A 72,089-nucleotide genomic window follows, 5' to 3' on the forward strand; every position below is an offset into this window, starting at 1 on the left:
AAGTAGAAAAAATAAAATATTAAAAACTTTTAAATTAGTTCTATTTGTAATTTTTCTCCTCTTCTGGAATATTTGGTATGGCATTTTGAAAGCCTCACTTTGCAGTTGTGTATCATTACAAAGGTTCTGGGACTTACTGAGAAAAACAGATGAAATAGAATTTTTGAACTAATAACTAACCAACTCACTTATTTGATGTTAAACCTCCAAATGTTCTATTAAAATACTCAAGAAATGCTGAAAAATGGAATTGAACAAAATTATAAATTAGCCATGAGGAAAATTCATAAAGTGAAGTCCAGACAAATTTCCACCAACTGTTAGTACTTTTAGGTTTATACTACACTCAATCCTATTTCTAAACTAGAACACTGTATATTTCTATGAAAATAATAGGCTAGGCCAGGCGCAGTTGCTCATGCCTGTAATCCCAGCACTTTGGGAGGCCAAGGCAGGCGGATCACGAGGTCAGGAGCTTGAGACCATCCTGGCTAACACGGTGAAACCCCGTCTCCATTAAAAATACAAAAAATTAGCCAGGCATGGTGGCGGCCACCTGTAGTCCCAGCTACTTGGGAGGCTGAGGCAGGAGAATGGCGTGAACCTGGGAGGCAGAGCTTGCAGTGAGCCGAGATCACACCACTGCACTCCAGCCTGGGTGACAGAGTGAGACTCGGTCTCAAAAAAAAAAAAAAAAAAAAAAAGAAAAAAGAAAATAATAGGCTAATTTTACTCTTCTTATAATTGTCCTGGAATCTCGGATGCAGGTGCTACACTGACTAAAACATTAAAATTAGGCATTTGACTTCCCAGATATCTGGGAAAATTTTCTGAGCAAAGCCACATCTATTTCTTCTCTCTTCTTATGTGTCTCATAATCATTAACATCAGACTGCTACTTCCACCAAGACACAAGAGTTCACAAGATCCAACAAAGCAAGAAATAGTTTTGGATTGGTAGACGTTCACTGAATCAACTTAATTCTCATGCCTGTCACAGAAAATCTTTATATACAGGAAAAGTGGTACAAAAAAATCATAGCAAACAGGGCTAACTAGGATATTGTGAAACACCATACAAATGTAAGTATTAACTAACATCAGAGAGAGAAAATATATACAATCATGGAATATCTTTACCACCGGTTTGACTAAACTGAAAAAGTATTATGTCTGAAGTTATTAAAGATGTGGAGAATTGGTACTTATAAATTTTGAGAAGAGTTATCAATTGATATAGATTCAGGAAGGCATTCTGACAATATCTATAAATATCAGTAGTTCATTTATAGTTACTCCTAACAATTATATCCCAATTATCTGCCCTAGGGGGAAAAACTCACTTATGTAAATTAGGAGAAAACTGTTAAATTAATTGTAATTGATAATAAACAAACAAATAAGTGCAGGACAAGCTTGAGAAATGACATCATAATTCAGGGAGAAAGCAGAAACAAATGAAAACAATAAAAGAAACATGAATTTTAAGATAAGTGGTTGGAGACTCCATTTAAGAATTAGATTTTGATGTGGGGGAAGAACTATTAAGAATAAAAACAGTAATAAAAATAAGATAAACGAAAATTTGGCTGAGCTGGAAATAGGATTCAAGTTTTTTATTTTGTTTTGCTTTTGGCTTACTTGGGATTTTTTAAAAAAATTTTAATCCACAGTGCTTAAAAACATTCAAAATTCTATCATTCCTGTTACTGAGGATAGACTAGTTACATTTATGTAAAACACAGATCCCCAAATTCAGAGGGTTAAAACAGTGAAGGATCACTTCCTGCTCATGCTATATACGGTACATGTGGTGGAGGACTCTGTTCTATGTTATCCTCATTCGTGGATCTAACTGCTGGAGACTCCCTCTCTGCACTCTTTTGTTTATTTTATTATTTTATTTTTCCATAAATTATTGGGGTACAGGTGGTATTTGGTTACATGACTAAGTTCTTTAGTGGTGATTTTTGAGATCCTGGTGCACCCATCATCTGAGCAGTATACACTGCACCATATGTGTTGTCTTTTATCCTTCGTCCTACCTCCCACTCTTCCCCCCAAGTCCACAAAGTCCATTGTATTATTCTTATGCCTTTGCGTCCTCATAGCTTAGCTCCCACGTATCAGTGAGAACATAGGAGGTTTGGCTTTCCATTCCTGAGTTACTTGACTTAGAATAATAGCCTCCAATCTCAGCATCCAGTTCACTGCAAATGTTATTAATTCATTCCTTTATATGGCTAAGTAGTATCCCATTATATATATATATGATATATATATCATATATATCATATATATTATATACATTATATACAAATACATCATATATAATGTATTTGTATATAATGTATATGTAATGCATTGTGTATATATACATTATATACATATACACATTATACAATATACATATATACATATACATATATACATATACATATATACATATACATACATATATACATATACACATTTGATATATATGATATATATCATATATGATATATATGTGTGATATATATATATTATATATATATATATGCAACAGTTTCTTTATCCACTTATTGATTGATGGGCACTTGGGTTGGTACCACGACTTTGCAGTTGTGAATTGTCTGCACTCTATTGATCCACAAAACAGGAAAAAGAAACAGATTATTAGGGCTTTCACCAGAAAATGACACTTAGTTGATTATTTCACATCTTATTGGCCAAAGTCACATTGCTAAAGATCTATGTCAAATAATCTAAGAGGAAATAAATATTTGATAAACAATATTTAAAAAACTACCCATGGAAGTGGCTTTATGAATACTAAAATATGGCTTAGTGAAATTTTAAAATTCTGTTGTAAAGAAAAAAAATTTCTAAGCATATAGGAAGGAAGCAATTGGTTACTCAGAAAGAAACAAGTATCAAGTTGACAAACTACATCAATAAATCTCAAGTGGGAAAGTTGTGATAAAATGAATAGATTTTCATTTTGTTAAAACTTGCTAGGTGACAGGGACTAGCTGAAGGAATATAACAGCATGACGATGAAAGTGACAGAGATTTTGGAAAGAAACAGGGAAGAACTAGTGAGGTGAAATCATTGCTAAGAAAAGGGAAATTGAGGAGTGGTAGAGATAAACAAAAGAGGACATATAGACAAAATTTATTGCCTGAAGTCCAGATATAATGTATTTTTTTATAAAATATTACTTATTAATTACTGTATTGGGCCATTCTTGCACTGCTATAAAGAAATACCTGAGACCAGGTAATTTATAAGAAAAGAGGTTCAATTGGCTCACAGTTCTGCAAGCTGTACAGGAAGCATGGTGGCAGCAGCTTCTGGGGCTGAATGCAAAGGTACAGCAGGCACATCAGAAGGAAAAGCAGGAATGAGAGGGGGTAAGTGCCATACACTTTAAAACAACAAGATCCAATGAGAAATCACTCACATCGTGAGTACAGCATCAAGGGGATGGTGCTAAACCACTCATGAGAAATCCACCCCATGATTCAATTACCTCTTACTGGGCCCCACCTCCTATACTGGGGATTACAATTCAAGATGAGATTTGGGTGGGACACATATCAAACTTATTTCAGTTACACACACACACACACACACACACACACGCACAAAATGTTTATTTTTAACATTTCTGACACATTTTTAAAATCTTGAACAGGATGACCTAAAGAAATCTAGTCATATGTAGAGATTTCTGTATGTTCTTAAGTATTTGAGCCTTTCCCAATGGGGTGAAGTTTCTCTCCTCTTGCCTCATTGAGTTTTCCAGCAACAGGCTAACATCTCTGCCACTACTGGAGCCTCACATGTACCAGTGACGTATTGTCTCACAAAGTATCCTCAGATCTGAAAAAGGAAGGAAATGAAACAGTTCCCATAAGCTCAACTGACTTGGGGATCTGCAGCCATTTTTTGTCCTTTTCCTTCTGATAGACACATTAAAAGTAGGAGATAAACTTTTGCTTACCTATATGTATATAACTTTAAGAAGTCTGGTGGCTCAGCTGTGGTTTTCTAAAAAATACTGGGCTGGTTATACTAAGCTAAGCATAGGTCCTCATCCAGAAATCCTTTCTTAATTTCCCAACAGAATTATGTTCCTTTTCTCTATGATCTTACTGTAATTATCACAATTTTTATAACTTTATTGAACTTCTGTTGAAGTAAAATAAATTGCACTTATGTAAAAGGTACAATTTTATATGTTTTTATATATCCCTGGAAAGTGAAACCATCACGATAATGAAGATAATGGACATTACCACCACCCCCAAAAGTTTCCTTATGGCTTTTTAAAATGTACTTTTTCATTCATCTTTAACCCTAGACAACTACAGGTGTACATTTTTCTAAGTATATTCTTTTAAAATCTAGTTTATTTTACTCAGCATAATGATTTTGATATTCATCTATATTTTATGTGTTTATTTATAGATTTTTTCTTTTTACTTCTGATTAGTATTTCATTGTATGCATATATTACAATTTTTAAATTAATTTAACTATCAATGGACATTTGGGTTGTTTCCTTTTGGGGGCTCCTACAAATAAAGCTGCTAAGAACATTCATGCATAACTCTTTGTGTGGACATACTGTTTTCATTTCTCTGCAGTGTATACCTAGAAACAAACTAACTGGGTTGATTACTAATCATTTGCCATTTTAAAAAACCGTGCAGGCCAGGCACGGTGGTTCATGCCTGTAATCTCAACGAGGCCGAGGCAGGCAGATCACAAGGTCAGGAGATCAAGACCATCCTGGCCAACATGGTGAAAACCCATCTCTACTAAAAATACAAAAATTAGCTGGATGAGGCGGTGTGTGCCTGCAATCCCAGCTACTTGGGAGGCTGAGGCAGGAGAATGGCTTGAACCAGGGAGTTGGAGGTTGCAGTGAGCCGAGATCGTGTCACTGCACTCCAGCCTAGCGACAGAATGGGATGCCATCTCAAAACAAGCAAACAAACAAACAAACAAACAAATCCAACTATTTTCCAGAGTGGATATAGCCATTTAAAGTTTCCATGAGAATTTTACCAGAGTCCTAGTTGTTCCAGATTCTCATTGACCCTAGGTATGGTCAGTCATTTTAATTTTGGTCATTCTAATATGTATATGGTGTTGTCAAATTTTGGTCTTAATTTGCACTTATGTGATGATTAATGATATTGGGCATCATTTTATGTGATTATAGGGCTTCTTTTATGAGGTATCTGATTAACTCTTTTACTCATTTTCTTTTATTTATTTATTTATTTATTTTTACTGAGTCATAAAGTTTCTTTATATCTTCTGGTTGCAAGTCCTTTGTCAGATATAATGTTACAAATGTTACTTTTTCCAATATCCTGGCTTATCTTTTTCTTTTCTTAACGGTGTCTTTCAAAGAAGAAGTTTTTTAAACCCTTGATAATGTCCAGATTATCTTTTATTTTTCTTTTTTGTTTCTATGGTTCATGCTTTTTGTGTTCTGAGAATATGCTGCTTAACCCAAGGTTGCAAAAATTGTCTCCTGTGTATTCTTCCAGAAATTGTACAAATTTTGGTTTTATATTTAGTCTTACGACATATTTTGGGTTAGTTTTTATGTATGCGGTTAGGTAAACAAATGTAAATTTTTTCATCTGTATAACCAGTTGATACAGCAAAAATTATTGAAAAGACATTCCTTTTCCCTGAATTTCCTTGGCATTTTTGCTGAAAATCAATGGTCCATACATATCTGAGTCTTTTTCTGGACCAATTATGGTTCCATTGATCTATATACTCAACATTTGTCACTACCAAACTGTCTTGATTATGGTCTGAAATCAAGTAGGGTAACTCCTCCAATTTGTTCTTTTTATAAAACAATTTATTGGTTATAAGTCCTTTGCATCTCCATATCAAAAATCTTATTAATTTCTATTAAAAGAAACCTAGTGGTAATTTTTATTGGAGTATTTTGAGTATATATATATATCAATTTTGAGAGAATAGCTCTTTCGATTATATCAAGCCTTCTAACTCCCAACTCAAGAGCACAGTATCCCTTCCTATTTGTTTTTTAAAATTTTTTTCTCATTTTCTTGTATAGAGATCTTGGTACATTTGGTTACATTGAGCACTAAGTATTTAAAATTTTTGCAGCTACTACTAATGCAATTATCTTTAAGTTCTATTTTGATTTATTTACTGCTAATCAATAAGAATACATTTGGTATTTCAATAAAACCCATGTATTCCTGAAACCTTATTAAATTTATGTATTAGTTCTAGTATTTCTTTTTTTATTTCTTGGGATTTTCTACACAGGAAATTATATTCTTTGGAAAAAAGTAAGTCTTACTTTTTCCTTTCTGGACGTCATTTCTTTTATTTCATTTTGTTGCTTTATTGCAATAGCTAGGACTTAGGATACAATGCTGAATAGTAGTGGTAAAACTTGGCATTCATGCTTTGTTTTTAATATTTTGGAGAACAAATTCAATCTGTCATCATTAACTATGATATTAGCTAAAGATTTGTTATAGTTGACTGTTATCAGTTTGTGGGATTTTCCAAATATTTCTAGTTTGTTGAGTTTTTCAATATAATTGTGCTTTTGATTACATCCAACATTTTTTTCAAATCTATTGAAATGACCATATGTTTCTTTCTCCTTTATTCTAATAATAGGGTGGGTCACATTGATTACTTTTAATTAAAATGTAAAGTGAAATTTGCATTTCTGGGATAAATCATACTTAGCCATGGCATATGATCCTTTTTACATATTGTTTAATTTGGTTTATTATTTTAAAATTTTTGCATCGATATTCATGATTAATAATCATGTGTAATTTGCTTTTTTGAGTTGTTTTCTCAGATTTTGAAATTAAATTTATGTTTTATCTTGTGGCTCCACTACCCATAGATTATTGCCTTTTTTCACATCATTCAAGAGGGCTCAAAAACACATCATCTTCCAGACAGAAGGAAAAGGAAACAGGTGAAGAGGAGGACATAGTCCTTTCTTTCTAGAGTACACTGAGAGCTGTCCACATTGCTTATATTTAAATTCTATTTTCCAGAGCAATATATATTAGTAGCAAGCGAGAGTGCAGCTTTTATTTAGAATAGCCATGTAATCCACTAAAAATGGGGCCTTCTATTATCTTAGAGGACATTCAGAATATATTTTGGGGATACTTGGCTTTCTTCTTTTTTTTTTTTTTTTTTTTTGGAGGCCAGGGCATCACTTTTTTTATTAATACAGGTGGTGCTAGAGATAGAATAAAGGAGGTACAAACAGACTATAATGGAAAGAGGATAGAGAAAGAGAAGCTTAGATAAAGGCAGAAAATAGAGGGAAGAAGAAAATATTGCAACTAGAATTCCTGTGAGACAAGGACTTTGGAAAGGTTCTCAGGTCTCTGCATTGTTTGTACCTTCAAGAAAAATGGGGCCTTGGAGAGAGACTTCCTGAAAGGTCACAAAGCCTATTGGCCAGCAGGTTTAAAAGTCAAATGTCCACTCCTGGACCAGGCTTTGAACCAGCTTGGTCAATGGCTGCTGTGGGGGAGGAGGAGAAATAGAAAAACATACCAAAATGTATTTTTAAAAGCATGTAAAAGAAAACCATAATAAAGATACAACATGACATATAAACATACTTAAAACATAAAATACAAAATATATATGAATGTCAAAAAACTGTCAACTTCCCTATGTCATATGGAAGTTGACATATCTAAAGATGTTTAACTGAAGAGGCTTCTAAAGGTAACACCAACAACTGATTTCAAAGACTGGAACAAGCTTTTCAAAACAGAATCTTTTGGCCAGAGGTGGTGGCTCATGCCTGTAATTCCAGCACTTTGAGAGGCCAAGGCAGGAAGATCCCTTGAGCCCAGGAGCTTGAGAGCAGCCTGGGCAACACAGTGAGACCCTGTCTCTACTAAAACATTTAAAAAATTAGCCGGGCATGGTGGCATGTGCCTCTAGTCCCAGCTACTCTGGAGGCTTTCTCCTTTTTAAAAGTAATTAATGTGTTCAAGATTTAGGAAGATGATATGTGAATGCACATTCCAAATCTTGTTATACGTAAATTCATTAGGATTTCTTTCATATTTATTTCAAGTTTTTTGATGCAGATATTATATTATCTAAAATTAATGTTGGAGGTAAGGAAAAATTTTTTGATGTTTTTGTGTTATTTTTGCTTTCCTGCAAAATCCCTAGTACATTGCATGACATCAGGTAGACAACAAGAACAAAAAACCTCAGCAAATATTTGGTGAATGACAAAAATGGGGAAACTGAAGAACAAAGAGCTACTCTTTATCTGGATGAGACTGTATTTCTCTAATGGTCCAATTTTAAGAAAATCATCATGGGGATACCAAATTATTTTAGTTCATTCATTTATTTTTTCCATAACTTTTGTTGATAACTCATTTCCAACATATAGTTTTATGCAAGATACACGTGGTCACTGCCCTCGTGTAAGTTAAGATCCAGTGGAGAATATTTACAAAAGAGAGATACTTAGAAGGTAGGTGAATTCTATTGAGGGGATGCACCGATGTCACAGCAAGGAAAATTATTTTAATATTAACGTTTGAAGATGTAAAATTCATCAGCCAGTGTTGACTTATCTGTCATCTTCTACAGATGATATACACTAAAGTAATCTTGGTATTGATTGAATGAATAACTCACAGATACTTTAGGAAAACTCAATACTTCCTGGAATTTATTGGATGTGTCCAGTATTTTATGTTCCACTTCTCTTTAGCCTCTCCATCCTCCCCCAAGGAAGTCATCTGAGACATATTCAGGTATTTCTTAAGTACTCTGGCTAAGAAAACAACCTCAAATGTAAATTTGAGCAAATACTATCCTGACATGCTCCAGTTAAGAATACTTGATCTCCCAAGTATTAATATTTTGAAAATAGTCCTTGATACCATTCTCTCTCAATAAGACCCCAATATCTTAAAATAAGCTTCCAACATCTGTTTTTCAAATGATAACTTCTGATAGATTTTGGAAAATAAAAAGTACATTTCTGACCAGTAGGGTCAAATCTAAAATCTGAAACCACTTCCTAGATAAGATGTATTAATTTAATGCAAGATGAATGTGTAACCACATCTTCAGACACATTATATCTTCAAGTAGTTGAATTGCTTCCAGCAGTATGTCACCTTTTAAAACAGTATTTGACTCTAGAACAATGTAAATGTTCAAAAACCAAAACTTCCATGTCGATCTTTATTTCTGAAAATCTCTGTACCCAAAAGCCATGGAACCATTGTCACAGGAAATGATTATTCCCCTAGCAATATTTGCCTTTATACAAAAGACTCTAGCCCTCAAAACGTGAACCATTCATATAAGACTTTCAAGCTGACTTTGCTGTCAATCCAGAGTCAGATTTGGATGAATGTCCCTTAGAGATTAACATAAAATTCTCTCCAGTGTACAGTTTTAGGGTCCCAGATTATATATTCTCCAAAGTATCAAATATGTGCATAATACCCTTAATGAGGTCAACTGAAGTTTTTGAAATGATCACAAAATAGCACAATACATAACCACCAATTTATAAAATAAATGGGCTCTGAAAAAGCAAAAAGTAATGTGGAATAAAGGGAAGCCTTGTATACTGCTGTACTGAATGCACATTGATTGTAAATTAGTACAGCCCTTATGCAAAAATTTTGGAGTTTCCTCAAAAAACTGAAAGTAGAATTACTATGTGATACAGCAATCTCACTTTGGGGTATCCACCCAAAATATTCGAAGTCAGTATGTCAAAGAGATGGCTGTACTCTCATGCTTATTGCAGCACCAATCACAATATCAACATATGGAATCAACCAAAGTGTCCATCAACATATGAATGAATAAAGAAAATGTGGTATATATACACAATGGAACACTGTTCAGCCATAAAAAGAAATAAATTTTGTCATTTGCAAAAACATGCATGAAATTGGAGACTATATTGCTAGGTGAAATAAGCCAGGTACCAAAAGTCAAACACTACTGGTTATCACTTATTTGTGGAATCAAAAGCAGCCCAAGTCAAAGAAGCAAGAACAGAATGGTGGCTACCAGAGGCTGGAGGTGGAGATTGGGGAACAGGGAGATGATGGTTGAAGGATACAAAGCCTCAATTAGATGGGAGGAATAAAATATTTTTCTTTGAGACATATTGCAGTGTGGTGAACATAATAATGTATTGTACACTTCAAAATTGCCGAGTGTATTTCAAATGTTGTCACCACAACAAAATGATAACTATTTGAGGTGATGAATGTTAATTAGGTTGATTTAATTATCACACATATTAATAAATTATGGCATAATTTTGTCACCCATAAATATACACAGTTTTATCAATTAACAATTAAAAATTGAAATTAAAAACAAAAATCCAAAATTCCAAATATGCTGAGGAACGATTTCATAAAATTATTATGAAAGTTCTATAACTTCATTTATAGCTGATACTTATACTTTCACATTAAGTTAATGTGAAAGTATAAGTATCTACTCAAAATTTGAGTTTCATCACCTGAGATGCCCACTACTACTTTCTCATACTTTGCACGAGTTTTCTCATTTTATTCTCAGTACATACAAGAGCTGAGATAGTTATTATCTTTCTGCAGTAAATATTCTGGCTTTGGGTTATTTTAGACATTGGCCTCTAATGTTCTGTTTATTGTAGACCCTTTCTAGTTTTCTAAACCAAAAGACACATGTACATTACCAATGATCTAAACTCTAAGAACAAAACTTAAGATAATTCCTAAAATATGCATTTCATAACAGGAAAGTGTGAATTAGCTGGAATTCCCTGCCAGGCTGTGCTACAATGACTCAGTCATGCTACTACCTCCACTTTTTTTTTTTTTTTTTTGGCAGTAAATACAGCTTCTATCCCTTGTATTTCCTACCACCCATAGTTGTAATCCAAGTACTTAACTCAACATTAAACATGGTAAGATGATTTCCTGGCCATTTTCTGGTAGATTCATGTCAGTACTGTAAATGAAGGTGTCCCTGTGACTCAGTGAGGCAGAGCCCCAGGCAGAGATTTATATATTACCAATTTATCACCGAGTGAAATCCTGGGCCACAAGAGTGAAGAAAAAGGGAAACGAAGCAGAGAATGGAGAAGGTTCAGTAACAAGGTGTGCTATCAAGCTGGCCACCACTTGGTATCAAATGAAACATAGATCTCTTGGGACTATCTTCTGGGAAGTTATACTAATAAGTGTTTGTAAAATGCTATACTTTATAAAAAAGAAGACACGAACCACCTTCTAATCCCCTACAGTGTTCTGTTACAATAACCCAGTTCATTTTTTGTACAGTTTTTGTCCCCCATACTCATACCCCCCATAGTTGTCCTCCATGTACTTGAGTCATTGAACAGTCCATTAAAGAACAATGGGAGAAAAAATTATGGATCCTGTTTCCCATTGGTTTGTCCCATGGGATAGTAATTCCTCCATGTCTCCTGATTGCACTTGCATGGGTGCCTAGCAGTCTTGTGCATCTCATGCTTCAGCACCAACAGGGAGGCTCCTGGGCTGGAGGTGAGAAGCACCTGACAGGTATGCAGCAAGGTGCTTTTGATATGTATCTGCATGATATTGTTTGGAGATTTAATATGAAGTATAAGCATCTACTACAAAATGTGAGTTTCATCACATAAGATGCCCACTACTACTTTGGTTCACTTACAATGACTTCTGGAGAATGAGACCAACCGAGATGTTTGTTAATCTTATCGGTGTTCCAATTGCTCGAGCCATTCTGCACCCATGTAACTCCTCTACCGGGTGGCTTTTAATGTGTTTCTTCCTTATCTCAGGGAGGGAAGGGAAAGCCTATGCAAAGAAGAATTGTGTCATGGAAGGTCACAGTTATTTAAAGCACTCCCAGGGGAGAGACAAACTCAAGCTGTGGATCTAATAAAAATGCAAAAGCAATAACACCACCACTATTCGGCAAATTTTAATCTGGATGAAATCACAGCAAACTGTTGCCAATGCCTAGCTCCCCTCCATGTCTCTCAGTTTTCCTTGCTCTCTCCCTTCAGCTTTGTGGGTTCCCTCTCTAAGGCTCTCTCTGCTGCTTATCTTGCTAACACTCATACGCTCCTATTCCACCAAGATCCTGGACTGTTCTTCTATATTAACATAAAAATCCTGTGCCTGCATTTGTAATGTTTGCTCCCCAGCTCTCCTCTCCCAGTGTGCACCATGTTGTCAATATTCATGGGCCAAAGGTAGAGTGTGGAAAGTCATGCTAAACGTGAACCAGCATAGTATTTTCCTGACTGGATGCATTTGTTGTTTCATCTGCTACTACAAATAAAGGCACAAATGCTAGAGCAGTCATATGTGACCATATGTGCTCCAATGAGAGTGGTATAATGGCTCACGTGTGCTCTGTGGTGTCTTTCCAAGATCTGTCTCTCAGGACCCTGGATAGTCAGTGTCCTTTTGGCATATTTTCTTTGAATGGAATATTTAAATAGGGTAAATATGGCCATTCTTTTCTTCCACTTACTGCTGGCAGAACAAATAAGACCCTCCAAATTTATATGCCCAATTACTTTTAGGTTAACAAGTTCTGAAGTGCTGTGGAAATGCTCCCCTGGAGTTTCATTGTGGGTTAATGGAGAATCATCCAGCCTTTCTTCAGGACTATTAGAATAATACACACTAGGCAGTGCCATCAATTAGACATTTTGCCAGGACCATCACTCAAGTGGGTAAGTAATTCAGACCATTCCCCAGGGAAAACTGGCCGCAATGATCTCTGCTTTTTGCCAAGACCTGGGTGAGAGACAGGGAAGCATTATTCTTCCAGGGATACAAGGTGGAGCCTGTGGGAGCCTCTCATAAGGCCTAGAGCTGGAGACGTGGCATAAGAAGGATAGAGAGGAGGTGCTGATGCCGGCAAAGGGGATCCTGCGCTTACTTTTCAGGACAAATAAAGTCAACCGACACAGTTCTCTTCTCTGAATGACAAAATAAAATACAGGAAAACCTCATTATTGCAGAGCAAATGCATATGAACATGTTTATGTCTTTGGGGAGTGGTGGGGGAAGAGATTCTAGTTTGAGTATGTAGAAAATAAAGAAAAAAACTGAATTTTAATATACTTTTAAGGCAGTTTAATATCTTTCAAATACATACAGTGGATGGAAATAGAATGGCAAATCGTTTTCTAATAGAGGTCTTCAGGCACCCGTTTTTTGGTTTGTTTGTTTTTTTTTCCACACACATAAGGATGACTTATAAGTAGTGTGTCAAATAATTGCTTATAAATAGTACTTCTCAGGTGCCAGAGGGACCTTGAAAACAACTATTTCTTCGAAGTGTTTTAAATATGTTTCCAGCATACTTATGTATACCATTAATTATTTGGGAAACCCTTTCTCTATTATAAGCATAAATATAAAATTCAGTTTAGTTCTAATAATAATTGTCAAAAAATTTTATGTGATACTGTCTGATACATTTTGTTGCTGGATAACTAGTACTCCACAAACTTAGTTGCCATTATAAAGAAACAGCTACTTTGTAGCAATGAATTTTTATTTCTGAGAGACAGTAAGAAATAGAAAAACCATCCAAAGGCTGATAGAGTGCTTTGACATTTCCAGTCCTAAAACTGAATTGTTTTTCTAATCATTACTGTAAGGTCACATTTTAAACCAAAGACCAGAACTGGTGTGTGTGTGTGTGTGTGTGTGTCTGTGCCAACACCTTACCCGTTTAACAAATAATGAGGCCATTGGCAATTGCCCATTTTGTTAGTGAGCTAAACATCCTAGACAATATAGTATTGATACAAAAGATCGAAATTTCGAATTTTTATTCAAATTTTATTGACCTTGATGTGTATATGAACACATACACGTGCACTTTTTCTTTTCAACATTTAATTATTGGAAGAGAGATCAAATAAGACAATGTATTTTTCCCTCCCTTGGGGATGAAAGGTAAGATAACATTCCCATTTTACTGAGAAAACAGGAGCTTTGAATGGTTTTGTATTCTTAGCATAGGCATGGTGTTTCAGACAAGAATTCCAAAAGCAAACGAAGAATGTTTCTAAGTCTTTCAAAAAGAAACAAGACAATAATTTATTTTTTTCATTCAACAGTAATTTATTGAGCGCTTCCCAATTTGCCTGACTGCATTGTAGGCACTGCGGATATATCAGTGAGTAAAATAATGCACTTGCCATCATGAAGCTAGCGTTTCAAGTACCTCTTTATTCTTTTCTAGCTTTTAACTACCTAATTATGATAGCATACTACACTTGCAGTCTTTACAATTTGCAGTACATTTTCACATGCATTATTTCATTTCAATTTTGATTATCACAAGAATCATATGAATTAGACAATATGTTACTAGCTCCAATATACAGGTAAGCAAACTGAGGCTCAGTGAGGTTAATTAATGTGTGCAAGTTTTCACAGCTTGTTAAGAGAGCCAGCACTCCCAGAACTTCTAATTCCACATTTGCGTTCTTCCAAATACAGCAAATATTCTGCTATTTCTTCACAGTAGCAAAGAGGAGCATGTTCAGGGTTATTTATCCAGCTTATAGTGGATTTTGCACTTGGAAATGGCAGGTTTTGATTCTATATTTACAACACACTTATCTTCCTCTTACTACCCTACCCCCCTGCCAGTCTACTATCCCACAATTTCCAAAATGGCACAGCTATTCAAGTCGTCTTTCTATCTGGGCCCACATTTTTTACCATCATTCTGTCTTCTTGGAATGAGAGCTTGTCCATATGGAAATGCCTTCAGTTCCAAATAATTCAAGAGAAGCATCTCAAGCACTAGGATGTCAGCAAGAATTCATCACATCAAAACTCAAGAGTCCCCAATTGGTGACATTCTGCTTCTCTGTTCAAAGGGACTTAAAATAATGTCTGAAGAGAGTCTTTTGCGAAGACAACCTTGGGTGCTTATATTTTAAAGCTAGCATTTCCACAGTAACACTGACATTATGAATACAGGATGGAAGTTTCACTTTATTGCTTAAGGCTGTTATTTGAAACTATCCCAAATTTAATATATCTAGAATCCATTTCATCTCCCTGGCTTTATTATTTCCACACACTAAACCTTAGCATTTATTTAGGTGGCAAGTAACATTATTCCTGCTAAGAACTAGATCTCCTTCCCAAGGGTTATACCAACCTAGATGTCTTAGATATTGCATTTTGGGAGCTTCTGATTTTCCTTAGATTCTAATCCATGAATTTAAAGAAAGTAAGAATCTGAAAGTACCAGATTTGAAGCCATCAGTACGACTTTCTCAAAACAGGGGCATGTTAAAAAAAAGAAACTAAAAATATTATTTTAGAAAAAAACATTAATAGAGAAAAATTACCTTTGCCCCCTTTGAAGCATTTTCTGTTTTTTTTTTTCTCTCCTTAAAACTCAGTGGCAGGTTTCCTAGGCTTTGTGAAATGGGCCCCAAGAGTGACACAGTGGAAAAGTCCCCACTTGATTACAGCATGTTCTTTTAATGTTAAATGGCTGACAATGCCATTAAGCATTGTGCCTTGTGTTATGAGCACAGCTAGATCTGAAGCTAAAATGCTGGACCCCTGGGCAGCTGGTAATTTCATCCTAAACCCAGGCAGCTGAACAATAACGAATAATATGTCCATCGTTTGATCTGCTTTCAGTGAAAGACCTGGTTGTGTACTCTACAGTGGAACACGCAGCAAGATTCTAACACTCTTTTCTTAACCAAATCCTCCCTCTAGCTTTCTCTACTGTGGAAGGAAAACAACCAACAGGGTAGTTTTTCTTTTTTCTTTTTTTTTTTCCCTAGAAGAGGGGTCTGGAAGTAATTTTGAAATTTATTTTTAAACGTTTGGTGTGATTAAGCAAGAGAGAAACTGGACAAATAGCAACACAACTTACCTATTTATTTATCTGTTTGTATGTACCTTAATTTTTTGTGGCATATATGAATAGATTTAACAGAAACTTCTATAACCCCATGGCATTTTCTATAAGGATAATGAGTGGATGAGACCACCTGGTGCTGATAGTATTCTCAAGGGCTCACACTGGAGGAGATAAAAGGCATAGCTTAGAAGACTTGATGGCAATATTTCATAATTGTAAATCTAGCTTTAAAAATTACAAGATGAGAAACTAGGACATAAGAGTAGATACCATTGTCACACTTGATCATGTTATTTTTTTCTTTCAATATCTAATTAGAAAAAAAATTTTTTTTGAGACAGGATCTTCTCACTCTTTCGCCCAGGCTGGTGTGCAGTGGCACAATCAGGGCTCACTGCAGCCATAAACTCCCAGGCTCAGGTGATCTTCCCACCCCTCAGCCTTTCTAGTAGCTGGCGCCATAGGCACACAACACCATGCCAGACTAATTTTTGTATTTTTTGTAGAGACAGGGTCTCAGTATGTTGCCCAGGCTGGTCTTGACCTCCTGGGCTCAAGCAATACACCACCTCAGCCTCCAAAAGTGCTGGGATTACAGGCATGGACCATCATGCCCGGCCTAGAAAGCTCCTCTTAACATGACCCTTTTTCATATTTAGTCCTAGTTTTTGGCAGACACCTAGAGTTTAGACTTGTGTCCCTGTCCAAAAGTATGTTTAATCTGAAAGTCACAGAATTTTATATGCAAATACAATTACACCTACTTTATATATAAGTCAGGTATATAGTGGTTAGGAGCATAAACTAAGAGTTAGACTTCATATTCTGCCACGTACGTCACACTTAGCAAGTTATACTTACCCCACTGTGTCTCAGTTTCACTGTTTATAAAGTGAGGATGGGAAGAGTAACTAAATCATAATGGTGTTGTGGATATTAAATGTATTAATTTATATGAAGAACTGGGAGCAGTGTCTGGCATGTACCAAATATCATATCTGTGTTTGCTCCTGTAGTGATGGCAGTGATTATGGTTATTTTTGTTATTTTATGGTAATTCACATTTTTTCTGACTTCCAGGTGTGTGTTTTATATTTTAAAACCTTAGTGCCTCCCTTCAGGCTTATTTTCTTTGTCCCTTTTCTTTTTGATGGTTTTATGACTGGCGGGTAGAAGGGGGAGTAGTAAGGCTTGAGAAACTGCTGGAGTAGTATTGCTGGAAAAGTAGCCAAAAACTGTATTAAAAAAATTAAAAAGCCATTGCTGCTTATTTCTGAGATTTCCATTCCAGATGGACGTTGTTGTATCTGATCATCGGTCCAATAATGTAAAGGTGCCCTTGAATGGGAACTGAGCAGCTCCCTGACAACGGTGACACTCTGAGGGAACCAGGGAGTCAGCATTCCCACAACCTTTAGGGAGGAGTCTGCATGCCTCATCATCTCAAAGCATATCTCCATACCCTCATGATAAAACTCCCATTTCCTTTTTCTTCCTCCTTATTTTTCCTCCCTCTCTTCCTGCTTTCTCCCAGCAATCTTTTGCACTCGCTTCTGAGCTTGTAGATTTTGAATGCTACCCTATGACACTTGGGGGCTGTAAGAAACTCAGGGCTGCGAATGGGTATGCTTTGCTTCTAACATCTCTCGTAGCTGCTTATTCCATTTCTAGAAATGATCAGCACAGCCTGGTTTTTCTCTATTCTCATATCCCTCAATTTCAAAGGAGGCATTTTGTCAACACTCCAGTCTCTTCTCGCAGCTTAGTCTTGGAGAAGTTTAAGGGAAGACCACAAAAAACAAATCTTTTGCTAAACTTCTCAAATCCTTCCAGTTTAACTGTATTGCTTTCTCTCACTTGCAGGGCTCTTCCAGAGTCTCAGAGTTTGGTGGAAGAGATAGAGAAAGAAATAAATTGCCGTATCATCCAAGTCTTTTCTTTTTCTCACATACCTTAATCTTTAGCTTTTAAACTTAGTGTTTAGCAACCTTATTTTTCCATCATTGCTCTAACAACTTTTTTCATTGGTGTATGTCAGCCCATGTTGTGCACCTGGAATGCAGGTAGCTGGATGGAGAAAAGAATGTGCTGATAGTGAATCAAATTTTATTCTGCCACCAAAAACTTGATGTAATCAACACAAAGTAGGAAAAAGGAATTTGTATATTTTCCTACTTGTCACATTCACATTTATAACAAATTTCCTAAGTCTCCAGAAATAGCTGTCTTAAACATAATTCCAAGATTTAAATAAGTTCTGCCAAACTTTAACATTTTGGCATAGATATTCATTTGGGATAGAACACCATTTAAAACTAACAGTCCCGACAAAATCGATTATTTGTGGCAAAATTTTGAGCATCTATTATAGACTAGCATCTATATTGAGTACTTTTACTTTGCCTCTGTTTTTTATTCATTTCAAACTATTTATATGAAGCTATACTAGGTGTCAGCCACAGTTCCAAAAGCTGGAGACAGCATAGGCTGGAGATAGAATATTCTACTGGGGGAAATACGTAATAAGTACATTTGCAACCTAAATAATTTCTGCAAATAGATCACTAAAGCAAATAAGCTAGAGTTATAGGACTGGTGTGGCAGCAACTTTGGGTGATGATATGACTTGGATGTGTGTCCTTTCCAAATCTATGTTAAAATGTGATCTCCAATGTTAGAGATGGGGCTTAGTGGGAAGTATTTAGTTCATGGGAACAGATCTCTCATGAATAACTTGGTGCTGTCCTCACAGTAATGAGTGGGTTCTCACTCCATGAGTTCACACAAGATCTGGTTGTTTAAAAGAGCTTGGCGCTTCCTCCCCCTCTCTCTTGCTCCTTCTCTTACCATGTGGCATGCCTTCTCCCCCTTTGCCTTCTGCTATGACTGCAGACTTCCTGAGTCCCTCACCAGGAGCAGATACTGGCACTACATTTCTTATAGAGTTTTCAGAATCTTGAGCCAAAATATACCTTTCCATTTTCTTTATAAATTACCCAGCCTCAGGTATTTCTTTATGCAATGCAAAATTGACTAATACAGAAAATTGGTAATGTGGAGTGGGGTGTTACTCTAAAGATACCTGAAAATGTGGAAGTGGCTTTGGAACTGGGTAACAGGCAGAAGCTGGAAGAATGTGGAGGGTTCACAAGAATACAGGAAGACAAGGGAAACTTGGAACTTTACTTAGAGACTTTGTAAGTGGTTGTGAACAAAGTGCTAATAGGAATATGGACAGTGAAGGACTGACTGATGAAGTCTCAGCTGGAAATGAGGAATGTATTGGGAACTGGAGCAAAGGTCACCCTTGTTACACCCAAGCAAAGAAGTTGGCTGTACTGTGTCCATGCACGAGGACTTTGTGGAAGGTTGAACTTAAGAGTAATGATGTAGGGTATCTGGAGGAAGAAATTTCTAAGCATCAAAGCATTCAATAATTGGTATGGCTGCTTCTTACAGCCTATGATCAGATATGAGAACTAAGAAATAATTTAAAGTTGGAATTTATAAGGAAAAAGGAAGAAAAATGTAAAAAATTGAAAAATTTGCCACCTGGTAAGGTGATAAGGAAGGATAGAGCTTTTTCAGGAGAGGAATTGAAGCAGCTGTGAAGCAACCACATCCTAGAGACATTGTCACGACTAAAAGAGAGCCAAGTGCTAGTAGCCAGGACAATAGGAAAAAGGCCTTCAAGGCAATTCAGGAAGATTTCTACCAGGCTACTCCTACCATCGCAGGCCCAGAATCCTGGGAGGAAAGAATGGCTTCAGGGGCCAGGTCCATGGCAGGACTGCCATGCTCAGCCTCAGGATACTGTTCCCCAAATCCCAGCCACTCTGGCTCCAGCCTTGGCTCAAAGAGTCCCAGGTATAGCTTGGGCCACAGCTCTGGAGGACTCAAGCCAGAAGCCTCAGTAGCTTCCATGTGGTGTTAAGTCTGCAGTTGCACAGAGTGCAAGAGTGAAGGAAGCTTGGCAGCTTCCAACTAGATATCAGAGGTTGTATGGAAAAGCATAGGTGCCCAGACAGAAGCCTGCCATGGGGCAGAGCCCCCACAGAAAAACTCTATTAGGACAGTGCTGAAGATAAATGTGGGGTTGGAGCCCCCAAACGGAATCCCTATCAGGGCACTGCCTAGTGGAGCTGTGGGAAGGTGGCCCCTGCCCTCCAAACCCAAGAATGGTAGAGCCACCAATAATTTGCACCCTGAGACTGAGAAACCTGCACTCAACTCCAACCCATGACAGCAGCCATAGGGCTTCACCCAGGAAAGCGACAGGTACAGAGCTGCCTGTGGCCTTAGGAGCCCACCCCTTGCACCAGTGTGCCCAGGATGCAGGACATGGAGTCAATGGATATTATTTTAGAGCTTTCAGATTTAAATGACTTCCCTTCTGGGTTTCAGACTTGCATGGCATCTGTTGTCCCTTTCTTTGGCTGATTTCTCCCCTTCGGAATGGGAATATTTACCCAGTGCCTATACCATCATTCTATCTTGGAAGTAAATAACTTGTTTTTTGATTTTATAGGCTCATAGGTAGAACTAACATGCCTTGAGTCTCAGATGAGATTTTGGACTTTTGAGTTAACGCTGAAATGAATTGAGACTTTGGGGACTATTGGGAAGGGATGATTAGATTTTGCAATGTGAGAAGGACATGAGATTTAGGGGACCAAGGTCACAATGATATGGTTTGGATGTTTGTCCTGTCCAAATCTCGTGTGGGAATGTGACTTCCAATGTTGGAGGTGGGCCTATGGAAAGTGTTTGGGTTATGAGGACAGATCCCTCATGAATGTCTTGGAGATGTCTTCACAGTAATGAGTGAGTTTCCACTCTGTGAGTTCATGCAAGATCTCATTGTTTAAAAGAGCTTGGCACCTCCCTCTCTCCCTTGCTCCACTCTGGCCATGTGATACACTCACTTCTGCTTCACCTTCTAGTATGACTGTAAGATTCTGACCCTCGCCAGAAGCAGATGCTGGCACCACACTTCTTCTACAGCCTACAGAATGATTAGCTCAAATAAATGTCTTTTATTTATAAATTGCCCAGCCTTGGCTACTCCTTTATAGTAATGCAAAACAGACTAATATAGGTAACGAGGGGAAAACTGTCTGAAGAGGTGGCTTTGGGATTTCCCTGAATGGTGAGAAGGATATGGCTTTATAGCAATCTGAAGGAAGAACATTCCTAGCAGAAGAGATGCTACCCACTCATTCTCTCTGCAGCCCTAAATATGGCCACTAATATTTCAATTTTATTGATATAGACAACTCAGTGGTTTTAGGAAATTTGCCCATGTTTACACAGGTAATGAGTAGAAGACCTAAAATTTGAACAAAGTTCTGTTTGACTACAAAGCTATTTTAAATAAGATATACTGTCTTTTGTTAGAAAAGCCAGACTATTCATCCTTAGATGATGGAATAAATATTTACTCTGTCTTCTTTATTAAGTCAGAACCATTTCCTGTATATTATTCCACATTAGGGATACTTTATTTACTTGCTTCCTTCATTTAGAAGTCCTGTTGATAAAGAGCTGTCAGAAGATACAAGTTATTAAAAGAACAGAAACCAGGAATGCCTCTTGGGAGTCAACAATTATTTTGACTCTCTTTCTGTAAACCTTTCTCAGATTTTGAGTATCTTTAGCATGCCTGCAAGGGAAGTGAGTTTTAAATTAATTTTCTCCTGGCAGGTTGTATCTGTGATAAATTGAAGAACTCCACAAAACCATCCACATAGCCAGGTGTTTAATAGCTCAGTCACTTCAATGTCCCATTGGGGTCACTTTAGGTTCTTTTTTCCTTCCCTCCCATCAAGAGTAACATGGGGTCCTAATAAGACTTGGAAACAATTTTGATATCAAAAACTAAGAGACAGCTCTACTTATAATAAGCTTTAATGTTAGGATATCAGCAGCACCTGCAGTGCTATGGCTGGAAATGACAGTTTTATTATCTTTTCCTTTGAAACTGATACATTTGTCCTGGCTAAGGGCAGCCTTTTTGGCTGGCACCTTAAAAAAACTCAAGGAAAAAGTAACTGACTATCACTGGAGTTATTTAAAGCTCTATAGAAAATTCTAATAGACAAAATTTCACATGGTTCTTGTCACTAAGTGCTAAGTCCCAGACCAAATGAAAAGGGACATTGTGTGTGTGTGTGTGTGTGTGTGTGTGTGTGTGTGTGTGTCAGAGAGAGAGAGAGAGGAGAGATACTGAGACCAATAGTGTATATTTAGGTTTGGGTTCACTTTTGATTTTGTCAATTGAACAGTCTCACTAACTTTAACAAATCAAACATTATCTACAAATAGCAGGCTGCAATTATTGTTTATCATAGTCATATCCATAATGAAGATCACTAGCAAAACAAAACCCTATAAGAGCATTTTAACAATGTCACATTATTTTTGGATACTATTAGATACTTTTAAAAAGTACTATTAGATTTTATTTATTTGTTTTATTTAATTTTTTCCAGCTTTATTGAGGTATAATTGAAAAATAACAAATTACATATTAAAGGTGTATAATGTGAGGTTTTGATATACATATACATTGTGCAATGATTATCACAAGCAAGCTACCTAACATATACATCACTTCACATAATTACCTTTTTTTGGTGTGGTGAGAACATTTGTCTACTCTCTTAACAATTTTCAAGTATACAATAAGCATTATTAACTACAGTTACCATACTGTACATTAGATTTTCTGAACTATTCAATCATGCACAACTAAGACTTTGTACCCTTTAACCAACATCTCTCCATTCCCACTCCCCCACCCCGGCCCCTGGCAACCATCATGTTATTCTCTGCTTCTATAAGTTTGACTTCTATAGGTTCCACATAAGTGAAATCATACAGTATTATATAGCTTGTCCAAAAGTGATTTATCCCTGTGTTGCAAAGATGGTTTGACATATGCAATTCTGTAAGTGTGACATACCACATTTATAGAATGAAGGATAAAAACTATATGTCCATCTCAATATGTGCACACAAAGCACTTAACAATTTTTAATATGCATTCATGATAAAAACTCAACAAATTAGGTGTAGAAAGACTTCTTCAACATAATAAAATCCATATGTAACAGGTTCACAGTTAACATAATGAAGTGAATAGCTGAAAATGTTTCTTCTAATATCAGGAACAAGACAATGATACCCATCTTGTCACTTCTATTCAACATAGTACTGGAAGTCCTAGCCAGAACAATTAGGCAAGACAAAGAAATAAAAGCCATCCAGTCAGAAAGGGAGAAGTAAAATTGTCTCTGTTTGCAGATGACATAGTCTTATAAATAGAAAACTGTAAAGAATCCACCAGAAGCCTCTTAGAACTAATAAATAAGTTCAGTAAATTTGCAAGATACCAAATTAAATAGAAAAATCAGTTGCCTTGTTATACACTAGCAACAAACTCTCCAAAAAAGAAATTAACAACCCCATTTATAATAGCACTAAAAAGAATACAATATTTGGAAAACATTAACCGAGGAGGTGATAGATTTATAAATTAAAAACCATATAACAATGATGAAAGAAATTGAAGAAGAGACAGTGGAAAAATATCATTTTGTTCATAGATTAGAAGAATTAAAAATGCTCATACTATTCAAAGTGATCTACAGTTTCAATGTAATCCCTGACAAAATTCCAATGGCATTTTTCACAGAAGTAGGCGAAACAATCCTAAAATTAATACAGAACCACACAAGAAACAATAGTCAAGGTAATCTCAAGCAAGAAGAGCAAATCTGAAGCCATTGTACTACCTGATTTCAAAATACATTACAAAGCTATCATAATCAAACAGTATGGTACTGGCATAAAAACAGACACATAGCTGGGCACAGCTGGCTCAGGCCTGTAATCCCAGCACTTTGGGAGGCTAAGGTGGGCGGATCACAGGGTCAGGGATCGAGACCATCCTGGCGAACACGGTGAAACCCCATCTCTACTAAAAATACAAAAAAATTTGTCAGGTGTGGTGGCAGGCACCTGTAGTCCCAGCTATTCGGGAGGCTGACGCAGGAGAATGGCGTGAACCCAGGAGGCGTAGCTTGCAGTGAGGCGAGATCGCTCCACTGCACTCCAGTCTGGGCGACAAAGCAAGATTCCATCTCAAAAAAAAAAAAAAGAAAAAAAAAAGAAACAGACATATAGGCCAGGCACGGTGGCTCACACCTGTAATCCTAGCACTTTGGAAGGCTGAGATGAGCAGATTGCCTGAGCTCAGGAGTTTGAGAACAGCCTGGGCAACACAGTGAATCCCCATCTCTACTAAAATACAAAAAATTAGCCAGGTGTGGCTGCATGCACCTGTAATCCCAGCTACTCAGGAGGCTGAGGAAGGAGAATTGCTTGAACCTGGGACGTGGAGATTGCATTGAGCCGAGATCATGGCGCTGTACTCCAGTCAGGGCAATGGAGCAAGACTCTGTCTAAAAAAAAAAAGAAAGAAAGAAAAACAACAAACAAACAGAAAACAGACATATAGAGCAGTAGAGCACAATAGAAAGTCAAGAAATAAATCCACATATTTGTGGTCAACTGACTTTTGACAAAGTTGCCAAGAACATACAATGAGGAAAGAATAGTGTCTTCAATAATTGGTGTTGGAAAAACAGGATATCCAAATTGGACCTTTATTTTATACCATATAAAAATCAACTCATAATAGATTAAGTAATTAAATGTAAGGCTGAAAACTATTGAACAATTAGAAGAAAACACAGGGAAATGCTTCTTGACATTAAATTGGACAATTAATTTTTGTATATCTCCTCAAAACCACAAGCAACAAAAGCAAAAATACATAAATAAGATTTCTTCAAACTAAAAAGCTTCAGTATAGCTTAATTGTTGTTAATTCAACATTTAGCAAAGTGAAGAGACAATCTATGGAATGGGAAGATATATTTGCAAACTCTACATCCAATAAGGAGATAATACAAAATACATAGGAAACTCTCATAACTTAAAAACAAGAAAACAACCCAACAAAAATATGAGCAAAGGACTTGAATAGACATTTATCAAAAGGAAAAATACAAATGTCTAACCGGTATATTAAAAAATATGCTCAACTTTACTGACTATCAGGGAAATATAAATCAAAACCACAATGAGATATCACATCAGACCTGTTAAAATGAACATTATCAAAAATAAAAAAGATAACAAATACTGGGGAGGGTGTTGAGGAAAGGGAACCCTTACACTATCGATGGGAGTGTAAATTGGTGTAGCCATTATGGAAAACAATATGGAATTCCCTCAAAAACTAAAAATAACACTGTCCTATGATCCAACAGTCTCACTCTAGGTATATAACCAAATAAATTAAATTAGTATTCGTATCTCAAAGAGATATCTACACTTCCACATTTGTTGTAGCATTACTAACAATAGCCAAGATATGGAAACAAAACAAGTGGCCATCAATGGACAAATAGATAAAGAAAATGTGGGGTGTGTGTGTATGAGTGTGTGTGGGTGTGTAACAGGATACTATTCAGCCTTAAAATGGAAGGAAATCCTGTCATTGTCGTGGATGAACCTGGAGAATATTACACTAAGTGAAATAACCATTGCATCCCAGGGATGAAGCCCACTTGATCATGGTGGATAAGCTTTTTGATGTGCTGCTGGATTCCACTTGCCAGTATTTTATTGAGGATTTTTGCATCGATGTTCATCAGGGATTGGTCTAAAATTCTCTTTTTTTGTTGTGTCTCTGCCAGGCTTTGGTATCAGGATGATGCTGGCCTCATAAAATGAGTTAGGGAGGATTCCCTCTTTTTCTATTGATTAGAATAGTTTCAGAAGGAATGGTACCAGCTCCTCCTTGTACCTCTGGTAGAATTTGGCTGTGAATCCATCTGGTCCTGGACTTTTTTTGGTTGTTAAGCTATTAATTATTGCCTCAATTTCAGAGCCTGTTATTGGTCTATTCTCTTCCTGGTTTAATCTTTGGAGGGTGTATGTGTCGAGGAATTTATCCATTTCTTCTAGATTTTCTAGTTTATTTGCATAGAGGTGTTTATAGTATTCTCTGATGGTAGTTTGTATTTCTGTGGGATTGGTGGTGATATCCTCTTTATCACTTTTTATTGCATCTTTCTGATTCTTCTCTCTTTTCTTCTTTATTAGTCTTGCTAGTGGTCTCTCAATTTTGTTGATCTTTTCAAAAAACCAGCTCCTGGATTGATTGATTTTTTGAAGGGTTTTTTGTGTCTCTATTTCCTTCAGTTCTGCTCTGATCTTAGTTATTTCTTGCTTCTGCTAGCTTTTGAATGTGTTTTCTCTTGCTTCTCTAGTTCTTTTAATTGCAAGGCTGGTTCAACATACGCAAATCAATAAATGTAATCCAGCATATAAACAGAACCAATGACAAAAACCACATGATTATCTCAATAGATGCAGAAAAGGCCTTTGACAAAATTCAACAACGCTTCATGCTAAAAACTCTCAATAAATTAGGTATTGATGGGACATATCTCAAAATAATAAGAGCTATCTATGACAAACCCACAGCCAATATCATACTGAATGGGCAGAAACCGGAAGCATTCCCTTTGAAAACTGGCACAAGACAGGGATGCCCTCTCTCACCACTCCTATTCAGCATAGTGTTGGAAGTTCTGGCCAGGGCAATCAGGCAGGAGAAGGAAATAAAGGGTATAAAATTAGGAAAAGAGGAAGTCAAATTGTCCCTGTTTGCAGATGACATGATTGTATTTATAGAAAACCCCATTGTCTCAGCCCAAAATCTCCTCAAGCTGATAAGCAATTTCAGCAAAGTCTCAGGATACAAAATCAATGTGCAAAAATCACAAGCATTCTAACACACCAATAACAGACAAACAGAGAGCCAAATCATGAGTGAACTCCCATTCACAATTCCTTCAAAGAGAATAAAATACCTAGGAATCCAACTTACAAGGGATGTGAAGGACCTCTTCAAGGGGAACTACAAACCACTGCTCAATGAAATAAAAGAGGATACAAACAAATGGAAGAATATTCCATGCTCATAGGCAGGAAGAATCAATATCTTGAAAATGGCCATACTGCCCAAGGTAATTTACAGATTCAGTGCCATCTCCATCAAGCTACCAATGCCTTTCTTCACAGAATTGGAAAAAACTACTTTCAAGTTCATATGGAACCAAAAAAGAGCCCGCATTGCCAAGTCAATCCTAAGCCAAAAGAACAAAGCTGGAGGCATCATGCTACCTGACTTCAAACTATTCTACAAGGTTGCAGTAAGCAAAACAGCATGGTACTGGTACCAAAACAGAGATACAGACCAATGGAACAGAACAGAGCCCTCAGAAATAATGCCGCATATCTACAACTGTCTGATCTTTGACAAACCTGATAAAAACAAGAAATGGGGAAAGGATTCCCTACTTAATAAATGGTGCTGGGAAAACTGGCTAGCCATATGTAGAAAGCTGAAACTGGATCTCTTCCTTACACCTTATACAAAAATTAATTCAAGATGGATTAAAGACTTACATGTTAGACCTAAAACCGTGAAAACCCTAGAAGAAAACCTAGGCAATACCATTCAGGACATAGGCATGGGCAACGAGTTCATGTCTAAAACACCAAGAGCAATGGCAACAAAATACAAAATTGACAAATGGGATCTAGTTAAACTAAAGAGCTTCTGCACAGCAAAAGAAACTACCATCAGAGTGAACAGGCAACCTACAGAATGGGAGAAAATTTTTGCAATCTACTCATCTGACAAAGGGCTAATATCTAGAATCTACAATGAACTCAAACAAATTTACAAGAAAAAAACAAACAACCCCATCAACAAGTGGATGAAGGATATGAACAGACACTCCTCAGAAGAAGACATTTATGCAGCCAAAAACACATGAAAAAATGCTCATCATCACTGGCCATCAGAGAAATGCAAATCAAAACCACAATGAGATACCATCTCACACCAGTAAGAATGGCGATCATTAAAAAGTCAGGAAACAACAGGTGCTGAAGAGGATGTGGAGAAATAGGAACACTTTTACACTGTTGGTGGGACTGTAAACTAGTTCAACCATTGTGGAAGTCAGTGTGGCGATTCCTCAGGGGTCTAGAACTAGAAATTACCATTTGACCCAGCCATCCCATTACTGGGTATATACCCAAAGGATTATAAATCATGCTGCTATAAAGACACATGCACACATATATTTATTGTGACACTATTCACAATAGCAAAGACTTGGAACCAACCGAAATGTCCAACAATGATAGACTGGATTAAGAAAATGTGCATATATGCACCATGGAATACTATGCAGCCATAGAAACTGATGAGTTCATGTCCTTTTTAGGGACATGGATGAAGCTGGAAACCATCATTCTCAGCAAACTATCGCAAGGACAAAAAACCAAACACTGCGTGTTCTCACTCATAGGTGGGATTTGAACAATGAGAACACATGGACACAGGAAGGGGAACATTACACATCGGGGCCTGTTGTGGGGTGGGGGGAGGGGGGAAGGATAGCTTTAGGAGATATATCTAATGTTAAATGACTAGTTAATGGGTGCAGCACACCAACATGGCACATGTATACATATGTAACAAACCTGCACGTTGTGCACATGTACCCTAAAACCTAAAAGTATAATAAAAAAAATAGATTTAAAAAAAAAAAAGAAATAAGCCAGGTACAGAAGTAGAAAGACTGAGTGTCAAACTACTAACAAGTTTAGCAACATTTCCTCTAATGATCAATGAACATGTTATTATTAATATTCCCCAAATTATTTAGAAATTCCTAATTGCAAACTTCAGAAATCCATCTCAAATTTGCTACGATGGTGAACATAAATACTGTAATTTCATAAATAACCCATTTTTCCGTGAATATTCAGCATGGTATCTTTGAAGATCCAGAGGCATATACTGGCTCTTGTGTGCACTGGCACTTTGCAACTAAAAGAAGCTCCCCTTTACTTCATCTCTCACTTCTTGATTTCAAAATTAGAGTATTATTTGTGAAAATCCTCTGTCTCTTCTCTATATAGTTAAGCATGTAGGCTCAGATTCCTGGGCACAGCCTGTTTTTCAGACTATACTACCAATTCTGTGGACAGAGATGAAGTGTGCTGTTTTTTTCTTTCTCTAACATGGTTCACCTGATTCCAACTTTTGTCATCATCACAAGTTGTTTCTGAAAGTTTTTTAGATACTATAATTTTTAATTTTGGATGAGAGATTGTGGAACTAAAAAGACTAAATATTGTCTTGTTTACTCAGTTACAGGTACAGAGCTGAGGCCTAGGGAGATAAAATAACAATGATGGAGGGAAGTTGATTTAAGACTGAGAATTGGATTTTAATTTTCTTGAACCACTTGGTGCTTTTCTCACTATATCATGGTGCCTGTCCTAGTTGATCAGAAAACTTACATTTTTAAAATAGAAGAGAATGGCAAGAAGGTGATGGAGTATTCCATGGCTGACAAGGAATCCTAGCAATTCTCCCCAGGACCAGTAGCATATGTACAATTAATCCGTTTTCTACACATAATATGAGTGTGCTTCTACTTGGAAGTTTTAGTTGACACTTTTTATATTTGAGTTGCTTAGTTGCTAATGAGCTACACCATCAAGAAATCAGGTGGAATTTTAGCTCCCACCTGGCATTTAGGTAACCTCAGCACTCTGTAGTGTCTTCACCCACCTGTGGAAGCCATGTTCTATCTGAATGAAGCACCACCCAAACGGCAAATATTCTCTCATAACACCATGAGAATCAGAGATAGCAGGACTTTGAATCCAGTCTCCACCACTTTTTGTCAAGCTCTGAACTTGTTTCCATATCTGTAAAAAAAATAGTAATACAACTACATTTTAAGGAGTAAATGAGATAATTTATAAAAACTCAACCCAGAAACAGGCACATAAAGTCCAGTTGAAAATGGCATTTGACATGATCGTTATATTAATATGTCACTCATATCTTAGATCAATAAATAAATATCACCCATGTTGAACTGGATGCTATAAATATATAGATAGATAGATAGATATATCTTATATATACATCTTATATATATATATCTTATATATACTTCTTATATATATGTATATATCTTAAATATATATATATATATTTAAGACAGGGTCTTGTTCTGTTCCCCAGGCTGGAATGCAATGGTGCAATCACAGCTCACTGCAGCCTTGAATTCATGGGCTCAAGCGGTCCTCCTTCCTCAGCCTCTCAAGTAGCTAGGACTAGAGGTATGCACCATTAAGCTCTGCTAAGACGCAGGATTTCTTAATGTGGTAAATAAAGACAAGTTCTTCCTCCTCACCGAGCTCACAAGTTCCTTGGTACTGGTCAGCTTCATGAAGCTGGTGAAACTCTGCAAAGGAAAAACACGTTCTGTATCAACGATATGAAATTCCCAGATGTCCTTTTTAGTAGATTTTTTAATTAAAATATCACTAGTAGTTATGTGCAGATATGTTTTTGGCATGATTATGGAAAAAATATATACTGATGTCTGATACACCTGGGTTGGATACTGGGAAGATTAATTTATGTCCTTAAAGATAGTTCTTCACCTAGAATAAGGTTGCTGCAGCCTTCACCTAGGAAAAGGGTGAAACATTGTTCTTCTACCTCACCAAAGTTGTGTCAGTCATCTTATTTCCTGCTACTCAATCTTCATTTCATCTTGTTCTCTAAGGAGGGCCTGCTTTATATTTGAGGCCCGTAGTTAACAGGTAAAACTAAGTAGCCCCTAGATAGCAGAAAAAAAACATGCAGTGTCTGCATTCCCCACTGGCTGGCTGTGCCTGAACTGCTTGCTTGTTCTCACAGAAGCACTTGTCTGTCGACGTTTCTCATATCAGTTGGGTTTTGTCTCAGATCTGACCGACTCTACTCTGCCAAGACTTTTCATGGAAACACTGAAGTCCTGTTGTCTTTTTTAAGTCAAAGCAAAAATTGCTAAGCATGTGGACTCATGTGATGTTTCCAAACAAAAACTGTAAAATCAATAATACATTCAAAACAATTTTCAATTTCATATTTTTCATTTGAATGGGGCAAAATCCATTGCACATGAATATTTAGAAGTGAAATAAGGTCCGAAGAAGAGATCTTCAAATCCAGAAGACAAATATTTGTTATTTTCTAAATGAGCCCTTTCATTAAATCACTTCATACTGAGAATATTAATACTAGTTGGCAATATAAATGAGTTGGAGCTTTAATATTTTTGTTTGTTTTTCTAGAATCACAAGTCTCAGTAATGTTAATAAGACTTGAGGCTGTCAATGAACATAACCCTGTTTAGTGTAGTAAATTCAGATTCCGTCTGGCTCAATATATTATGTAAACTGCAACATTTGCAGCAGTGTCATGGGGAAGACCAAGTTGCACCAAACACTATGTGTGCCAGTCTGTAAATATTTGGTGCTTTGGTCTTGAAGGTTGACATAGCAATGCAATCAATTAAACAAACAAGCTACAAGGGTACTATTGACTGGAAGCACAGTGCTTTAGCAAATCTGGGCATTGGAGTGCATGTGTAAAAAAATTCCATCTTTCTCTTTCTCAGCCATTTATGTATTCAAAATAAGAGCTCAGTATAGTCTGTATAATATACTACCATTCTCTATAGGCCAAATAAACTCTTACTTTAAAGGACTCCTCCTAACACTGCACTGCCACATACACTTAGTCTTACCTTGTGTATTAGTTCCTTCATATTTTTTCAATGATTAGCCTGTCTCTTCTTGAAGCTTGACCAGACTGTCTCATCCATCACTTTGGTTCTTTTTTTTTTTCATATGTATACATTGATTTTTCTGTAGCCAAAAGCATTGAATTCAGCACTCTTTTACATTTTGTTGTTCCTTACTGCCTCTGCGGACATGATCACATCATCAGTGATGTCTGTCAATCTTGGGAACAGAACTTACCTGAATAAAGGGGAGAAGGATCTTAGTGTCTTACATCCTACCCCTTGTACTCTGCAGAAGACGATGTAGAGGAAAATGCTCTAAAGCAGCATCTTGACCTTTTACATCACATAACTAAACATTTTTATTAAGTTGTACATTTTGATTACAATGCACTGCTGTGTGTCCTTCCAAATAATATTATCCGAAAGCCAACTTGGGAGTGGAAGAAAGTTGCTAATAATAAAGGTTTTATTTGAAATTTATCCAGTGTTTTATGGTCTAGAAATATAACTGATTTTGTCTCACTTTGACCAATAGAATGTGGCAAAAGTGATATCGCATGACTTTTGGTAATATGCTACACAAATTACTGCAACTTTCATCTGGCTTTTATAGAACACTCATTTTCAGGAGAATCTCATAGGAATCTATCATGATGCTAGATAGACCCACAGAAATGCTATGTGTAGGGTTCCAGTCCACAGTATCAGTCCAGCCTACAGCCAGCTGTCAGCATCAGCTGCCGTCCATGTGTGTGAACCTTCTTAGATGTCCAGCCCATTCGAGTCTTCGAATGAATGCAGCAGCTCCAGTTGACATCTGACTACAAACCATGAGTGATCTCAGCCGAGAACCACCATTTAAGACTACTTGACAAACTCTGCTATAAAAGATACCGATAAGTTTTTAAGCTACTGAGTTGTATATAATAATAGATAGCCAAAATGGGTATTTTCACTGGTACAAGTTTGTTTGGTTGCACAAAATCTCTACTAAGAAAGTTATACTTTACCTAAACTTTGTAAATAATGAGCAAATATTCTCATTCTCTTTCATTTTATTCACTCCATTGCAGTTACTTTATGACATATCCACTGCTCATGTTGATCTTCGGAAAGTCATTTGTGACTTCCTAACTGCTAATCACTTCCTTGCAGAGAAGTCTTATAATTCCATTCTATCCCCAGTCTCTGTGGTTTCTCCATAGCATTTGGCATGCCTTCAGTTTTGAGACTCTATTTCTTCTCAATTTAATGGCATACCATAATTCCTTTCCTCATACTAGGGGAAAGATGAGGAATGATGTTTCTGTCCTTGTGAAGGAATTATCTGTGCCTGGATGTGTGAGAACTAAAAAGTAGACAAAGAAATGCAGAAAGGGAAGAAATTTATACAAGATAGGCTAAAGAACAATGAGAACTTTAACATTATTTTAATTATTTATTTAATTAATTTATTAGAGTCAGGGTCTCACCAGCTGCCCAGGCTGGAGTGCAGCAGCACAATCATAACTCGCTGCAGCCTTGAACTCCTGGCTCAAGCAATCCTTCCACCTCTGCCTCCTGAGTAGCTGGGACTACAGGTGTGCACCACATTGTCTGGCTAATTTTTCTGTTTTTGTAGATATAGGATCTTGCTGTGTTGCTGAGGCTGGTCTGGAACTCTGGGGCTCCAGCAATTGTTCCACCTCAGCCTTCCGAAGTGCTGGGATTACAGGAGTGAACCATTGTGTCTGGCTTTTTTTTTTTTTTTTTTTTTTTTTTTTTTATCAATTGACTGTATCTGTGGCCCAATTCTTTACCTTTGGACAGTATGAAGTTCTTCTTAGTTTGAGAGTAGAGGTCGAGAGGAGGGGTTTGGAAGAAAGAAAAAAAGCCTTGATATTTTTCTAGAAGTCAGAATGTAAAGCTGCCATTTTCTTAAAACATTAAGTATCTTATATCACTAGTGTTTATTTGCCTATCTTCTCATCAGTTACATTATGGGCTCCTAGCATATCTGTAATCAATGTTTGAATAACAATTTTCCACAATGCAAAACATTCTTCTTAATTTTTGAATCAATGCGAGTAAAGAACACTATCATCATCTCTGTTGGAAAAATTGTGTCATTACTCATACATGGCATGAGATGGGAAGAGAATAATGGACTTGGATCAGGAGGTGAGGTGGATTCCAAGTCTTTACTTCCCAATGCAATCATGCTTATTAGGAGATATCTTTTTCTTTCTTTCCCTGCCCTTCTTTCTTTTCCTTTTTCTTCTCTCCTCTCCTTTTTCTCTCTGCATTTCTCTCCTTATCTTCTTTGTTCTCTACATATGTGAAGTAGCTAAGAAAAATAGCAGTCAATTTTGTTTTGATATTGAAGACTTTTCATAAGCAGAACATGATGCTGCAAAAATCTGTGGATGAGCAGTGCAAAAACTGAGATATCAACTTGTGCCTATCTGTGTTGTAATACCGAACACTATGAAAATGAACAATTCTTATGTTAAAATATCTGTCAGTTTTCTGGCTTTCGGATCAAATGGGCGTCCTGAGGAGACGTTTTGTCACTGCACAGCTGCTGTTCCTAAGATCTCTATAGTCCCTGAGCCACCTCAATAGCAGTTATAGTCATGGCTACTTTAGAGACTTGGAATGCACAGTTCACTTCCCTTGAACCCCAAGGTTAAGAAAAAAATTTTTCAAAGAAGGAGTAGGAACATTGGAACTGAAGGGTTTTTCAGTCCTAGTTCTGACATTTACTAGCCATGGGAATTTAGTCAAGTACATTTACCCATTAAAACATTTCTGAGTTTTAATCTGTGTATTCATAGAATAGAGAGTTTAGCATAAAGAAGAAATCCATGTTAAGTATTAAACAGTACTAAGAACCACCAGGATTTGTGATGGGAAGATACTTTTTTTGTTGTTTTTTTGTTTTGTTTTGTTTTTTTTGGAGACAGAGTTTCACATGTCTCCCAGGCTGGGGTACAATAATGGCGTGATCTCAGCTCACTGCAACTTCTGCCTCATACGATTCTCCTGCCTCAGCCCCCCCAGTAGCTGGGATTACAGGTGCCCACCACCAAGCCCGGCTAATTTTTGTATTTTTAGTAGGGACAAGGTTTCACCATATTGGCCAGTCTGGTCTTGAACTCCTGACCTCAAGTAATCCACTTGCCTTAGTCTCCCAAAGCGTTGGGCTTATGGGCGTGAGCCACTGCATCCGGCCAGGAAGATACTTTATAATGAGGCTTATTTTACAAAGAGTCGAAAGTTTGGTCTTCAAGTGATGAGAAGGAGCTGCCTCTGTTGACATTGAATGTTTTTCACAGAGTGAGTTTTTTGGAGAAAATATGCCTTGACACTGCCTGCACCCCTTTAATTATTAGATCCCTGTATGCATAAAATAGAAAAGCTGAAGTTTTCAAAGTACCAAAGGAGAACAAAAATAATGATGGAAAAAAACAAGCAAAAATGTATAAAAACATATGAGATATATATATATATATATATATAGATATATATATATATATATATACACACACACATATGTGTATCCAGGAAGGTAGGGACATGTTTTTTAAGGAGATGGGGTTCACAAGCACACACATGCATGCACACACACACGTGCGCGCACACACACACACACCTCAAAGAGTAGATACAAATTATGTTCTTATTTGTTAGTTCCCAGGCTGTTTGCATGTTTCAGGAGCTATCATTGAGCCTAGAACACAAAATCTATTTCCTAGATAAAAATGAGTCTTTAGTCTTCCTCATACCTAGGCTGCTATTGGGTTTTGGGATCACAACTGAGAGAGGCTGTGATTCAAAAAAAAAAAAAAACCTCCGTCTTTAAATATGATCCTTCCAACTGTATACAGAGAGTAATCTTTTCCTGGTATAGGTTTGATGCAGGACAGGCAGCCCACAAATTGGAGCTTAGCCCAGGAGGGTTCCTGGCTTCACTCAGGAAAGAATTCGTGGGCAAGCCAATGGTTTTAGGCAGCAATACTTTAATTGAACAGTACTACTCCTTGAGGAGCAGAGATAACATACAGGCAATTTTGCCCAGAGTCCACAACATATGGGTTCCTGGCAACTGTATGTTTATTCATGTAAACCCACTTTGAATTATATGCAAATTAATGGCAGATCAATGTAAATTGAGGGGCAGATTATTTAGAATTTTCTAGAAAAGGGTCAGTAACTTCTGAGTCCTTGCCATAGAAAGGGGTAGTAACTTCCAAGTCATTTCCAGGGCACGTGTCAACTGTCATGGTGCTGGTGGAAGTGTCTTATGCCAATGAACAATGAAGACAGCTAGGGGTCACCTTAGTCACCATCTGCTGATTCCTGCTGGTTTTTTCAGTTTATCCTGTCTGAACCAGGTCTTGTTTTGGTCAGCAGGGTTCTGACCAGAAAACAAGTCCTCCTACCAGTCTCCTACATCAGGTCCAGTACTTAAAAAATGAAAATTCGCCTGGGATCGGTGGCTCACGCTTGTAATCCTAGCACTTTGGGAGGCCGAGGCGAGCGGATCACGAGGTCAGATCGAGACCACGGTGAAACCTCGTCGCTACTAAAATTACAAAAAAAAAATTAGCCGGGCGTGGTGTCGGGCACCTGTAGTCCCAGCTACTGGGAGAGGCTGAGGCAGGAGAATGGCGTGAACCCAGGAGAAGGAGCTTGCAGTGAGCCAAGATCGCGCCACCACACTCCAGCCTGGGCACAGAGCGAGACTCTGTCAAAAAAAAAAAAAAAAAAAACCATGAAAATTCAAAGAATAAGTTATATGTCTAGCATAAAGGGCAGGCAGGGGCAGAGGATGCTGTTCCAACAAGTGCGAACTCCTGCTTCATAGTTCAGAGAGTGGCTGTGAAGGCTGAGCACCATAGCACATGGAAGATGCTTAGTAAACTATAAAGCAATATAAGAAGTCACTTTAAACTTCAAATAAAATACTTTTATTTTGCATTAAGGTGATTTCTATGTGTGGGAGAAATTTCATCAGGAGTTGGATGATGCCTGTGTATCCTCAGGCACCTCTTGATATCTTGCTCACTTTGCTCCCTCACTTGTTTCTTTTCTGGATGCTCATTTTTACTTCTTTCTAATATCTACCTTTACTCCTGAGATTCATTCAAAATATTTAACAATGTACATTGTAAAGGAATTGATCAGTCAAAATGGGCACCACCAGTAACTACTTTTTGTTCCTGGTACATGGTGTTGAACATCAGATCAGTTGCCTCAGGGAATGGAGAGTAAAGAAGGCCAATGATTCCATTTTGGTACTGATTAACTCATTATCTGATACAGTGTCTAATCAAGGAATATGTTTGGAATATTAGCTAGCATGACTTCTTTTTGGTAGAGATGAGCTCTCACTGTGTTGCCCAGGCTGGTCTCGAATTCCTAGCCCCAAGTGATCCTCCCTTCTCAGCCTCCTGAAGTACTGATATTACAGTCATGAGCCACCATGACTGGCCACTAAAATTTAGATATTTAGAGGGGACTATGTGTTAAGATTGTGTTTGGTGCATTTAAGGAGTGGGAGGAGGGGAAAACACTGCAGTATCTTGATGAGAAGAAGCAATGATTCAGCTCCTCTTTGGCAATTTTATTTTTACCCACCCATTACGGCCCAAGCAAGACACTCAGTATAATCTCATTGACTTTTCACAAAGTCCTTATGAGTTTGATAATTCTATTACTATTTTATGTAAAAGAAATGCAAGGCATGTAGAAATTAAATTTATTCATTTGTAATACCTGGTACCAGAAATCACTGAAGAACTGAAAGTATTTCCAATGTTGACATCTGCTCTTCTTTTTAAAGATTTTTAAAAATTCTTTTAATTGGCAAATAATAATTACATATAGTTACAGGGTACAATGTGATGTCTTGATACATGTTTACCATGTGGAATAATTAAATCAGACTACTTAATGTATCCTTGAAGTGGTAAAGATGGTGAATTGCAACCCAACTGTATTTTTGTGCATTTCTTAACACTAAGGAAAGAAAGCAAAAACCCTCCTTCAGTTTTAGAGGGTGGAAGTGAAGCACAGATGTCATTTTTGCTGCTTGTGAGTCTGCTGGTGGGCTGTCAGCGTTTACCAGTGTTTTGTTTGTGTTAGCACAGATGTTGGTATCATGTGGTCACTAGCTTCCAATAGATACCAAAGGGAAGGTGAAGTGTATAATATATGTAGGCACAAGTCATAAAAAGTGCAGCATGGTCTATTCATTTTCTGGTAGGTTTTGTGGTTGTAATCACTTCCTGATCAGAGCATTTCCTTGATATTAATAGCTTCCATATAGTGGCAACAGTAGTATGAATCAGTGGCCTGGTTCTGCAGTGTGGTTTTTGGTGTCACTCCTGAACTTTCAATCACAATCTGGTTCTTCAGAACTACCAACAATTCTAGAAGCCACTTCATAAATTATAAGAAAATTTGCATTGCTCAAACTAGAGTGGCTTCTGTTTTCTAAAACTGAAACCTAATTAACACTTATCCATGGTTTCACTTTCCATGTTTTCAGTTATCCAGTCAACGGGGTCTCAAAATATTAAATAGAAAATTCTAGAAATAAACCACTCATACACTTTCAATGGTGTGCCCTTCTGAGTAGCGTGGTAAAATCTCTCACCATTCCACCCTGTCCTGCTTGGAACGTGAATCCTTCCTTTGTCCAGTATGTCTATGCTATAGATGCTCTCTGCCCTAGTCACTTAGTAGGCATCTAAGTAGTTATCAGACTGATCGTCACAGCATCACAGTGCTTGTGCTCAAGTCACCCTTATTTTACTTCATAATGACCCCAAAACACATGAGTAGTGATGCTGGAGATTCAGGCCTGGCCTGCAAGAGAAGCAGTGTAGTGTTTCTTTTAAGTGAAAAGATGAAAGTTGTCCACTTAATAAGAAAAGAAAAATAATTGCCCTGAGGTTGCTAAAGTCTATGGTAATAACAAATCTTCTATTGGTGCAGTTGTAAAGAAGGAAAAAGAAATGTGTGCTAGTTTTACTGTTGCACCCCAAATTGCAAAAGATATGGCCACTGTGTGATAAATTTTTAGTTAAGGTGGAAAAAGGCATTACATTTGTGGGTGGAAGATATAAGAGAAGACATGTTCTGATTGACAGCAACATGTTGCACCATATTAACTTCATTAAATTAAACTTTATCATAGGTTTGTGTATATAGGAAAAAATAGTGTATATAAGGTTTGGTGCTATCTGAGGTTTCAGGAATCCACTGGAGTCTTGGAACATATTTCCCATGAATAAGGAGGGACTACTGTAATTAAAATCAGCAGGACTTGAAGGTAGGACATTAAAGGAAATGAGAATTTGATTTTGGTTATCCAAAAAAAGTAGGTGCAAATGCAAAGTTGATGTTCTGAGCATGGTGATCTACTGGACCAGTGGCAGACATTATATTTAATTATACATAGGCTGATTGAAGGCAAAGATTTAGTGGACAAATGGCCATCTGCCTCTGTGAATCATTATTGCACAAAATAAAAATGAGAAAATATTGACTGTGATGGAGACTTTAAAGAAAGGAAATGGTAAGCTCATGGTTTTAAATATGTAACTGAAGTCAAGGCTAGGATGTTAGAGGAAGCTTCTATGACTGACTTTAACAAATGTTTTGCCTTTTTGCACCTCAGGGAAACGTATTTAAATCAAGAACAGTCAGATTCGGAGTGCTGTTGAGTCACAACACATTTGAATGTACAGACTAGCCAGTTTTTCTAAGTGAAAATTGGGTAATGTTGGTGAAAGAATTAGATTCCAAGAATTTGCCTAAGGACTTTCAAAGAGGTTTGTCTCATTTGGAGTGCCCCCATTCTGAAACCTTGCCAAAACGTCATTGCTGTCAAGAGCAGCTCCACTTCTTTTCCAGTGAGGCCTGCCCTGCCCGGCTTAAACCCTAAAGTGACCGCACCTGAAAAGTTACTGGTAAAGAGAAGCCATTTACCTGAATGCCTCACCTCTGTTACCATCTCTCAGATGCACAGCTCAGCACACTTCATGGGGGACAAGAATAAAGTTTGACCTTCAAGGACAGTTATGCACCAAAAATGTGCAAGAATCTGCTCATTTGTATCAGCAGAAACGTGAGAAATATGTGTGGAAATTGATTTTGTTGTTCTTGTAGCATAGCAGAAGAAACAATTTTATATTGAACCAAGGTTAGGAAAATTTTTTCAGTGATTCTATATTCAAAGAAGTAATTTATGTATCTGACAGTGGTTATAACAGCTACTCAGCTGGTGGACTGAAATCTAGACTCAAGGATGGACTGTGCTAAATGAAGTTGAGGTGTCAGAAATGTCTGTGTATAACATAAAGAAAGGAATCTAAATATTTAGAGAGAAATCAAGTTGTGTTTATCATATATGACCCTCCAACATTCAGCCTGAATCTTGGAGCATTCAGAGCATACTCCCTTCACTAACACTAAAGAAGTACATTGGTGAAGAGAGGACCAGCTTCTTAAACATAAATAAAACTATGGTGGCTCTCCTCTAGAAACGAAGGAGAAAATTACGAGTTGCTCCACTTGATGGTGTGCCCTGACTTTGGTGGACATGAACAGATCCCAAACTGCCAGAAGCTACATGGCAGCTCTTCTTTACCACCAGAGCTCTGGTGAGCATAGGTTTCACTTAAGGAACTCAGTCCCTGGATTTGAATTAGTTCACAGAATGAGAGTATTTTCCTTGAAGGAAGGCCTGTGAAACATTCAGCAACAATCACGTGATAGCACAGAAATGATGACTCCAAATCTTTCCTATAGCCATCTCCAAAGGGATCTGTAAACATTTACTAGGAAATCTGCACATAGAAGAAAAGCCTATTTTCAACCTTTTGCAGCTGTGAGCAAATACTAATCTCTGTGGATTAAGAATATCATGCTGGTCCACTTATTGGAGTCAAGATTGTGGGGTTCAGGTGATAAATAACTTAATATCCCCAGTTAAATTAACTGTAGGTCCAAGGAGTCTGAGAAAACAGGCTCCTGTAATTTCTTTGTTTGCTGAATGCACAGTTGAAATAAGCTAATGTCAGGGTTCCCACACTAGCTCCTGAACCATGAAAGAAGTGATAATATGGTAGGAAGGGGCAAGTAGAAACCCTAGAAATAATGTAACACCAAAAAAGCATGCAGAAATCAATACCACATTCCTAGTGAAATAACAAAGATTAGTGCCATCACCCAATAGTTGAAAGATTCAACTCAATGATTCTTATCACAAACCTGCTAAGTCTCCTTTTTGGATTATATCGAAGATAGAGAGGTATTGGAAAATGACAGCAGATTTCACAAATTTTATCAGGTTGTGAACAAATTGCAGCTGCTGTTCTATTTGTTCTCTTTTTATTAGAGGTAACCACACATGCCATACTTCTGGAATGCAGATATTCTATCTCTCCACCCCCCATCACCACCGCTATCTGTCCAACTATCAGACAACACTAGAATCAGTTTTTATTCTCAAGACAGAGAATAATATTTGGTCTTATGTCAAGACTATGTAAATGTGCTGGTTCTCTTGGATGATTTAACCTATAGGAATTTAGATTATCTTACCATCTCACAGACATTTCACTGGTCTACTATATTGATGTCAGCATGCCAATGATCAGGAATAAACACATACCTTTATGTTTGATAGAAGGTGGGAGATAAACTCTCTAAATATGTGGGATTCTGCCATGATAGTAGCATTATTGGGGATGGAAGAAATTGGTGGTTAATAGCATTTTGGCAAAGCACTCATCATAGCGAAAGAAAAGCTGCTATACTTTATTGTATTTATCACCACGAAAGAGAACAATACTCATGGGGCAATTCGTTTGACATTGAAGGCAAATACATCACATTGATCCCCTTGCCAAGTAAATTGTAGAGCTACCAATTTTAGATGGGTCCCTTGCTCTAGCTTTGAGTAGGGCTCTTAATTGAGCTGCAGGGCAAGCTGCTCTATGACTTGACCAGTACATGGAACACAACTTAAATGATACCAAATGGAGATGCTACATGAAGTCTGTGGCAATCACTCATGGGAGAACCATAGCCCAAACTTGCAGGGTTTTAGAACAGAGCAACATACTCTTTGGCAAGTAATTCTTCATTCTTTGGGAAAAGAAAAAACTTCTGCTTATTACTGGATGGGCAAAGCAATAGGAGAGAAAGAGAACATTTCATGTTAGAAGGACCATCTTAAACAAAGAAAAGGCAAAAGTATATATGGAGTGCTCTGGAGACCATAAACCTTGTTAGGCTGGAACACAGAGTTTCTGCACATGAGTAGATTTATTAGCTGGGGAAAAAAATCTCTTCCTGTTATATTGTAGAAAATGTGTCCAAATGAATTTAAACTAGTCTGATTCACTCCTGATTTAAAAATCCTATAGCCAAGAGTGCTAGGTGGAATAAATTTTTCTATTTGGGCAGGACAAACTGTTCTATCACGAGCCATGCCTGGGTACTAGGAGATTCAGTACACAGCTTGCCACAGCTGGAAATGACTCCGTGCTGAAATCAACTCAGTGTCCAGCAGTGGCTTAGAAAACAATATACAGCACAGAGCTTTTAAGCTCATCATAAACTGACAGTTCTCCTAAAACAAGCTTTGTACAAAGAAAATGCCCTTGAATTTATGTGTGTGTCTATGTGTATGTGTATATATATAGCCATATATATACACATATATATAGCCATATATATACACATATATATAGCCATATATATATACACATATATATAGCCATATATATACACACACATATAGCCATATATATACACACACATATATAGCCATACATATACACACATATATAGCCATATATACACATATATATCCATATATATACACAGATATATAGCCATATATATATACACATATATAGCCATATATACACATATATAGCCATATACATACACATATATATAGCCATATATATACACATATATATAGCCATATATATACACACATATATAGCCATATATATACACACATATATATCCATATATATACACACATATATATCCATATATATACACATATATATCCATATATATACACGCATATATATCCATATATATATACACGCATATATATACATATATATATACACGCATATATATCCATATATATACACGCATATATATCCATATATATATACACGCATATATATCCATATATATACACGCATATATATCCATATATATACACGCATATATATCCATATATATACACGCATATATATCCATATATATACACGCATATATATCCATATATATACACGCATATATATCCATATATATACACGCATATATATCCATATATATACACGCATATATATCCATATATATACACGCATATATATCCATATATATACACGCATATATATCCATATATATACACGCATATATATCCATATATATACACGCATATATATCCATATATATCATATATATATACACATATATATATATCCACATATATATATCCATATATATACACACACATATATATATACATATATATCCATATATACACACACACATATACACAGATATGGTAACACACACGTATATTTATGTGTATGCGTGTGTGTGTGTATATATATGCACACACACATACAGATATAGTTACACACATGCATATTTCAACATGAGCTTGAACACTAACAACTGAGCACTTTTAACAAATGCTATATTGCTGCAGACCAAACAATATATGGCCATAATAACTGTACTTAAGTATGCTATGCCATTTGGGATTTGAGTTCTCAGCAGGTGAAATGTAAAATATTCATTTTCCTATTCATTGTTTTTCTGGCTCCAGATATATAACTTTCAATAAGGATTTTTTTTCATCCACCAACCTAAGCTAACAGTCGGAAAAGAGAAAGTCGGTTTCTCCAGTTTCTCTCTCTTTCTCATTTTTGGGGATAGAATGGATGAGCTGACTGTAAACTCAGTTTACATTAGTGAATGGTGGATGAGTGAGCTTCAGGTAACCAATTTGATTTGTTCTTTCTCACATTAAATACCCAAGAGAATATAACTCAACTTAACCCCATCTATATGGATATATATATATACACACACTACATATATATGGATATATACACACACACATTTTATGTGTGTATATAAAATGTATATATGTATATAAAATATATAATGTAATAAATATACAGTAATGTTTCACTGAACTAAAGGGTGATGTTCTGAGAAACTCATCCTTAGGTGATTTTATCATTGTTCAAACATCATAGAGTATATTTACACAAACCTAAATGGTATAACTTACTACACACCTGGGCTGTATGGTCCAGCCTATTGCTCCTAGGCTATAAACCTGTACTGTGGCTGAGCACCGTGGCTCATGCCTGTAATCTCAGCACTTTGGGAGACCGAGGAGAGTGGATCATCTGAAGTCGGGAGTTTGAGACAAGCCTGACCACCATGGAGTATCCCCATCTCTACTAAAAATACAAAAAATTAGCTGGGCATGGTAGTGCATGCCTGTAATCACAGCTACTCAGGAGGCTGAGGCAGGAGAATCGCTTGAACCCGGGAGGCGGAGGTTGCAGTGATCCAAGATCATGCCATTTCACTCCAGCCTGGGCAACAAGAGCAAAACTCCATAAAAAACAAACAAACAAAACCTGTACTGCATGTTACTGTACTTAACACTGTAGTCAACTGTAACACAATGGTAACTATTTGTGCATGTAAACATACAAAAGATATAGTAAAAATACACCATTAAAAAAGTGTTACACCTGTATAGGGCACTGACCATGAATGGAGCTTGGAGGAATGGATATTGCCCTGGGTGAACCAGTGAGTGAGTGGTGAGTGAATGGGAAAGCCCAGGACATTACTGCACAGTACTGCAGACTTTATGAACGCTGTACACTTAGGCTACACTAAATATATTAAAATGCTTTTTCTTTTTTCAGTAATAAATTAAGCTTAACTTACTGTAATATTTTACTTTATAAACTTTTTAATCTTTTTAGCTTTTGATTCTTTTGTGATAACATATAGCTTAAAACACAAACATGCTGTACAGCTGTACAAATGTAATTTCTTCCTTGATACCGTTATTCTATAAGATTTGTTATATTAAAATTATCTTTCACTTTTTAAACGTTTTTGTTAAAAACTAGGACACAAACACACACATTAACCTAGGCTTACACAGGGTCAGGATCATCAATGTCACTATGTTCCACCTCTACATCTTATACCACTGAGTATGTCACTGCCAAAATAGTGTGCAATTATCAAACCAGTGGTCCTGTGTGAATGTTTGGGATATTTAAATCAACCATCAGCCAGCCATGGGCACTGTCCCCATCTGCTCCAAGGCAGACTTGCTCTGTGTAATACAGATGTACTCCTGGGGGAAATGAACATGACTTTTTAAACTATTAGATTATCCACAAAGCTAAGCACCAGACTTTACCATACAGATACTCAGATTCTGGTTGTTACTATTATTGTCGTTATTCAAAATTTCCTTTTTATAGGTAAAAGAAGCAAATCACTCAAGTTTTTCTTCTTCTGGGTTGGCTTAAAAGATCCTGGAAGAAAAATATAATTAACAAAATATGTTTTTCCCCTTCTGATGCCAATTCACTTCTGGGATGCGTAGGTGGAAAGTAATGTTAAGTTTAATTTAGAGATCGATGCTTTTTTTTTCTTTTTCTTTTTTTTTGCCAGACGTAGCAGTTGGTACACAGCTGCCATTTCAAAACATCTCAAAGGTTAAACTCAAAATCCCAGCACTACTACCAGAGATGTGCTGATTGTGCAAAAGGTTTGTCTCAACAATGCTGCTAATTCAGACTCTCCTTAAAAAATAGCCCTGTTATTATGTAATGAAACACACACAGCAACAATTCCTATAAAATCTGAGGATAACAGTGAAAGTCACGATGAAATCTTGAGGAAGAGAGAGAGAGAGAGACAGAGAGAGAATATTTAATGAAAATGGGGGAGGGAATTAAATAACACTGTTGTTAAAATTTCCTGAGTCACAGTATTTTGACAGTAAATATGTCACTATAAATAGCCATATGAAAGGGCTGAACCTTGGACATCCATTCCCCAACCTGGAGAGAAAAACCCCCAGAGAACATTTTACATAGAATGTATATAGTTAAAATCCATGTCAATACTACCCTAGGTCCCAAAGGAGATAAACATTGTAATTTTCTGATTCCAATTTTAATTGCCAATTTTACTTATAACTTCAATTTTAAAGAGATTTTTGAAATGTGAACGAGACGTGAGAGAAAACTGAGCATAACTTTTTCCAACTGTTCTTCCTGTTATTGAAACAATTTCTGGATAGGCAGATGTTTCACTAGTTTCCTTTAGTGAATTAAATGCTAAAAAAGTCTATTCTTATATTATTTTTAATTCATAATTAATTTTGTGTGTTAATTATGGGTTTTAAAATTTTTAAATTTGAAATAATTATACATGCACAAGGAGTTTTAAAAGTAGTTCAGCATGGGTCCCATGTATCCTCACCCAGTATTCCCCGGTGGTCATCCTGCATAAATACTGTGCGATATCAAAACCAGAAAGCTGACATTGGTACAATCTACAGAAATTGTTCAGACTCCACGTGTACTTCACTCGTGCTTTTACATGTACTCGTGAGCATGTGCTTGTGTGCATGTGTGTGTAGTACTATGCAATTTGGTCACCTGTGTGCATTTTTGAAACCAGCACAATCAACATGCAAAACTGTTCTTTCATCACAAAAGGACTCCCTCCAGCTATCTGTTTATGGTGGAAGTCAGCCCCACCCCACCCCCTGCCATCCCTAACTCCTGGTAACCACTATCTGATCTTCATCATTACCATTTTATTCGTCATTGAGAGTGTTCTAGAAAGGGAGTAATATAGTATGTAACCTTTTCAGATTGGTGCTTTTTACTGAACACTCAGCAATATTTGGGAGATCAAGTTTCTCTGCATCGTTGCTAGTATTTAGTATTGCCACTTTTTTTTTTTTTTTTTTTTTTTTTTTTTTTTTTTTTTTTTTTTTTTTAGCTGTCCTGAGAGATTTGGAGTCATGTGTCATTATGGTTTTAATTTAAATTTCCCTAATGGCTAATAATATAGAACATATTTTCGTTTGCTTTATTTTCTATCCATATTTCCTCTTTGCTGAAGTAAATGTCTGTTTTTATTTTTTGCCCATTTTATAATTAGGTTGATTTGCTTGTTTCTGTGTTTTTTGTAACTTTTAAAACATATTCTAGTTACAAGGATTTTTTCATATATATTTGCAAATAGTGTTATCCATTCTATAATTTGACTTTATATTTGTTGTGAGAAAATTTACTAGGACTGTATTAAATCTTTACTTGATTTTTTCCTGGTGACCTCTGTGCTTTAGTAATATTCACACAGGTTTTAAATCTGATATTACATTGAATTCTTTTTTCTTTCTTGTAAGGAATATATTTCAATGTGAATTCTATCATCATTTTTTTCTTTGAATCCATACGCACTTTTAGTTTGCTGAAAATTCAAAAGCTGTTTTACTATATTATTTTCTATTTACTGCAATAAATATCGAGTAAAATATTGTGATCCTGATAATTCTTGATTTCCATAGGACAATCACGTCCACATAAATTCTAATCCCTTCAAACATCTTCTACAAACCTTGCAGATAATCAGCTTAAATTATCTATTGCAGAAGTGAGCGACTGAAGATAGTATCAACTTCAGATTTATAGGTCATTTGGAAAATAAACACCTGAGATGAACAGGATTATCTCTGGAGCCCTTAAAACAATAGAGAGGTTGTCAGCATCTTAGTGCTGGGAGAACACAGTAAATATTATCTAGTTTGCACCTGCAAAAGTAAGGAGTACATGCTAGTAAAAAAAAATAATAAAAGCAGGTGTGACACTAGGGAGAGCTGGGCATTGGATCCAAGACATTTAAAAGAAATGTTTAGAAAGTACCTAGAATGACAGGTGACAGTTGAATAAGGCATCATTCTTGGTAGAATAGGACATCTAAAAAGCTGTAATGTCCTTTGGAGACATGGTGATGAAGAGAATGAAGGAAGCTGCTTCAAAAAAAAAGATAGCTGATTAAAATAGGATTAAAATTAATAATTAGAAAGTAAGAACACTTTCCCCCAACATTGCCATTTTTAAAACTAAGTGCACTTTACTATGTCAATTGAAGAAAGCACTCTTGAACCTAGAAGCCAAATTTGGTACCCAAATCCTTCTTCCCATTGTGGAATTGCTGATAATCGTGATGATTAAAATAATGTCAAGATAGCTATGAAAGTCTATAGCTCCTATTGGTTGATATATATTATATGAACAGAAAAAAAGACACAGTATCCCTAGAAAGCTACTACAACAAGAAAAGAGATAATGATTACTAAAAGTTCCTCTCAAAAAAGAAGAGAGCTGAAGCATAGCACTCCAATATTAATTAAATGCAATTAAACAAGGAATATAAAAGATATATGAAAAACAATATAAATAAAAAATTTAAACACTACAACTAGAAATGAACAGGCATAAGGAGAAAACAGGAGAAAAAAAATTGAAGCAGAAGACAAAATAAACTCAAAGATAAGAATTTAAATGACAAAGCATTCAAGAGAAAATAGACGTAATTGCAAATATGTAAAGTACACAGAAAAGACAATCACTGGGACCAAGCAGGAAGAAGAACTAAAGAAAAGAGCAATAATAATAATAATAATAAAACAAAATAAGAGAAAAGTATAGATCTGACACACAGAATAAAATATTATAACGTGTATTAAAGGAGTCACTAAAATATTCTGAATAGATTTAACGGTACACACAAATCAAGAAAATACTTTTAGATAATAGAATGCCTAATTCTGCATAATATTTCCTTGTCACCTGAGAGGAATTAACTGTAAAATATGTCAAGCAAATTTGTTTCACTTAAAAGAATAAGAAAAAAAATCCCAGAAACTTTAGGGGAAGAAAAATATCTCATGTATAAATAAAATGCTCTTCAAAATGAAAAATAAAACAAAGGGGAGAGAAATGTATAGAAAGTAAAATAAGGTTATTGAGATGCCATAGGTAATAAGTCAAATGTTACCATTTAAAGCTGAAAAACCAAATAGTGGAAGTGTAAATAAGGAGAAATCAACAAAGAGCTTTTTATAAAGGTATTACTAATATGATGTCTACTATAATGAATATACTAACTTTATTAAATATCCAAATAAAAGCCTGTAGAATAAAAGCATAAATTATAATATAATATATACAATACCATAAAATAAAAAATGATTCAGAGCTAAGATAAAAATATCAATTTTATTAATAAATGCAAATAATATTTTGTAACCCATAGGTAGAACAACATTATAAGATATATTGACAAAGGAACACCTAATGTAAAACATATGTAAACCGAAGAGATTCGGAAAGTCTGAAAATAAAAGATAGGCAAAGTAGACAAGGTAAATGCAAACATAGAAAGCAAACACTACTGCCAGGTGTGGTGGCTCACGCCGGTAATCCCAGCACTTTGGGAGGCTGAGGCGGGTGGATTACCTGAGCTCAGGAGTTGGAGACCAGCCTGGCCAACATGGGGAAACCCTGTCTCTACTAAAAATACAAAACTAGCCGGACATGGTGGGGCCTGCCTGTAATCCCAGCTACTCCATAGGCTGAAGCAGGATAATTGCTTGAACCCGGGGGACAGAGCCTGCAGCGAGCTGAGATTGTGCCACTGCACTCCAGCCTGGGCAACAGAGTGAGATACCGTCTCAAAAAAAAAAAAAAAAAAGCATATACTACAATATTGATCATTGACAAAATATAATTCAGCCACAAAAATATTAAAGGAGAAAGAAGGACATTTTGTGGATGTCAAAGAGCATTGCTCACAATAACGATATAACAGGTATGAAAATCTATGCATCAAATATCAAATCAAAGGGCTTCATAAAGCATAAAATATAGGATAGGCAGGGAGAAATTGACAACATCACACTGATAATAGGAGAAAATATATAAATCTTGGTTTAAGATGGTTTAAGTGAACAAAAAATAGGTAAGAATATAGAAGACCTACACTACATAATAAAAGTAATAGACCTCATGAATATATACCAATTACCTCCTCCTAGCAGAACATATATTTTCTATTCAAGCAAATAAAATATAATCAAAATTGACCCATTGGGTCTTTATGAAAGCCTTTGTAACTTTCATAAAGTGGAAATAATATAAACTACATTTTCAATAACAGAAATTGAAAAAATTTTAAAAACCATTTCATTTTGAAAATATTAACCCCTTTGTATAACTCTTGGGTTGCAAGGGAATTATATATCAAAATGTCAGAATTTCTTTAAAAATTAATACTAACAATAATAGGATTACTATATATCAAAATTTGTGAGATATGGTCAAATTAATGATGAAAAGATAACCCAAACAATAAATATTTATATCAATAAAATTAAATAATGGAAACAAATGAAAACAAAAAGTTGTTTGAATAACTAGAAAATTTTAACTATATCAAAAACTCAGAAGAAAATTATAAGAAATAAACACTGAAAAACAAAAGAAGGAAATTATGACAAATCATTGTCAAACACTAGTTAACCTAATTTTCAAAAGAGGAAAAAAGAATGAACAATTATGCACAACATAAACAAAACTGAAGACAGAAAATTATTACAATTGTTGGCATAACTCTAGGCAAAGGAATTTGAAAACCTACTTATGTAGGTTAATTATGTAATTTAACCTACTTATGTAGGTTAAAATGGATAATTTTGTAGGGAAATAGAGTTTACAAAAATTGTCCCCAGTAGATGTCAAATGTTTAAAGCCACCAATTACAAGAGAAAAATAAATAGAAAAAGCACCAAAGAACTGTTCAAAAGAATCACCAGGCCTTGTTTTATTTCACCAGAGAAATCTATCAAAATTTCATTGACCAGATAACCCCAATACTCTTTAAGTATTCCATAAAATAAAACAAATAAATAAGCTTACTTTTAAAAAAATCTGATAAAGACTGCAACAAAACAATCTCTTACCAATCTCATTTATGAATACTGGTACAAATATTACTGAATGGAATTAAATAACATACAAAAAATAATATATCATGACCAGATGAGATTTCAAAAATACAGGGATAGCTCAATTTTAGGAAATCCATTGATATAACTTTTTATATTAATAAGTATAAAATAGACTAAAACATTTTATTTGTGTATATGATGAAGAAGTCTTCTGCACTACTCAACATCTATTTCTGATTCACAGGAAATTATTAAATAAGTAATTATTTGGTATTTTCTTAAGATGATAAAACATACATGCCCTAATTCTAAAAGCTGGTGTCCTTAATAGAGAAATAATAGAGGCTTGTCAAAGTCAGGAACAAGGTGAGTATATTAGGATTCTCCAGGGAGACCAAACCAATAAGATAGATAGATAGATAGATAGATAGATAGATAGATAGATAGATAGATAGATAGATAGATACATAGATAGATACATAGATAGATACATAGATACATAGATAACACGCATACATAAATACATACATGCATGCATGCATGCAAATATATATATATATATATATATATATATATGTATACATAGACAAGAAATAATTCATTATGGAAATAGGCTCACATAATTATGGGGGCTGAGGATTCCCACAGTAGGTTGTCCGCAAGCTGGAGATCCAGGGATGCTAGTAGCTTGGCTCAGTCCAAGTCTGAAAGGCATAGAACCAGGAAACCAATGGTATAATTTTCAGTCTGAAGTCAAGAGTCCTGAGATCCCAGAGGGGGTAGGGAGGGCCCTGTGTGGAGAGGGCACTGGTACAAGCCCCAGAGTCCAAAGGCCAAAGAACCTAGCATTCTGATGTCCAAGGGCAGAGGAGAAAGGATGTCCCATCTCTACGAGAGAGAGAGTGAATTCACCTTTTTTTCTCCAGCTCCCCAACCAACTGCATGGTGCCCACCCATGTGGAGGGGGGTCTTCTCTGCTCAGTCCACCAACCCACAGGCCCATCTTCTCCACAAACATCCTCACATACACCCACTAAGAAAGAATACTATATTAGTCCATTCTCACCTTGCTATACAGAAATACTTGAGAATGGGTACTTTATAAACAAAAGAGGTTTAATTGGCTCATGGTTCCACAGGCTATACAGGAAGCATGGAAGCATCTGCTTCTGAGGAGTCCTCAGGGAGCTTTTACTCAATGCAGAAGGCAAAGCAGGAGCAGGAGTAAGAGAGAGGCAGGGTTAAGTTCTATGAACTGCTAAACAATCAGATCTCTCCAGAACTCACTCTCTATACAGTACCCAGGAGGATGGTTCTAAACCATTTATGAGAAAACTGCCCCCATGGTCCAATCACCTGGCATGAGGCCCCACCTCCCACACTGGGGATTCCATTTCAGCACAAGATTTGGGCAGGGACACAGATCCAAACCATATCAAATGCTTTACCATCTATGGAGATACTTCTCAATCCCATCAAATTGACACTGAAAATTAACCATCACAGTAAGAATGCCACTGTCCCTACTATTTTTTTAAGATTGCATTGAAGATGGCAGATATTGCAATCAAATAAAAGGAAATCAGAGGCATTAAAAGTGACAAGGAAAAGTTTTTAAAAATATCTTATTGAAGATGGTAACATTTTATGTATGAAAAGCCCAAGAAGTTTAATGCTGAAGGGAATGCAAATAGTAAGGAATTTTAGTCATGTAAAAGGAAATAAAATGAATATATAAAAATCAATATTATTTGTATATATAAGCAATAACTAGTAGAGAAATATAATACAAGAGATGATTCTATTTACAAAACAAGAAAAGACAAAATATTTAGAAATAAGTTTAACAAGAAAGGCACAAAACTTACTTGCAAAAAACACTTAAAAAACTTTTGGAAGTTGCATGCAAAAGCAGTCTTGAACTCAAGTAGAAAGAGCTTTATTTCTGGGTAAGAAAACTCAGCGTCATAAAAATGTCAATTCTCCCAAAGTAAAAGTATAAATTTATCACAATCCTAATACAATATCCACAAGAATTTTTTATTCTGAATATGGTAACTTGATGTTAAGATTCATGTGGAAAAATAAATAAGCAAGAGTTTTTAAGAAAACCCTGTCAAAGAAGGAGTAATTAAGGAGACATGCCTGGACCAAATGTAAAATATCCTACCCTATCCTAAAACCATGTGATATAAGTATATGAACAAATGAACAAATGCAACAAAATAGAAAATCCCAAGCAGATTGAAGTATGTAGCAACATATAACATATGATAAAAGTGGCATTTCAAATCAGATTAATTTGAAGATGGAATTATTAATAAATGGAACCTGTACAACTGTATAGCTATTTGGAAAGAGATCAATTGCTGAGGTTCTAGTTTTAACTTGATGAATTGCACAGGTCTAGGGCAGTAGGTCAGTTGTTCAAAATTACATTCTTTATTTAAATTCAAGAAGGCAGTTGTCGAGCTATACCTCTGCCTGAGGATCCCTCTCCATGGAATTTTTGGACTTAAGACACCGAGGGACAAACAGCAAAGATAAAGCATATTAAAGACAAGCCAAGAAGGATAAGGATGATAGTAGATTAAATTGTCCTGTGAATACTGGAATATGGGAGGAACTCCCCTGGGTGGGAATATTCTATTCTAAAAGGAGACTTTTTAAATAGTTACTGTTTTGGTAGACCCAGAACTCATTGATATGGGGATCTCCAAACCTATTTCAGAAGCCTCTGCACCAAAATATCAAATCTTTACCAGTGGTTCCAGGAGGACATTCTAAGTTGCAGTGATTAGTTCTCCATGAAGGTGGAACAAGTCTTGTCTGAGACTGCTGACTCCCCCACTCCATCGCATATTCCTAGTTGACCATAGGCATAGCCCAATTTAAGAAAACAAGAAGATGGGGATATGGTGGCAGAGAGTGAGGGAGCAGAAACAATTCTCCACTCATGATGTTTTCTCTCACATAGAGGTGTCACCGCTGATGTAATACACTTCCTTTTATCTTTTCACTCATTCCGTCAGGAGGAAAAGACAATTGGTCTGACTGGTAGAACTGTAGAAAGGAAATGAGCATATGTGGCCCACCTTCTTCCTCTTCCTTCCTCTTGAGAGTAAGCTGTCCACAGAATTTATACATTTGTCTCTGCTTCTCCATGCTGAACTTTGGCGAGGGTAAGATTGTGTCTCTGTGTGTGAGTTCTGCCCCAGTCCAGAGCTATTGTTGAGAGAGGGATAAGACTGTCCGTAATGAGGACTCTTTTTAGCACCTGCCCACAGGCTGTGGCACAAGCTCCAAAATCAACTAGAAAAGCAATGAAGCATAGTGTTGAAGAGTAAGAAGCATAGGGCCAGACTGCCAATGTTCAGGTCTGAGCTATGCCACTTACTAGCAATGTGACCTTCGTTAAATCAGTTAATGTCATCTTGCTTCAGTTTTCCCTATATGAAAAATGGGATAATAATATTACCTACCTCATTGGGCTCTTTGAGGATGAAATGAGTTAATATATGTAAGTCACTTGGAACAATCCCTAGACTGTGGAAGCATTCAATATGTTTGAGCTATTATTATGAGCCTTATCAGCTATAAGGAATATTTTGCTCATCACACACTTTTCCTAAGATTGGCATTGGTTCTCAATTCATGTGGGAAAGACGGTGCTGTGTTTTATGTCCTTCAAACTCACATATCATGTGTAAACTACAAATATGCTCATCTTTTTCTTATTTCCATTGCAGCTGTAAAGGTCCAAGTCCTTCATACCCATCTAGGTCTGTATTATATAAAAGCTTGGGTGAGAATTTTGGGGACCATTAATGTCACACCTTTCAAATGCTGTTGCTGAAATGAAATCTAATAGTGACCTTCTCATCTGACTCAAGCAATGAACTTGACTCTAGACTTAGTCTATTTCTCTCTAATTAGATCATCTTTACAATTATAAAAAGTCTTGCCTACTTACATAATACCAATTAAAGAGACAAGCTTAAATGATAATATTCAACTAGGTGTAATTTTGCTCAGTGAAGCTGAGTCTGCATTGTGTCAAGAGTCTCCTTGATATACTTCCTGAATATGTTCCTATTTCTAAAGAGGGAGAATATGCATTGACTTTCAGTATCATCATACTCTAGTCTTTCTCATCATCATTATATTTACTGTACAATGTTTTTCCAAATAAATGTTATCATTGATTAGCTTTTATCTCAGTTAGAATCTTCCATTTTCATGTATAGGTCATTCTACTGCAAATATAGGAATCACATATTATACTTTTATCCTAAAAAACCTTTAGATCTAGACTTAATCAATTACCAAATACTTATTGAGAACCTAATTTTCTAGATTTGATGTGCGCTGTACAAAGATTTAGACATACTTGCAACCCTCAAATAGAATACAGCACAGTTAGAAAGATACATCAGAGACATTTTAGAAGGTAATGAGAATTTTAAAAGAGTGTACATGTCACTGTATCGCACACATTAAAACTTGGTAACAGATAATTCCTTGGGGAAAAAAAAGCACATTTCAACATAAAAATAAAAATCTTCTCCCTGTACCAGTGGGCTAAGAGAAAAACATTTGCTGGTAATTACTTGTGTTTACTTTATCCAAACATTTCCTGAGAAATTATATTAAAATATCAATAGATAAATAGAATCTAAGACTTTCAGACACTTCAAATATTGAGTCCTCTTCCCTCCCATCTCGTCAATTCTGTATACAATATTCTTCCATTTAAACATTCAATCTTGTTTAAGCATATTCAGTGAGATCCAGTGATCCCAGTGTCTTCTAAAGCAACCTAACTTTATTTTGTTGGTGGCTCTATCCACTGACAATGTATTAAGCCAAAGTCTGCTTGCTTCTACTTTTCAATTATTTCCATTAAACTTTACTCTTAAAATCACATGAAATATGTTTAATGCCTCTTTCACATGATAATTTCTCAAATATTTTGCATCATGGATAATTAAATTTTCTCTAGGATAAAAGTTTTCAGTTTCCAATTATTCTTTATATGACCTAACACTAATCTTCCTTGACATCTTACTTTAGTCACTCTTTACAGACATGTTCCATTCTTCTGATATCCCTTTTCACATATATGGGCAAAAAATAGAAAGGATAAACAAAAAACAGAAAATATTCTCTGTTCTTAATCAGAGCACCATAGGCCCATTGATCCACTCTGATTTAGATGTAGTCTTGAGGTAAACAATGTCACAACTTTACTTAAAATTACTTTAATGTTAACTAAAATTAAAAGCCCCATGACACTCCTCTTCTATGTTTTGTAAATTGTTTTGAAAATTGTTTTGTAATTGGTGGGTGGGTCCCCAAATTGGCAAAAAAAAAAGGTAAATCTAGATTAAAAATTTAGAGGTTATTAAGCACAATTTCTTCAATTTAGAAATTGTGGTTTTGAAACAGGGAAGGTAAATAACTTGCCAAGATTTTATAGCCTGAAAATTAGATGGAGTCTAATTTTCCATCTCAGGTTATTTATTTTCTGTTAGATCTTCCTCTTGGTTTCTCTGAAAAATGTTCATCTGGTTATTTGTGTATTGATAGCCTTCCTGGACAATTTAGCCTAAAATTTCTTTCTCATGTGGTTCATATTTTAGCATTAGAGACAAGACAAACAGCTTTAGTAATGGGAAGAATAGAAAATGTGTGTCTTAAGAATTGCTTCTGATAAGAATCCCACAGCAGCTAAGCCCTCCAGACATTCAATATCATCTGTAAATGTTATTATTGTTCATGTTTTCTTTAGCTATACTGGATAATTTAAGAGTATCTCTTAAAAAATCATTAAAGCAGCCTTACCCCTCAAGTTATAACACCCAAATGGGCTTCATCTCTGAACAAAAACAAATGAAATTCGTTCTACAGTAAACAAAATTTTCTCACCGGCAAATTGACCTCACATAGCACATATTAGTTTTGGAATTGCTTTGTATAGTGATGATGGCTGGCCTGATACAATCTCTGTAGCTAATACAGAATAGAACAAGACCAGATTTTGGCAGATGACTGTCACAACATATATGCTACATAGAGGAGAATGAGGAGTGAGAGAGAGAGATTGATTGGGGTTACTTAAGGAATTTTCTGTACCATACCAAGCATATTACAGACATAAGGAATATTCAATGAGAGGTTCCCAGCACTTCTGTTTCAGCAGAATAACTGACATCACCTCTTGTTAGCGAGGTGGACAGTTCAGTTACAACAGCAGGCTGCACTGAATACTGCAATCTCAATTAAACCCTCAAGCTCTGCCTTAGGAATGAATGAATGTTCTTTCCCACTAAAAGGATGATTCTTGCATTGATAAGGAAAGCTAGAGAAATAGAGGAGGCAAATCAGTGTGAATTTGCCAACATTTATTTACTTGCATCTACTGCTCCTGAGTGAAAGAAACAAAGGACTGCAGTAATAAAATATTCTCAAAGGCACCATCTTAGATTTACATAGGAAACACACACATGTGCGCACACATGCACACACACACACACACACACACCCCTCTCTTCCTTTCTTAGTTGCTTCTTCTAACCCTACCTTGGTTTCTTTTTGTTTCTAACCAGTTCCTCACACTGTGACTTGTCTGGCAATCTCTGAGTAATCCCACAGTGCTCCTTGACTCCTGTACCCAGGTCGGCTATGTAAACCCACCACCTTCTATTACCATAGCATTAGAACACAAACCGTCATTCAGCGCCCCATGTCTGAACAGCCTTTTCTTCTTAGTAAACTTAGCATGCACTGATTTTGTTCCAAATATTACAAATATGATAATGGTTGTTAATGTAAATTTTGCAAAAAAAGGGAAACCATTTAGTTTCTCTTGTATATCAGAGACATATTTTTAAACTTTCTCCTCTTGACAAAAATCTATTTTTCTTGTATTTTTGCAGTCAATCTAACACTCAACAATTTACTTCTAAAACTAATCAATACCTGTGTATTGGTTATGTGAGTAATTTATGAATTCCTAAGAACAAACTGAATGTCTATACCTTACTTCCTTTCCCCTCTTTACCCATCTCTCCTTCCACACTCTCTTCTTTTCTAAGTGATCTTTCATTAGATAACTCTTCTAACACACTATTGTCATTTAGAATTCTGTGTTCACAAAGAGCTGAAAACATTACTGAATGGAATCTCCCCTCAGATGATGTAGTGTCTACAGAAGACACAAATCCCAATTAGTTATTATTTTCCCTAAGTTTTTTATCTCTATTTTATTCAAATGTAGGCCCAATAAATCAATACTACACTCAGAATCATGCAAGATTGACAGAGGAAAGGCTCCAAGATGATTTATTTCCATTTCTGACCACAGTAAAGTCACATCAGCTACCTACTTGATGCCTGGTTATCAGATGCTATTAGATTCCCTTGCAATGGCAAGCAGTGAGTTTCACAGCATTGCTGGATTGCATTAATTATTAGAAAATTGTTTCTCTTCTTGAGCTCATATCTTCATTACTATAGCTTCCACACACTGGTTCTGGTTCTGTCCCCTGAAATACCACAGAAGCTATCCTTCTCTTTTGCATAGAATGGAATATATAGGAACATGCCCAGTTGGTTTTCTGACATTAGGTGCCTAGTAATGTATTATAACACCTGGTATAAAAATAATCTCTCCTCTAACATTGTAGGAGAATGGTGGTCTTGGAGATCAGTTTTCTAAATCTAATTTGTAAGAAGAGGCATCAGTTTTCTGATTCAATTTTTTTCCTTAAGAAAAAATAAATCCCGATATAGAAAATGCATGCATTTTTTCTGTAGATATCAAATTTTAAAATGCTTTCAAGTGCTCCCTGAGTGTTGTGATTTGCACAACCAACTATGTTAATATTTATACTGACGTGAATCTTATTACAGAAAAAAATTCTAGTTTGAAATTGCATTTAGCATGCCATGCCTTTTAGATTTTCTTATTCAAGTTTTATCTCTCCTTTTCTCTTTTATTTTTATTCTCTTTTTATCTTAACTCAGAAAGTGGCCTACTTTCTTGTTCAATAGATAAGAATTTACATACTGCATCCTTTAAAAAAGTTTTTAAACCATTTTATTATTATTGTATTTTGGTTAGTTGACATAGGCTTTGAATAAAATATATTCACTACTCATTTCCTGTCCTTAGGGAGCTATAGTTATAAATTTTATTTGGTTATAAGATTATAAGATGATACAGTTTATGAGTAAAATGACCATTTACTGAATGTGACATTTTTTAAGTGCTGTATATGGGAATTCCCAGCATAGTTGTCAGCAGTGTGTGGAGTATCAGAGAGTGTGCACATATATGGGTTTATACAGCACTGGGGAGTTCAATCAGAAGACAGATTAAGAGAAAATACTCCTGGAACAAGGGCAAAGACCCTTATTATAAGCCAATTTAGCTGGTCCAAGAAAAGCATGTTTCCTGAGGACACAGGTACTTAAACCTTCTAGATATTAGAAAATTTGGGTCATGAAACTATGATCTCAGAGTTCTTAACCCACATGAGGCTTCTGTCATTCTGGATTCTCTAAACTGACAATCAAAAGTATTTGGTTTCTCTAAGTCTTTAAAGAAAAATCAGTGTCTTATCCTTTCCATTTAGTATGAGCTCTTTTACCTAATATTTTGCATAAGAAGGAAACCTAGCACTTAAGTAATCAGTTAATGTTGAAATGTAAAAAAGAAACAAGGCATAGCAGATATGAATTCTGTTTATAATCGCCTATGGACATGATAGTTCATGAAGACAGAAAATGTGAATGACACGTGACTAAATCTGAAAGGTGGTAAGTCTTCCCTATACTTGCAAACAACAAAGAAACTCACAAGTAATGAGCACTGTATTTTTCAGATATTCTATTAATAATTTTATATTCCTTAATTTACCTAAAACTCACAAAACTCTCAGTTTTTAATTTTGTTTTTGTGAATGTATAAACTAAAGGTAGGTAAAGTTAACTGACTTGTCCCAGTTTGCACAGCAAGAATTGGCCAAACCAGCAAACAATCCTATGTCTAATGTAGCAATCAGACTAAAAGGCCTTCTATAAATGTAAATATCATGAGTAGAACTAATATCTAACCTGGAGGTAAAATTCACTAGGAGAAATTTGGGCTTGTTGGAAATAAGATCAGGTTTTTAAAAAAAATTGTGAATGCTGGTCTCTGAGATAATAAGAATAGACCATGGGACCAGAATCAGTAGAGGGAGTGGGATGGGGAATTAGCAGATAGGGGAGAGTATGATGATCTGAATTTCACCAACTTCATAATTTTCTTTGAGCTGTCCAACTAAGAAAATGTGAGAAATCTATTTTCTATGTTTTTAAAGGGATTTTATTATTTTAATATATTTTGAGCGTTCACTAGGCAAAATACAATAATTTAATAATTTCAGGAAAACATTCTGTCAGCATAAGTAGTGGTATATAAGTCAGATACTGAAGAACTTGAAGGGCAGCTTTAGTATCCAGGATAAAGCAATTGTCAGACTCCTTGTTAAATTCAAAGCAGAATGATGGATGACTGAAAGCTGTCTCCAGGTAACATATCGTATTTGCGGAAATAAGTCATTATTGAAGGTAAACTTATGTAGATTGAGTAACATGGGGAGACACAGAAAAAGAAAATTCTAGCTAACATTCTCTTTCTAACCTTAAAGAATATTGACTTCTGAAGGGAGATTTTGGAAGCTCAATTTATAAGCAGAACAGCAGCAAAAAAAAAAAAAGCTTTACCTCATGACTATTGAATTGATAATTAGACCTAATACTAAAATGCAATTAATAATATTTTTTTGGAGACACAGTCTCACTCTGTCACCAAGGTTAGAGTACAGTGGCATGATCATGGCTCACTGCAGCCTCGATTTCCCCAAGCCCAGGTGATCCTCCCACCTCATCCTCCCAAGTAGCTGTGATACAGGCACATACCACCATGCCCAGATAATTTCCATATTTTTGTAGACACATGTTTTTGGCAGGTTGCCTAGACTGGTCTAAAACTCCTGGGTTCAAGCCATTATCCCACCTTGGCCTCCCAAAGTGCTGGGATTACAGGTGTGAGCCACTGTGTCCGACCAATAATTATTTTTAAATGATATTTGAAAGAATGAAGTGAAACAGCTGTGAAGTGCATCAGGGAACAGCTATGTTTCTAAAAACAAATGGAATTGACTTTAGTTGCTAAAGCAGTTTAAAAGTGATAAGCAGAGCTATCCATAGTAATTCAAATATAACTTAAATGGTAAAAATAGAAGGAAAAAAACTACAACAACCATAAAAAAACAAAAACTACTTAACACTGAGTTAAACACTAATTGAAAGCAGTTGGCAGTAGGGATTAATGAATTAAAGGGAACTAGCTTGTATTCAGAAGGCTTAAAAATAAGGAAAACAGCCACCATGTAGTCCAGGTGTCTTAGGTGATTCAAGTTGTACCAAACATTGGGTGGCTTATGAACAATTGCTATTTATTCCTCATAGTTCTGGAGTCTAGAAGTCCACATTCAGGGTGTCAGCATGGTTGAGTTCTGGTGAGGACCTTCTTGTAGATTGCAGATGGCTGACTTATTGTGCCCTCACATGGCAGAGAACAGAAAGTGAAAAAGCAAGCCCTATGGTGTCCGATTTTAAGATTGCCAGTCCCATTCAGGAGGTCTCCACCTGCACAACCTAATTACCTCCTAAAAGCCTCACTTTCCAAGATTAGCACATTGAAGGTTAGGGTTTCAACATAGGAATTTGGGGAAGACGCAAACATTCAGTCAATAGCATTCTTCCCCTGCCCCCCTCCCCGAATATTTCTCCTTCTCACATGCCAAATCTGTTTATTTCATTTCAATGGTCATGAGAATTTAACTCATTCCAGCATCAACTTCAAAGTCCAAAGTCCAAAGTCTCATTTAAATATTATTGAAACCACATATGGGTAAGACTGGAAGTACAGTCCTGAGACAAAGTTCATCTCCTGAGAAATTAAACAAGTTATGCGTTTCTAAAATACAAGAGTGGGACAAGCATTGGATAATATTCCTACGCCGAAAGAGAGTCATAGCAAAAAAGGAGGGGGTGATGGGTCCCAAGGGAGAAAGGCAAACTCCTGGTGATCTTAAGACTTGAGAATAATCCTCTTTGGCTCAATCTTCTGCTTTCCAGACCCACCTGGCTGGTGGTCCTGCCTTCCAGACACACTGGGGCAGTGATCTTACACCTGCTCTGCCAAGTAAGGGTTCCACCTCAAGGCTCCACTGGGCAGGGGTTGAACTCCCACAGCTTCTGGCAGCCCTACCCCTGAGTATTTTGGTGGAGGTCATCTGGCCTGTTGAAAGCTTGGCCATGCCCCTGTTCCCCCTTTGGAAAGAAAAGAGGGAGCCCTGATTATCTGTTCATTATCTTTGGGGTCCTTCTTCCCTTATCTTAAAGAATGGAATTGACACTGAATAGCTCTATGGTCTCATCCTATAAAATCAAAAAAGTCTGACAACTTTTCTTCATTCCTTATCAGCTTTTTACCCTTCTTCAATTCAAACTAGCAATATCTGCTGGAGTGGCTGATTAAGTCTCTAGTTCACATCTGTACTTTTTCCTTATCAAACAGTTGCTTGGCCACACCCTTGGTGTTCTTTTCCAAACATGCTTTCCCCCTTTTGATTTTTTTTTTGCAATATGAATAGGTTGATAATTTTCCACATCTTTGTTTCAGTTCCTTTTTGCTTAATAATTTTATCTTCAAGCTATTTCTCTCTTCTTACATTTTACTATAAGCAGTCAAGGAATGAAGCCACTGCTTTAATGTTTTGCTTAGACATCTCCTCTACTAATTGGAAATATCCAATTGCACTCTTGAAATTCTATTCTCACGAAACACTAGAACATGAATACAGTCCAGACAGGTTTTTTGCTACTTTATAACAGGGATTGCCTTTGCTCTATTGTCCAATAATATGTTCCTCATTTCCATCTGAGACCCCATCAGAATGGCCTTTACCGTCTATGTTTCTACCAACATTTTGTATATGGTTATTCATGTATTCTGTGTGAAGATGGAAGCTCTACAGCCTTCTTCTTTCTTTTCTGAACTTTTGCTAGAATCCTCTTTAAAAATCTTTTTATGACCACTTCAGTTCTTCTAGTATGCACTTCAAAACTCTTCCAGCCTGCAATTACTCAGTTCAAAGCTGCCTCCAAATTTTTAGGTATTTGTTGTAGCAGTATCCCACTTCTCTATATCTATTTCTGTTTTCATCATTTCAGGATGCTATAAGAAATAACCATAGACTGGGTAGCTTAAAAATAATAGAAATTTAATTCTCATAGTTCAGAAGGCTGGAAACCTGAGCTCAGGTGTCTCAGTATGGTTGCATTCTGATGAGGAACTTTTTCTGGGATGCAAATGGCCAGCGTCTCATTGTGTCCTCTCATGCAGCCCAAAACAGAGTGAAAAGCAAGTTCTCCAGTGTCTTTTTATAAAGGCACTATCCCCATTCATGAGGACTTCCATCTCTTGACCTAATTACTTCCCAGTGACCCCATCTTCTAATATTATCACATTGGGGGTTGTTTTTAATATATGAATGGGGTAAACAGCATAAATACGTGGAAATTTCTTATTTTTACTTTGGACACAAACATGACCAGGTTTTCAGGTCAAGGCTTCGGGAATTCTAAACAATAGGCATTTCTTGGTACTTTTATCAGGCATAATTTTTTGTTTAGAGAATTTGTCCATATCAAGAAAAAATCTTCCAACATATGGACCCTTGGAAGAAGAAGATACATGAGCTTTATCTGATACCAGCTTGAGCCCCAGTCCCAGAGAAGGAGATTGAGTTTCTGAGAAGGGCAATTGATTAGAACTAATGAACAACAGAGAATTCCATGGTGTGTGGGGCTCCACACCCTCCTTCTCCCATGGAAACGACAATTCTATAGCAATAAGTAAACCGTTTCCACTTGTGAGAAATCCAGAATCTAGATAAAAGGCTTCAGTATATCAGACAAACACAAAACCGGCAGCATTGAAACTTGTGGGAAAATCTGTGTCACTCACTTGCCAGAGCATAGTGTGATCAATTAGAAGGAGACATGTAACATCTGGCTTCTCCCTCAGGAAGGAAAGTAAACATATATCTAATATTCAGATTTTTCAGGGGCCTACCTGAAAAACTTGGTTTTTGTCTCATCCAACTCAGAGAGAACCCACATACTCTACATGTCTGGGGTGGGGTGTATGAGGGGGAAGCACTGAGAACACAAAAGAGCTGGGTGAATGAGAGCAGCCCCAGAGAATCCTCAGTACCACAAGTAGGCACCAGAAGGAGCAAGAGATTTCAAGCTCCTGAATAAAGAAACCAGCAAAACCTTTCTAATCTGGACTTCATAAGCACAAGTCCAGAGAAGATGCACCTGTAGAAAAGTTTTGAGAGGTCCCTAGAATCTCTAGCCAGGCTGATTGGTGAAGGTGTTTTCCAGTACAAAGCCAGTCAATAAAGATGGAAACGGTGACTGTTTTTCAAATGCCCAGATAACAACACAAAGTAACAAGACATTTAAAGAAACTGATAAAGCATTCAAAATAACCATCATAAAGTATGCAATATGTTCAGGAAAATAAGGCATGAACAAAATGAGAATATCAACAAGAAGATAAAAAGTATTTAAAAGAAACAAACAGAAATTTTGGAGACAGAAATAGGAAAAAAATAAAATTTATAAGACATAAAATAATGAACTAAATGGCAGTAAGTCCTTTCCTATCAATAACTAATTCCAATGTAAATGGATTAAACTCTCCAATCAGAAGTTATAGAGCATCTGACTGTGCAAAATAAAAAGGATCCAATTATATGCTGTCTAAATGAGACTTACTTTGGATTTAAGGACACATAGAGTGATAGTAAAAGGAAGAGAAAAGATTTTACATATAAATGATAACGAAAAGTGAGTAGGTGTAGCCATACTTATATCAGACAAAATAGACTTTAAGCCAAAAACTATCACAAGAGAAAAGGATAATATCATATAATGATAAAAGGATGAATTCACCAGGAAGACAGAACAATATTATATACTCACTAAATATCAGAGCAAACATGTGAAACAAGCATTGACAGAACCGAAGGGACAAATAGAAATACAGTAACAGTTTGAGATTTTAATATCCATTTTCAATAATAAATAGAATAATCAGATAGAAGATCAGTAATAAGGAAATAGAAAACTTAAGCAACACTATAGAACAAATGAACCTAACATATATAAAGAGTATTTTACCCAAAAGGAAGAGAATGCATATTATTCCCAATGGCACATGAAACATTCTCCAGGATAGATCACATGTTAGGTAACAAAACAAGCCTTAACAAAGTAAAAATTGGAATCACAACAAGTATATTTTCTGACACAATGAAATGAATCCAGAAATCAGTGGCAGAACAAAAACTCAAAAATGTACAAATTTGTAGAAATTAACACACTTCCAAACAACCAATCTTTCAAAGAAGAAATCAAAAAGTACATTAGAAAATATATTGGGATAAATGAAAATGAAAATACAGTATACCAGAACTGAGATTCAGCTAAAGCAGTAAAAAGAGGGAAGTTTATAGCAGTATGTGCCTACACTAAAAGTTTTCATAGAAAACTACATGAAAGTTTTCTTAGAAAAAAACAACCTAGCTTTATACCTCAATGAAAAAGGAAAAGAAAAACACACTGAGCTCAAAGTTAGCAGAAGAAAGAAGATAACAAAGATTAGAGGAAAAATAGGCAAAATAAAGAATAGAAAAGCAATAGAAAAATCAATAAAACTAAGATTTGGTTTTTGAAAAGATCAACAAAATTAACACATCTTAGCTAGACTGAAAAAAATGAGAAAAGATTTAAATGAATAAAATGAGAAATGAAAGAGGACAAATTACAACTAATGTCACAGAAATGAAAAAGATTCTAAGAGAATCTCATGAATAATTACAGGTAAACAAATTGGATAACCTAAAATAATGGATAAACTTCTAGAAACATACAACTTACTACAGATGAATCATGAAGAAATAGGAAACCTGAACAGATCTGTAACTAGTAAATGTGAGTTAGTAATTGAGAACCCTCCAATAAACAAAAGCTGATGACCAGATGACTTCACTGAAGAATTCTACCAAAACTTTAAAGGATAAATAATGCAAATCTGTTTCAAATTCTTCCAAAAAATTGAAAAGTAATAAACACTCAGACTCATTTAATGAAACCATCATTACTCTTATACCAAAGACAGACAAATACACTCGAAGAAAAGAAAACTGCAGATAAATATCTCTGATGAACATAGATGCAAAAATTCCCAAGAAAAAACTAGTAAGTCAAATTCAACAGTACATTAAAAGAATCTTATACCATGACCAAATTGGATTTGTCCATGGGATGCAAGGATAAATCAACATCAGTCAACGAAAATGATACAGCACATTATTAGAAAAAAAGGATAAAAATAACATGATCATCTAAGTAGATGTAGAAAATGTGCTTTATAAAACTCAAGACACTTTCACAATAAAAACACTCAACAAACTAGGAATAGAAGGAAATTACCTCTACATAATAAAAGTCATAATAAAGGCCAACAAATGGACCGGGCGCGGTGGCTCACACCTGCAATCCCAGTGCTTTGAGAGGCTGAGGCAGGCGGATCACGAGGTCAGGAGATCAAGACCATCCTGGCAAACACAGTGATACCCCGTCTCTACTAAAAATACAAAAAAATTAGCCAGACGTGGTGGCGGGCGCCTGTAGTCCCAGCTACTCGGGAGGCTGGGGCAGGAGAATGGCATGAACCCGGGGGGTGGAGCTTGCAGTGAGCGGAGATCATGCCACTGCACTCCAGCATGGGCCAGACTCCGTCTCAAAAAAAAAAAAAGGCCAACAAAGAAAATCCCACAGCTAACTTTACAGTAATGGTGAAAAACTGAGAGCTGAGAGCTTTTCTGCTAAGATCAGGAATAATGCAATGATGCCTACTTTAGCCACTTCTGTTCAACATAACACTGAAAATCCTAGCTAGACCAATTAGGCAAAAAAAATTAATAAACAAACAAAGGCATCCAAAGTGAAAAGGAAGAAGTAAAATTTTCTCTGTTTACAGATGGGAAGATCTTATATACAGAAAACTCCAAGGAATCCACAAGAAAACTGTCAGATGTAATAAATGAATTCAGCAAAACCGCAGGATACAAAAATTGACATGCAAACGTTAGTTGTGTTTCTATAAGCTAACAATGAACAATGTGAAAAGATAATAAAAATAAAAATCTGAAAGATAATAAAGAATCAAATATTTAGGAATAAACTTAATCAAGGAAGTAAAAGACTTGTACACAAAAACTACAAAACATTGCTGAGAGAAATTAAGGAAGAAACAAATGGAAATACATCTTGTGTTTATGGAAATAAAAAGAATGACTACCTCAAAAAATCTACAGATTCCAATGCAATATTTTTCAAAATCCCTATGGTATTGTTTTGCAAAAATAGAAAAACAATCCAAAAATTCACATAAAATCACCGAAGACCCCCAATAGCCAAACAATCTAGACAAAGAACAAAGATAGAAGCCTCATACTTCCTGACTTGAAAACGTATCACAAAGCTTTTGTCATCAGAACAGTAATAAAAACAGACACAGACCAATGGGACAGACTAGAGAGCCCAGAAATAAACTAATATATATGTGGTCAACTAATCTTCAACATGAGTGCCAAGAATACATACTAGGAAAAAGGATAGTCTCTTCAACAAATAGTGTTGAGAAAACTGGATTATCCACATACAATTAAATGAAATTGGGCCCATCTTACACTATACATTAAATCAACTTAAACTGGATGAAAGATTTAAATGTGAGACCTGAAACTGTAACACTCCTGGAATTAAAAATAAGGGTAATACTTCATGACATTGATATTGGCAATGATTTCCTGGACATGACACCAAAAGGACAGGGATCAAAAGCAAAAATAGACAAGTGAGACTAAATCAAACTACCAATCTTCTGTGAGGCAAGGAAACACTCAGTAGAGTGAATGACAACCTACAGAATGGGAGAAAATAGCTGCAAACTATATAAGTGGTTAACATCCAAAATATATATGGAACTCCTACAATTCAATAACAAAACAAATTAATAAGTAAATGGCTAACATCTGCTTACAAGACCTGGGCAAAGGATCTACTCAGTAATTAACATCCACTTATAAAACATGGGCAAAGGGCCTGCATTAGATAGACATTTCTCCAAAGAAGGCATACAAATAGCCAACGGGTATATGAAAATATGCTCAATGTCACCACTCATTAGGGAAATGCAAATCAAAATCACAATGACATTTTACCTCTTGCCTGTGAGGATGGCCATTATCAAAAACACAGACATACAAACACACACAAACAAAACCAAGATAATAACAAATGTGGCAAGGATGTGGAAAAATTAGAACTCTTGCATGCTGTTGATCACTGAGAAATGGTGCAGCAGCTACAGCAAACAGAGTGGAGATTCCTTTAAAAATTAAAAATAGAACAGCCAAACAATCCAGCAATCCCACTACTGGGTATATATTCAAAAGAAAGGAAATCAATATATTGATGATATATCTGAATTTCCATGGTTATTGTAGTAGTAGTATTCACAATTGCCCAAGTTGTGACTCATTGTGACTCGTGCCAAAATAGACTCATTCTTAGTATTCATCAATGGACAAATGGATGAAAAAATGTGGCATATATACACATTGGAATATTATTCAATCATAAAAAAATGAAATCTTCACATGCTACAACGTAGATAAACCTTGAGGACATTAAGCCAAGTAAGCCAGCTACTGAAAGACAAATACTGCATGTTTCTACTTACTTGATCTGTCTGGAGTGTTCAAACTCATAGAAACAGAAAGAAAAATGGTGGTGAGCTGTCTGGAGTGTTCAAACTCATAGAAACAGAAAGAAAAATGATGGTTGCAGGGGCTGGGTTGAGGGGTAAACTGTCGTTATCTGTGAAATGGGTATAGAGTTTCAACTACACAAGATAAAAGTGTTCTACAGATCTGCTGTATAACAATGCGTATACTTAACAGTTCTGTGCCATACACTAAAAAATTTGTTTATAATGTAGACATTGTGTTATGTGGCTTTTTTTTAACCACAATAAAAAACATGACCATGAGGGATATTTGGGGATGATTAAATTTGGATTGTGGAAATGGTAGCACAATTATGTCAATTTACTAAAAATCATATAATTGTACCCTTAAAATTACAATTTTATATTATTCTGTTACAAAGCTACTTCAAGGAATGTCATATGAAAAAAATTACCATTTTCAGAAGCTAATATTACATTTTATATAAGATATAGGTCAAAAAATTATTTAAAAATTTGAAAATATTTTGAATTGACTTAAAAATACAATGTACATAAATGGTGGAAAGCAGCTGGAAATTTAAAGTATTAAACACTTTTATTGGAAAAGAAGAAAAAGAAAAGAAGAAAAGCACAAATCAATGACTTATTTTCCATAAAAGTAAGTTAAGAAAAGAACAAATTATTTTCACATATAGCAGAAAAAAAATAAAGAGCTAAAATCAATGAAATATAAACTATACCAACAATAGAGAAAATCAATTAAACTAAAAGCTGATTCTTTGAAAAAATCATCAGTATTGGTAAACCTTGACTCAGGTCAAGAAAAACAAATACATAAATTCAAAAATTGCCAAATATCAGGAATATGAGAAGTAAAATCACAGCAGAGCTTAAAGAAGCCAACAGGATAATAAGGAACCATTGACAGTAATCTGATAAAATAAATTAGACAACTTAGATAAAATGGACACATTCCGGAAAGATAGAAATAAAGTTTGCTCAAGAGCAAGCAAGATAAACTAATCTAGAGAGCCATGTATCTATTAAATAAAGAAGTTTCATAGCTAAAATTTTTGCACGATGAAAACTGTAGAATGAGATAGCTTAATTAATTCTATAAAACACTTAAGGAATAAATAATGCCTATTCTTTTTTTTTTAAATTATACTTTAAGTTCTAGGGTACATGGGCACAATGTGCAGGTTTTGTTACATATGTATACATGTGCCATGTTGGTGTGCTGCACTCATTAACTCGCCCTTTACATTAGGTATATCTCCTAATGCTATCCCTCCCCCCATCCCACAACAGGCCCTGGTGTGTGATGTTCCCCTTCTTGGGTCCAAGTGTTCTCATTGTTCAATTCCCACCTATGAGTGAGAACATGCAGTGTTTGTTTTTTTGTCCTTGTGATAGTTTGCTGAGAATGATGGTTTCCAGCTTCATCCATGTCCCTACAGAGGACATGAACTCATCATTTTTTATGGCTGCATAGTATTCCATGGTATATGTGTGCAACATTTTCTTAATCCAGTCTATCATTGATGGACATTTGGGTTTGTTCCAAGTCTTTGCTACTGTGAATAGTGTCACAATAAACATATGTGTGCATGTGTCTTTATAGCAGCATGACTTACAATCCTTTGGGTATATATCCAGTAATGGGATGGCTGGGTCAAATGGTATTTCTAGTTCTAGATCCCTGAGGAATCGCCACACTGTCTTCCACAATGGTTGAACTAGTTTACAGTCCCACCAACAGTGTAAAAGTGTTCCTTTCTCCACATCGTCTCCAGCACCTGTTGTTTCCTGACTTTTTAATGATCGTCATTCTAATTGGTGTGAGATGGGATCTCATTGTGGTTTTGATTTGCATTTCTCTGATGGCCAGTGATGATGAGCATTTTTTCATGTGTCTGTTGGCTGCATAAATGTCTTCTTTTGAGAAGTGTCTGTTCATATCCTTTGCCCACTTTTTGATGGGGTTGTTTGATTTTTTCTTGTAAATTTGTTTGAGTTCATTGTAGATTCTGGATATTAGCCCTTTGTCAGATGAGTAGATTGCAAAAATTTTCTCCCATTCTGTAGGTTGTCTGTTCACTCTGATGCTAGTTTCTTTTGCTGTGCAGAAGCTCTTTAGTTTAATTAGATCCCATTTGTCAATTTTGGCTTTTGTTGCCATTGCTTTTGATGTTTTAGACATGAAGGCCTTGCCGATGCCTATGTCCTGAATGGTATTGCCTAGGTTTTCTTCTAGGGTTTTTATGGTTTTAGGTCTAACATTTAAGTCTTTAATCCACCTTGAATTGATTTTTGTACAAGGTGTAAGGAAGGGATCCAGTTTCAGCTTTCTACATATGGCTAGCCAGTTTTCCCAGCACCATCTATTAAATAGGGGATCCTTTCCCCATTTCTTGTTTTTGTCAGGTTTGTCAAAGACTGGATGGTTGTAGATGTGTGGTATTATTTCTGAGGGCTCTGTTCTGTTCCATTGGTCTATATCTCTGTTTTGGTACCAGTACCATGCTGTTTTGGTTACTGTAGCCTTGTAGTATAGTTTGAAGTCAGGTAGCATGATGCCTCCAGCTTTGTTCTTTTGGCTTAGGATTCACTTGGCAATGCGGGCTCTTTTTTGGTTCCATATGAACTTGAAAGTAGCTTTTTCCTACTCTGTGAAGAAAGTCATTGGTAGTTTGATGGGGATGGCATTGAATCTATAAATTACCTTGGGTGGGATGGCCATTTTCACAATATTGATTCTTCCTATCCATGAACATGGAATGTTCTTCCATTTGTTTGTATCCTCTTTTATTTCGTTGAGCAGTGGTTTGTAGTTCTCCTTGAAGAGGTCCTTCACATCCCTTGTAAGTTGGTTTCCTAGGTATTTTATTCTCTTTGAAGCAATTGTGAATGGGAGTTCACTCATGATTTGGCTCTCTGTTTGTCTGTTATTGGTGTATAAGAATGCTTGTGATTTTTGCACATTGATTTTGTATCCTGAGACTTTGCTGAACTTGCCTATCAGCTTAAGGAGATTTTGGGCTGAGATGATGGGGTTTTCTAGATATACAATCATGTCATCTGCAAATGGGGAAAATTTGACTTCCTCTTTTCCTAGTTGAATACCCTTTCTTTCTTTCTTCTGCCTGATTGCCCTGGCCAGAACTTCCAACCGTACGTTGAATAGGAGTGGTGAGAGAGGGCATCACTGTCTTGTGCCAGTTTTCAAAGGGAATGCTTCCAGTTTTTGCCCCTTCTGTATGACAAACCCCATTGGCTGTGGGTTTGTCATAAATAGCTCTTATTATTTTG

This window comes from Gorilla gorilla, chromosome 7, assembly GCF_029281585.2.
Source record: "Gorilla gorilla gorilla isolate KB3781 chromosome 7, NHGRI_mGorGor1-v2.1_pri, whole genome shotgun sequence".
NCBI lineage: Eukaryota > Metazoa > Chordata > Mammalia > Primates > Hominidae > Gorilla > Gorilla gorilla.